The 72,089-nt window shown below is 43.5% G+C and overlaps 1 protein-coding gene across 1 annotated transcript; it reads left to right on the top strand.

Annotated features, from left to right (window-relative positions):
- Positions 1-15,265: 15,265 nt before the first annotated feature.
- PRIMA1 (proline rich membrane anchor 1) lies at positions 15,266-70,531 on the top strand. Its single transcript, XM_074908586.1, has 4 exons — positions 15,266-15,464; positions 21,705-21,855; positions 45,507-45,636; positions 66,154-70,531. The coding sequence occupies exons 1-4, from the start codon at positions 15,372-15,374 to the stop codon at positions 66,251-66,253; spliced, it is 474 nt and encodes a 157-aa protein (XP_074764687.1). The 5' UTR covers positions 15,266-15,371; the 3' UTR covers positions 66,254-70,531.
- The last annotated feature ends 1,558 nt before the right edge of the window (positions 70,532-72,089 follow it).

The following is a 72,089-nucleotide window of genomic DNA, read 5'->3' as shown; positions in this document are numbered from 1 at the left end:
CACAAGCACAAGGAATAGAGTGGTTGATAATAGAGAATAAAATAAAGTTTTTACTACAAAGCTAGTCCAAAATGGCCTGTCCTAGCCAGACCGAGATGTCAATGTATATTTAGCTGCCTAACAGGTGATGTTGAACTAGAGAAATGGTGAGATTCATATGTGCTTGGGTAAAAACTGATCTGAAAATATAAGTAGTCAGACTGGTACTGACTTGGTGTAATTGTCCTGGTTTGAGTGAGTGGCGGGGGAAGAGGCTACAGCAGTGGTCCACTGTTGAGATGTTTCTTGAAGCTCCTCTGACTCCAAGTCGGAGCCGCCTCTGACCAAGGCTGGGCTCATTAGCTGCACTGCTGTGATAACGTATTTAAGAAGGGGAACCTGGGAGGAGGAGTGGGAGTTTTGGGTGGCACTGCGGAGAGAACATCTGTGTGAACACCGAGGTGAGTGGAAGAAAGGAGAAGGGGGGGAAGTGCACCAGAGCAGACTGCCCTGTATCCCGCGGTGAGATGGCAGGGCCACCCCCCGCCACCCATGGGGGTCACTGGTGGAGCAGATGCTGATTTGCAGCCTGTGGGGGGGCCCCACATGGAACCAGTGATTACACCTGAAGAAGGCCCCGCTGCTGTAGGCTGGTGCTGGGAGGGCTGCGACACGCGGGGGTGACCCACACACCTGTGGGAGTGACTCATGTCGGAGCTGGTTTGTGGAGGACTGTCTCCTGTGAGAGGGGGACTGCGCTGGAACAGGGGAGGAATGCCAGGAATTTCCCCCCACTGAGGTGGAAGAAGCAGCAGGACTGACTGCACCCCCCATTCCCTGCCCCCTGCTCCGCTGAGGGAGAGGAGGTAGAGATCTCGGGAGCAAAGCTGAGCCTGGGAGGAACGGAGGGATGGGGGAAAGTTTTCAAGATGTGGTAATGCTTCTCATGGTCCTACTCTGTCTGTTACATGTTGTTGTTTTTAGTCTCTCTATTAAATTTGTGTTCTTTTTTTCTTCCCCTAAGGTGCAATAATGGATTAAATCATCCCTCTCTGTCCTTATCTCAATTTCCCGGGCCTTTTGCTTTTCTCCTTCCCAGTGCTGAGAGGGGAGGAGGCAAGTGAATGGCACCTTTGCTTTATTTTCCCTTCTCAGCACTGGTGGGGGATGGGGGAGTGAGCAGCTGTGTGGTACTCGTTGCCCTCTGAGCTCAAACCACAACAGTAATACAGAAGGCATAAATGATGTTCACAAAAATGCTCTGGTGAATGGAATCATCACTGTTTTGAGATATATCCCAAAAGTCTCAGCGAAGCTGATGTTGTTGTCTTAGGCTGAGCACTCAACAATGCTGTTCAAAATAATTATCAAAATCAAAATCTTGATCCTTGTATGTGAAGAGCCATTTGTAGGTGAGTGGCTTTTTTTTAAACAAATACATTAATATATAGTAAGTAAATATATAAGTAAATTAATATATTCCATTCAAGAGAGGGCTGTGGGCATGTTATATTTATCTCCACTGAGCATAGAATAAAAGCGCCTGTGGAAAGAAGGGGTAAGTTTTCCCTGAAAGAGGGGGTCAGGCATTGCCTGTCCTGTTTATGGCTTACTGCTCTTTTGCTGCTCAGTCCTAGTTTCACAAGACTTAACCCCAGGCAGAGATTAAATGGCAACTTTTTAAGAGTTTAGACAAATTTACTGAGGCCACTGCATGCAACAGAACATTTTCTTTCAAAGGTGATTTATCTCCTCTATGTGGCTGGAGCAATAAATACCCTGCAAATGAACTCCATGCTTGCTCATAAAATAAAATCCACATTAATCTCAACTATCAGAGACAACTATAAATTGAATGAAAGTGAAACAGGGTAAAGAGGGTTTGGAAACAATAGCTCCATCACTGGAACACAGCCCTGAGCACACATCATGGCAATGCCAGCTGAGTTCAGCTGTTGAGAAGCCCCAGAGAATGGACTCTTGGATCACCTTTGACAAGGTTGAACATGAAACTTCAGGTCTCCATGACCCGAGTCCTGGAGGCCACTGCAGAGAATAATTATCTCTGCTCCAGAAATATCAGTAGGAAAGCTTAAGTTTTTGTCAACAGGAGCAGGAGCAAGTCATTGGTCATGGAAAACATAGCAGAGTCTTTAAATTTTAACACAAGGCACTTTCAGTCCTCACAGGTCAACAGAACTGAGCAAGTTCAGTTTGTCCAGCTGATGTGTGTGAGTACAGGTATGTATACACTATGTGTGAGTTATCCTAGCTTTATCTTCCTGCAGCCAGCCTTCTGGGACAATCACATTATTCAAGTCTGTAACAGTTTCTTGGCTTGAATAAATGTATTCATCGGGCCCCTTTTCAGCAAAGAATACTGTAAGTAAGCATCTGTAGGTGCATGGTGCCCTACATCCTATAGATGATACACAGATTCAGTGTTAGAAATACACTTAGAAATCATCCTGAACTGCCATCTAAACAAGCATCATTTGCTACCAGGTTTGCAGCACTCTGATATTCTGTGCTCCAAATCAGTCCTGGGTGAATTTCATCCCCGCAGCTCACCCATTTTTCTATTACAGCTAATCCAATTACCTCAGACTCTTATCTTCCTACCAGTGATCATATATGTCATCTTCCTCATGCAAGTCATCCTGTAGAAAAATTAATGAGCATATTTATGTGAGAGAAGTTATGGACCAAAGTGTTTATGGGCACAGGATTTTATTTCTGGTAAGCAAGGCAACATATTGATGGACAAGATGAATGAGTGTAATTTAAACAAATTAAAAGGAAGCATGACTGAGGATCTGGAAAAGACTAAACCTCACCCCAACTTCAGACTGGAAATAGCACAAAGAGAAATGTTCTTGAAAGCAGATGGTTGACACTGGAGAAAGCTTTTGGACACAAATGTTCCCCCCTTCCATAAGGAAACTATAAAGAATGCCCATTACTGATGGGGTTTCACACCCTGTAGGTGCCAGTGGGCTCTGATGAAGCTCACCAGAACTCTCTGCTTGAATCAAGCCAAAACTAAAAATGCCTAAAACCTGGTTCTACCTAAAACTGCTTGTGAAGAGAGGAGAACCAGTCTTTTCTTGCACTGAGGTAATTACAAAAATGAGTTTGAACTGTGAGAGATAGAGGATGTTAATGGAGCTGAAGGTGTCTGGAAGACTCTGCACAGAGGTGGCTCACTGCAGGCAGGTTACCCCACTGAAGCTGGCATGCGACAATGAACCCAGAAAGTTTGTTATCTTACCCAAAGTAATTCCAACCAAAAACATTTTAGTGCCATTACTCTCTTTCTGCAGCTGTGTGATGGCCTATTTTCCAATCTGGCAGTGGCAAGTTCAGCTTCCAGATTCAAACAGTGAAATGGGATCCAATAACTGCTCATACGGGATGCTTGATGACTGGGTAACATTTGAAAAAATGAGAAGAGTGAGACCTGTAGTAGCTGAGAGCTAATCATGCTCCAGCACCATAAAATTGCAGAGAAAAGGACTAATGCACATCCTGAGCAGTGCTGCCAAATCCCACCAAGGGGGCAGGGGTGACTGCCCGGGGGCTCCAGAGTTGCACCCCAGAGAGTGCCTCTGTACCACAACCAGTAGCTCTGGGGAGAGGGGGAGGTCAGCACTGGGTTAACCTGTAGGAGGAAGGAAAAAGGGGGAAGAGAACCAGCCTGTTTGCTCTGGGACCCAAAACAGCTCTTAGCTGCTTTAAGTAGCTCTGTGTGGTATTGTCAGTGTAGCTGATGCTGGATTATTCCAGCAAAAATGAGCATTATGAGAATATATTCAAGTGCACAAGAGGGATGGGCAAACTAACATCTGGTAAAACAGCTTTGTTGCAAGTCAATTCTTTTACTCAAGAGTAAACATTTGTTCCCCCAGGCAAGAAGTCATTCCAGCTAATAACCCCCATAATGAAAGGAGCCATAGGAGATACCATCTTCAGGAACCTATTTCCTCTCCCACTGGGAGGACACATTGCAAAGACCTTCAAAAGGACAGTGGGAGTTTGTTATGGAAAGCAGCATGGCAGGCCCAGGGCTTCTTCTGGCCAGGAAGGTCCGAACTCTGGTCACCAGTCTCCTGCCTGCAATATCCAGTATACAATGGCAGAATTACGTTCCTTTACATCTAGGACAAGTGTGTGGAGCTGGACTCTGGATTTCCAGTTCACAGGACAGTGCTCTACAGGCATGAGCACACACAGGGTGCTGCAGGCATTTCAGCTGGGACTCTGCAGGACTGCTGCTGTCACCTGGCTACCTAATTAAGGTGAAACCAGAAAATGGCAGCTAAGGAGCTGGTTAGATAAATAGCATAGTGTTTCCAAGAAAAATTAAGCTGTCCTTTGCAAACAAAGATACTTCTAAGACAGAGAATTGCTCATCACTTTCCATTAAAGCTTACATTTTATACCTTCTCACTGGGTGCCTGTTCTACTCTTTAAGACCCTAAGTGCGCTGGGGCATCACTGCCTGTTTCTCAGCATTTGACCAGGGCCTTATTAAGCAAAGCCCGAATATTTGCTTATTGCTTGACACTGCAGTAATCAGCACAAGGAAATAATATTTGTATTAGACATCCACTATAGCTTTGGATACAAAGAAAGCAAAATGGATGCACTTGTTCATAAACAAATGTTTTCTCTGATTATGGGTTTCCTCCCTGCTCATTGCAAACAGTTGTCAACTATTCCTGCCTATAGGTATATCAAGATTACTCATCACCAAGTTAACAGCAAGGCAGTTGCTTCTGTAATTCAGGTTTAGAGTTATTACAGCAGCACAAATCAGAAGGATTAAATGAGAAGGGTATGCTGAATACAGGAAAATATTATATGCAAATTGTGATTATTCATGACTGAGTCACAAAAAATATGTATTCAAATTCTGTCATGATTTAAAGTTTTAACAATACAATGATTTGCATTTATGTAATGACTTTCATTGGAGGATCTCGAAACGCTTCAGAGGCAGAGATGAATGTAAAATAATATCAGTCTCACAGGGGGCTTTGGGTGCATTTCTTTTCAAATCAGCAGCTAGTGGGGGTGATGCACTTGGGATTTGAAGCGAAGGATAAGCTAAAGGGCATAGGAAGTGTCAGCAGAGGCCCAACAGTCAGTTAAACAAGACTGGACCTTCAGACATGAGGACAGACAAAACAGTGCTAGGGCAGTCAGCAATGTCAGAAGTACCACCCATTAGCATGTAAGGTCCCAGGGAGTGAGTGCCCCCTGCCAACACTGCTGAGACTGGGTGCGTTTGAGTGCTTAGGAGGATGCTGTGCTGGGGTAAACTGAAATGTGTCTCAATGGCAAAGATCAGCTATTGTCGTCTCCATTATCTCTTCATAACACCTTGAACACCAGTTATCTCCCACCATTGCATCAGAGAAATGGATGGGAAGGTTCCTTAAAACAGTGGCTCACAGGGGTTTCCAAGACATCAGAATGCAAAAAAACAAATCGTAAACTTAAAAAAAAAAAAAAAGCACACAGACTTCCCCCACCTCCTGCACAGACAAGTGGGACTAATAATTGTGAAAATATGTCACGGGGTGATACTTGGTGGTCTGGGGAACAAAAAGGGCTCACAAATATGGGTCTGATCCATCTTCTAGTCCCCAAACAGGTTTAGCCTCTGTTGATCCTTACAGATGCATTTCTAACATCCTTTAAAATATCCAGTGACAGAGTACTTAAAATTAGATCCAGCCTCTTTCTTCTTTCTGATCATATCACAGTGGCTACAGGTAAGCAGCAAAATGTTGCAAACACAGTGATACCCTGACACTGTACTAACTAGCCAGTTATTATTAGTGCCAGCAAAAACATGATGTGGCCCATCAGTCATCACAACAAGAAATCCCTTCCCCCAAGAGAGCATGGGAATTTTGCAGGACGTTCCTTCATCCCTTTTCACATAAGTTGAGCAGGGATGGTGGAAGTATAAAGCAAGAGGGAGAACACCTCAATCTGTGTGGAACAGGGCATAGGCACTGACATTCGGAGACATGTCAATGGAAATATTAACCACTGTCTTCCTGGGGCCTCCTGAGAGCTCTCTAACTGTTTGGTAAGACAAAGCAAACTGCAAGATAAAGAGGACTCCAAGGCATGAGTTCTTCAGCTGGAGGAACTACGGACTGCCAAGCTCTAGATAGAAAGAGCTTTCTTCTTCCACCCAGTGCATGTACTTGTTAAGATGAAGAAGGAAAAGGAACAGATCAAGGATCTGAATATTTCCAACAATATTGAAAAATAGAACACTGTAATCTTAGAAAGCTAGAGATGGGAACTGAGATTTTATATATAGGAGACACATTTTTTAGAATGCAATAAAATCTAAATTCACTGGCTGATCCAGGGCAAAACCAATGGTGTGTTGAAACTGTAGACTGATTAATGCCTGATATTGGCAGCCTTAGTGAGAGGGTATCCTAGCACCCATACATTTTGCATAATATTCTGCCAGCAAAGCAATTTGGAGTTACAGTGACAACTTGTGATATAAAAGAAGTTACAGGAAGTGTAATTTGTGTTTGATTTCATAAAAACATCCATTATTAGAGGCTCAGGGTAAATTATTTCAGATCTTATACTTTTTTTTTCTTAAATTGTAATTTTCTAAACTTTTTTTCTTTATGTCTAGTTGAGAAAATTCTTTGCAATGTGTATGCCCCCACACCTACACCTGTGGTGAGCCTTGCTCCCAGAATAATGCTTTCTGACCCTAGAAAATACTCAGAGCAGACTACAAAAACCCACAGAACACCACCTGGTAGGACTACTTTAGGAACACAAACATGATTGTTACTGAGAAAAGTAAAGTGCTTCACAGTACCTCAATGTATAAAATATTTTAGAATTTTCATGACAGCTTGCATCTATGTTCTCCAAAGGCCAGGATCAGTGCAGTAGCCAGTCCTGAAAGACCCGTATGTTTAGCTGTCTTCTGTACAAGAAAGGTGACAAGGCCTGTCAGGCAGTCTGTGTATGTGGCTTTTTGATAGTCACTCTAAGCCACAAGGAACCACGCTCCCAGCTACCAGCCTAATCTAACAACTGAGTCTGGTAGATTAGATTAGACTAGCCATATCTAACAAGATTCTATCAATACCTTACGAGGCATGAAGATAACATACCATCTATGGCCAGTGGGCAGATCCCAGTATATCTTCTGCATACCAGAAAGCATAGGCACCAGTTTAGGTCTCTTTCTTCTCTTTCTTCAGATAGATATGGAGCACACAGGATCTAAGAAGTGACAGCAGTGGCCAACTGGATTGCTGTGCATGCTTCACGGTGACTTCAGACATAGATGTTGCAAAAGACTTCCAGAGATTTAACACCATGTAAAAGCCTATAAACCACTAACAATCTGATGGATCTTCCTTCCCAGCTGCAGTCAGAACCACAGTATGTTTTGAGGAGAGTACAGATGTACTGGACAGTTTTGAATTAATATATATAACAAATGACGTACCAAACAGAGACCAGTTGGGAGAACTGGGAGATGCTACCAGTAATGACACTTGAAGCTGCCAATGTTTGTCCTAGCACAGTGTTTTGTTCTCAGCATCCAGATGTTGGAGACAAACTCTTCCCATTCACCCCAGTGCTATCTGACTCCAGCAGGTCTCAAAGGCGAGCTCTGCTGCCAGCATTGTCTTTGTGATAGTCCCCCACTAGCTATGACTAATAACCAATCAATAGTTCTTGTTATGAGACAGATGGGCCCATTACAATCCAACCTGCTTGGAGCCTCGCTCTTAACTCTTAACCTTGACTGATATCAAATAGTCACCAAAATTCTGTGTTAGACATTGGCACAACCTCATAACTCTTTCCCTGCCATTAACAAATGTCACACATTTGTCAGTGGCACAAATTATCACATCCACCTCACCATGATGGATGCCACATTCATTGAATGTATTGTTAAAGAAATACTGGAATGGCTCTGTATCAAAATCCACTGTGGAGTTTATCAGTAAACAAAGAAAAACAAAAATAACTTTGAGTGTGTTTCTACCAGTATTTTCTTACATTAATTACTTATATTATTTTCTTACATTAATTAATAGCACCTGAAACCAAGGTCAGACACAACTCACCCTGATGAAGTTTGGCAGAGTTTAGTTGTGTTTTGCTAAATGGCAAAGGGTCACCATGTTGCCTGCCCTAAGGAGTGTAGGTTTGCGAGTTTGCAGCAGCCTGGAGTGGCCTTGATAAGGGAGGGACCTCTGCAGAGAAGGCTACAAACCTGTCCAGAAGAACAAAGGTGGTACTGTAAGTGATGGAAAGGGGAGAGAGCTCACTGGTGGGGGGAGTTCTCTGGGGCACACAGTTTATGTGCACATTGAAACCATGACTGTACATGTACTGCAGTGATTCAAACCCAAAACTCCTTTTACTTCAGCCATCCACATAGAGACACACTCCTGTTCTTCCCTGGGTACAGGCTAGACCTTACTTCAACATACAAGCATCTCCAAGTCTTCCTGATGGAGCTTGCACAGTAGGTGGGATGGGGGTAAGTGAATGGAAAGATGGCACACACATCTCAAAAAACCTCACCGTTACAAAGGTACTTTATTTTCCCTTTCCAGTGACAGTCTATATGTGCATGTACACATGGGTAACTCTATCCTTCCTCCCTGCATGTGGATATTCCTCTCAGAGCCCCTTGCACTGTGAGGTAATTCTCAAGTGAAAGAATGGTCCATTGTGATTTTGCACAGGATTTTCACAGCCAATGCCCTCTCCCGAGGAGGTCTGGAGTACTCTAGCAGTAGATCAAAGGGAGGCAGGTCACCAAGAACAACTTTCATCCTTTCCTTCCTAAATCTGTGTTCACACAGAGGTGGATGGGTTGCTTGGTTCTTCAGTGAATACAGTCACTCCCTCATTCTGTCACCCCATATTAACCGCTTCCTTGCCAAGTCATCTGCTTGGCCTCCTGTGACAGATTTCATTTTTTTTCTGCTCATCTGTAACAGAAAAATCTATTGCCTGACAATAAGTTAATTCCTTACATCTATTCCCCCATACACAAATATAGGCAGAGAGGTGCTAAATCAAAATGGAGGGACTGCTGCCATTCTGTTTCAGATGTATCCCACTGACCAAAATAATGAGGAAAAAGAATGGTGAGAAACTACAAAGCTTGTTTTCAGTGGAGTGTTTCTGATTACTTTTATTAATTATTGAATAATTTCATATGTTATTCAAGCTTTTCCTGCAGTTTATACTATCATCAAACACCCTCACGGACTGGAATCAATCATCCAGCACCTTGTGCTCCTGCCTCCTCTGTAAACAGTGTGCTTGCACCCAGGTTGAGAAGGAACCTCTGTGCACCAGGGCTTTGCTCTGCTGTCTGCTGTTCCTTCTGTTACGTTCTGTCTGAGAAGCTCTTCTTGGATTATTTCCAGTCACTCTCCTGACCCCACACAACAGCACAATGGTCTGTATTAAAATGCAGAAGATGTAGGTATGAATCAGCTCTGCTCTCGTTCATCCTCTGAGGATTTTGTACTGTGTTCCTCATCCTCTCACCTGAGTGCTCAGGTTGAAGCATCCCCACAGCTTGGAACCCAGATATGAACCCAGATGGTCTGTGTGCTCACAGACACAAAGACACAGATTGGACAACCCACACCTGCAGACCAACAGCTTTCTAAAATCTGGTTCTGAATTTTTCAGACTGGGAATCATATTGATTAGAAACAGAGTTAAGAAAGGAGAGAGAGAGGGCAAGAAAGAGAAAGCAATGTTCTGTGAAATGGACCATCTTTCAAGTGTTTTTTGATGAAACGTTTTCAAATATATAGACCTACAGACCACGGTTTTAGATAGCAATTCAGTCATTTTTGCTGGGCATAGAAACTCTTGGACTTGTAGTTTTGGGGAAGATTCTGATGCTTTTCAGGGATTACTAAGGTTTGATGAACTTTTATTACCTGATCAGCCATCTTCCAGCGGAGCAGCTACAGATCATATCCTATTAGGTAATTGTACCGGATTTCCACAGTAAAGCAGATGAGGAACTCCTCCTCCAAATATGTAATCAGCCCTGTCTTCTACTTGGATCTGCAAGGGAGCCAAATGGAGCCCAAAAGTAAACGTGAAAGCATTTTTCATGCTGTCTTTTGAACATTCAAATAACAAGTATTTAATCTTCTGTAAAGACAGATGAAACCTAAGTAGCAAAGAATACTGAGTGTAAAAGTGATATAGCACTTACATGATTCCCACAACCTGCAGCTCACTCAGTATGTAGGGACATCATTCTAATAACCACAAGGGACTAAGAATGTAATATCTGTAAGGAGAAGCAATGTGTTGTGTGAGTAATTGTTAAAGCTGAAAAAAACCCCAGAAATATTTGGGACATACAAGCCCTTCCTTGCATCTGGGACTTTTCTGGACACTTGAATAACTAATCCAACACAGTTTACCTTTACATTTATAAACAAAGAACAGTGATCCCTTTTCTGAAGAGAACAAATTGTGAGAAACTACCAAAAGTGAGTAAGCAGGAGGACTGTTTGCTATTGAATGCACCATTTCAGAGCAAGAAAACTGAAAAGCCAAGAACAGGTTTACATGACATATAGCCATAGGTTTTCTGGCCATGAATACAAATCTGTTGTGTCCTCTAATTTCAGGTGCTGGAACACAAGCTAAAGATTACATGATGCAGCTTTTCCATGTTGGTCCTATTCATCTCTCACCCAAACTGACGTGGATCCATTGATTTCAGTGAAGGTATTCCTGATCTATACCAAGGGTGAGGAGACACCCTGCCTTTTTTTTTTTTTTTTTTCCCAGATGTAGTGCAATAGCCCATATTTATCTGGGAGAAAACTTGAAGACCACTTCCTGAAATTCAAACACTTAAAACCCACTTCCAACATTTGATTAAGTATAAATATAATGAAAATGAAAGAATCGGTTGTTATAACAATTTATTCTAGATGTGCTCAAAGTTGGGAATCTTTTCCCACGAGATGGAATTATTGAAGAATTGAACAATCAGGTCTTCCAAAAATCAAATCTCTTACTTATATGTCTAAATACAATTAAGGGTCCTAGTGTCGTTCTGTATTCTTTAAACTAATTGGAATCATCAAGAACAACTCTCTTCCCTCCATGAGAATTGATGAAGGTGTTTGGAGAACTTGCAAATTCCTCCACTGTTTCTGCTGCTGTGACCTTTATTAATTTGTGATCTCCTAAAAACTTTCCAATAACGTGTGGATTCCTGGGTAGAGAGTTTAAATCCAAACCCAATACATTTGCTTTCCACACAACGAAAGCACTGCTTTAGACACATGGAGCAATAACAATGTCTTTAAAAAAATATTTTTAGTGCAAGTCAAAGTGATGCTGTACATTTACCAGCCTGTTGATTGTATTCTAGACTCATACCCAAAAATTAATCCAAGAGAGACAGTGCTTTTGGGCTGCAGAAGGCTTTGAAATCTCAGTGTGGAAATGTTTTCTGTTTGTGTTTTGGCTAGCATTTCACCAAGTTGGACAGTCTTCTTGAGTTCATTAACTCACATCCAGAAATGTCATTAACAAAAAAAGCTTAAGTGGATTCTTCTTAGGCTTGACTGACCACAAAGCTTGAGAAGAAGTTGCTTTCACTTCCTCTGCTGCTGGCTCCAGCTCAAAGCCCGCTCCAGTGTATCAGAAGACATAGGGGCAAATCCTGCTTAAAGTCAAATTTGTGAATATCTACTGATTTTAATGAAGTTTTGACAAGTCAGCCTGGAAGAGAACCTTCTCCTGTGCCCTCTGAACACTTGAATACGTGTTGTGAACTCAATCTATACCAACAAAATAAATAGCCTCTTAGAGTCCATTATAACCATTATGGCTACTTAGATTAAAGGAGTATGATAGTATTTGTTTCTACAGCTAATCAGTGTTGCAGTCCTTACTAATGTTTCCTGAGCAGTTGCTGAACTCCTTGGAGTGTTAATCATGATTGTTCTGATTATCAGCAATTGTTTAAAAAAACCACAAAGCAAACAAGATAAATACTCTCTCTGATAATCAAACCAAAGATGAAAGGGGAAAAAGGTAAGGGTCATCACTCTATTGAGTGTTAATATTATTCTTAAATTTTTGAGACACTGCTTGATTATGCTGTCTGTGCAGTCTTTTTCTGAAAACAAACAAAAAAATCTTTTCAAATAGCTTGTTATTATTTTGAGCTGTGACACTTACTTGTAAGGCACTTTTCATCTCCAGAGCACTGAGCCAGAGCATGGACCTGTGCTATCACACCAGCGAAGGATCTGGCACTGCTCCTGATTTCTGTGATGTGCTAAATACGTCTTGGAGGTCAGGACCCTATTAATGCCTCCTCCACCAAACACACCGCGGCCCTCAGGTAGCTGGATATGGCCATGCTGGTGTGATAGACAGGGAACCTGGTGCAGGTTTTAAAAATGTGCCCAAGGTAGCAGATTAAGTCGTTGCTAGTAAGGGCACTACAATCCCAGAAATCCTGGTTCTGGTTCAGGGATCGTAGCCCTAGCCGATATCCATCTCAACACTTCAGTAGTGTGACTGCTGCAGACAAATCATCATGTTCTTCCTCACACCAGTCTTGGTGTTACAAAACACTTAATGTGTTACTAAGCAAAGCATATTTCAAGTCTGTCGTTGATTCAGGGCCTGCAGTCTTACAAGCACCATATCATTTATCTTCCCTATAAGTGGGAAAAATTCCTGGACTCTATTTTCTCTCCATAGAAACTATGGAATAGAAGCCAATGCAATTAATGAAAAGCGCTGGTATCATGTGGACAAGAATGGGGCACATATTCAGCCCTTTCTTCAGCCATTCAGGCTAATGGGAAATATGCCTCTCTGAGGACTGCATTACTGAGGCCAAAGACTGGATTTAATATATCTGCAGACCAATCGTTTCCCCAAGGGAACTGTCAATTACCAGTGTGAAACAGAAAAGATGCTGATTACCTGGGCCAAACTCTGCTCTTGTTTGTGTCAGAACAATATCCCTGATTGCACTTGCTTCTGTGTGACTGCGGGTCGAGTTTGGCTCTGTGTCCTCAGTTCCCTGGGTAGTCTTTGAACCACAGGAACAACGCTTCAAGACAGTTACTTGGACAATTGCTAATGGCAGGAAAATCCACAGTTCTTCTGACATTAAGGCATTGTAAATACTGAAAGAAAAGAAATCTGTGTTGTGTTTTTTTGGCTTACAATGCCTAAAGCCTTATCTCTCATTCTGTCAGGAACCAAGAACTATGTATACAGATGGTGCAATTTATTATGTTCTGTACTGTGACCAAGTGCTGAAATACCTTCAGGAAATCACCAGAAAGCCTGAAAAGCTTTGCTGTCTCTTGTGACTCCAGCTCACTAAAACTATAATTGAATGAACACAATATATTAAGCACTGCATGTTACACAGTAGACTTACAGAAAAGGATGCCATCTTTTCCGGCATCATTACAGAAAACGTATTTGCTGTACAATTACTGCTTATACCCAAGGTCGTAATGTCTCTGCCTCTCCGTGTTCTGCCCTTATAAACCCACAAAACAGGGATTTACAAATAAATGTCTAGGCTCAGTGAGTCTACCTCGGCTCAGGTGTAACTCCATTAAATTCCACTATGCTGTCTCATTTGTAAGGTATTGCTGGGCCTGATAGTCCTGACAGTTAAGCCAGTGTCTGTTAGGGCTAAAAGGAATAGAGATATGTTGGTGTAACAGTGGTAGGACAAAGCAAATTTCAGCCCTGTATTGGCTGAGAGGTTAATGTATTTCCATTCCTGCTTCACTGAGCAGATTTTTATGAAACTGATTATTAAATTTGATTCGGTGGGTGCCAGAAATACAAAGAAAAACTAAAATCTGTATCCTTAAACTCATTCATCTCTGGGTATGAAATATAAACCCTGGGCCCAACATTTTGTTCAAACCATTTGCATACTGCATTTGAGGCACTGAAAACAGGACCCATGTGCCATTGACCCAACAAGAGACATTTACGGTCATCCTGATACACACCAAGCCCAACTTGCAGCACTGGCCACCATTCGCAGAGCAGCTGTTGCACTCATCAACCGCTTCACTGGAAGCAAAACCATCTCCATTTTTTATTTTCTACTCTCATTTTTGATTTTCTAATCTTTTTATTTCTACTCTTTTCTACTCTTGATTTTCTACTGTTTTGTTGTTTGTTTTTTTTTCTGGGGAGGCCAGGCTGCGGCACCTTGGTATTGGGGGATGCCTTAAGCACTTCTCCACAAGCAGCATTAAACATTTCCTTGTGTGTGTTGTTATCACATATAACGCGAATGCCACGAAGCATCTTCCTATTACATCCCAGAGACACGGGCCTGCGGATGTAGACCCGACAAGTCCCGCCTGTCACAGGACAAGCTCTCGCATCACTCTGGGGGGAAAACAAAAACCAGAAAACACCAACCCCAATACCACCTGCCCGCAATTTGGGACGAAGCTCCTCTAGGACACGGGGGGTGCCGGCTGGCCCCCTCGCCTTCCCCCTGGCTTGGTCTCGCTCCCGGGCGCGGGGAGGGGGGGAGTTGCGGCGCCTCCCGGGCCCGCCGGAGCTCCCCGAGCCGCCCCCGGCCGGGTCCAGCCTCGCCGGGGCCGAGCCGGGGGAACCCGCCGCCGCCGGGAGGAGCCCGGGCGGGGAGGGAGAGACGAGGGGAGCCGAGCGCGCAAGGGACTGCCTCGATGGGCTTGAAAAATCACTGCAGCAGCGGCGGCGGCGGCGGCGGGCAGGGGGGAGATGCAATCCCCGGGCTGCGCTGCCACGCCGCCCTCCCCGCCTCCCCCCGCCGGCTCCGGCAGCGCCCCCGGCAGCGCCCGGGCCCTCTAGCCCCGCGCCCAGCTCCAAACTTTTTCCCCCGCCCCCCCGGGGGTGTGAGGGAGCCCCGGGCTCAGCGGTGAGCGCCGGCTGGGGAGCCCCCGGCGCGGGCAGGCTGCCGGCGGCGGCCGGCGGAGCATCCCGGGGAGGGGAAGCCGGCGGGGCGGGCAGGGCGGGGGTGGAGGCACGTCTCCCCGCTGAGGGAGCCGGGGCTTGCAGGGCGCTGGGTTTTCCCAACCACCCTTTCCCCTCCCCACCCGCCCATCTCCCTGCCTGCCTGCCTCCCTCCCTCCCTTCCCCCCCCCCCCCTTCCCTCCCTTCCTCCCTCCCTCCCCTCTTTCCCTCCCTCCCCTCCAGAATTAAAGTTGGGACAGTCGCGCTCCGGGGATGGGTGCGAGCCAACGCCTGTGCTGCCGGCTCGCTCTGCTCCCTCCCCAGGTCGCCCGGAGCCCGCGCCCCCGCCCGCCCGCCCAGGAGGGATGCTGCTCCGGGAGCTGCTGGGGCTGCTCCGCTGCTGCTGGCCCTCCCTGCTGCTGCACTGTGCCCTCCACCCGCTCTGGGGCTCCGTCCAGGTAGGGCCGCCCGAGCCGGCCCGGAGCGGGCCCGCAGGCGGGGGGCGGCGGGCAGAGCCCCCCCCGGCCGGCGGGGCGGGCAGGGCAGGGGGCGGCTGCAGCGGGCGGTGGTCGCGGCGGGGGGCGGGGGGCCGTGGCCGCTGTGGGCGCGGTGCCCCCCGCGGCGGCTGCGGCGGGACGGAGCGTGGAGGGGGCGGGCGGGCGGCGCCGAGCCCCGGCAGCGCCCACCTCGGGGCGGCCGGCCCGAGCTCCCGAGCGGGAGGGAGCGGACTTCGTCCGGCGCGCCCGAGGCAGGGGCCGGGGAGCGCCTCTGGCTGTAGGCGGCGAGGTGCCCGGGCGGGAGGAACGAGCGGAGCGGAGCCCGGCGGCCCCGCTGTGGTAGCGCTTCGCCGAGGGTTTTCGATGCGGATTGCGAATTGAGGATTCTCTGGGGAAGGGGCTCGGTCGGCTTTTGCCAACTCTGACGCTGTGGTGTTGCGTGACCTTGATTGTAATGGGGGTGACCGGCGAGACGGGCTGGCAGGAATTAGGGTACGGTGCGGGAGAGAGCGCGTCCAGTTCGGACGGAGAGTCAGAACGGCAGCAAAGCCCAACTCAAATGCGTCACTTCGATATTTTAAAGTTTATTTATAATACACGTCTTCAGAGAAGTGATTGATGAGCCAGTCAAGTATTGTTCAAGAACAGAACAATTACAGTTTCTTTCTCGAAGAAAACACGGTGGAGACTCCACGTCTTTTACTCCCTGTTCTAAACTTAGTGACTCCCAAGAGATTAAGGAGAGATGTCTGTTTTAGCATCTTGTCTCTTGCCGTGAATGACAAAGAGGATTTGTGCTCCTTGCAGATTAAAATGAACAGGAATACAACAAAAACAACCTCCTCTTAAACCAATGCTGTTGTTCTAAAAATCTCTGGCAGCGCTACCTTCCCGCTGTCCTGCTCAAGTATTCAGGTAGCTAAGCTGAAGTTCAAACTGTAACTGCATTTTTAAGGGAAGCACAACTGTGTAAAAAGAGATGCCTTCTGCAACCTCTCTCCTGTAATCAGTCAGTCAATCAAGCAAACAAACAAACAAAAAAAAAAAACTTGCATAAACATCTTTCTGGCAAAATACTCAGATGATCTAAGCCAGTCTTTCAAAAATAATTACATTTATAAGAATTGAAACAGGCTCTGAGAAATGGAAAAGCCAAGGGCCCCAGCCTTTCTCTGCAATCATCTTGAAGTTTTGTTGTCCCATTCATCAGCTGTACTTGCACTATTGCCTGCTGTTCTGTGGAAGGACAATCAATAAATCTGCTCATACTCAAGGTTTTCTCCAGCTCTCCCAAAACGAGGATGTACCTAAGGCTCCCATCAGCAGGTACCAATGGGAAAGGCAGGTGTGGAGCACTCACTGGCATGCCGACCTTCCTGTGACCAAAACTCCCTCATCTTTGAATCCCCCCCATGACACCCTTCCCCATGTTCAGTCATAATCCTTGCTCTTATCTTCAAAGTCTCGCAAGCCACGCTCTCCTCAACTAATTCAACAATGTTGCATCATGTCACCTCTGCTCCATCTATAGCAGCCATCATGTTTTCTCACGTCTTTTCTCCCAGCCTTTCTTCACCCATCATCTGTGCGATGACTTACGTGTGGCATCGCCTTCCCTCCCACATCTTTGCATTCCCTCCTCAGGCCCTGCCTTGAGGCATGTAAGAGAATCGGTCAGATGCTAATCAGAGGAGAAGCATTTATCTTAATTAAAAAAAAAAAAACCACAACAAAACCCCACAAACACAAAACCAAGCCCACAATCTTTTCTTATTAGCATCGTAACCAGCACTGTGACAAGAAAAAAGGGACGGTTCTGTCTGAGGCTTTTGACATAATTAAAGAAAAGAGCAGTAAGTGTCATGATAAATAGCAGGGTCACATTTTTTCTGGTTTCATAAACATGGATCTGGATTAACTCTGATGTGAATTATGCAGAGCCGTCCTGGGATTTACACAGCGGTGTTGAGATCTCATCTCTGTAGACTGCTTCCAAGAGACAAAGCTCTTGCCACATCAGCAGGCTTTTAGAGATCTCTGTGCCTTTTCAGTCAACTGCACTTTTCTTTTCAAGCTTTCCTCCCTTTACCTGATTCAAAAAGTCACAAGAGGGCCACCCTCCGGGGACTGTATTAATTGTCTTTTCCCATCCCACTCTGTAGAGCATGCTTGTGAACTGCTGCAACCCCATGGGATTCTAGTGAAATACTAAACAACTCTGACCACATGCAGATTTATTCTTCCACTCTATGCAAAACAGGACTAGGATCGCTGTTTCTGAAGGAAATCTTGGATTAAAAAGAAGTATGTCACAGGCACAAACTTCAACAGAGAGACTGCAAAAGGAAACCACCAATTACCACTTTCGGTTTGCTTTTCCCTGGACATTTGTGAATCAGATTTTAATTTCCATGAATATTTAAAAACTTTTGTCCTTTTTGCAAAGCATGTTCGTATCCAATGCACAAATCCATAAAGTCAATTCTGTTGTATTTTCAGAGCAGGGCAAAAAATAAATCAGCTTGAAGTTCAGGCAACATGTATGTCCAAACTGGCCATCTGCTGAGTGTGTTAAGAAAGCCTCATGCCAAACAAGCAACCAGTATGAGGCTGAGGAGTCATGTGTTCATGGCACCTCCAGCACCTGGAGGAACGGCTGGAAGGTGCAGAAGTAGCCACTAGGGAGCAAGCGCTCTGTGGTCCGTCTCCGGAGATGACCCCTTGCCAAGGCGGCCTTCATGCTGTGAACTGCTTGGCAGCTTGGTGGGTGTCTGCTTAGTCATTATCTGCAAAGTACTTCCAAAGCCATTCTGGGGCCATAGTAGTGTCCAGCAGAACAACAAGTGGAAAAGTTAGGGACCAGACTCGAATTAGCAGACCTGGCCAGAGAAAGTTTAGACTCTTTCTACATGCCTTTTTTTCACCTGCCATCTCCTGTAAAGGCAGCTTACCTTGAATTGCAGACAGTAAGAAAGAAATATGGAATAATTTATTTCATCATTCTCTGCCAGAGCAAGATTGTTCCCTAAAGCATATTTTTTAGCAATTTGTTCTGCTTACCTTTAGAAGACACAAGTAATTGCCTTCATTCCTTTCATAAGAAGACTAATAGATATCAACAGTGGGATTTTTTTTTTTCTTAAGAAGAAGCCACATGTATTTTTTTTTTAATTCTATCTTGCTGCTGTTAGTTAATCTTCTTGCTGCAGCAGTCCTTGACTATTTCTCTCCTCCTCGAGGACCTCAGCCTCAATTTGAGTCTTTCCTTTTCCTGCTCGATTTCAGCCAACTTGTGATATCTTTGTTACTTTAAACTAACCCTCTAAGTCGAACCCCTGGCAAGATAATATCTGATCTGTGTTCCTACAGGTATCTTGTAACAACCAGACATTTTGCTGAGCGGCAAGAGAAGGAAAACAAATAGGTGATAAAGCCTATTTTCAGTGTCAGTTCTTTCCCAACCATTTGAAAATGATCATGGGGAATTTTGATAAAGGTTCAGACTAAGGTATTGAAAGACAAAGCAATTTTTTTTTTTTTTTTGTCCAGAAATAATTGAAAAGTACAGAGGAGCAGGGAGTGGCTGGGCATATATAGGGTTAATCTTGTCTGCAAAGTAATTGACAAAAATATCCACTGGTTTCTGAGGACACTCTATTACCAGCCTAAGGTAGGAGAGCCTCCAGAGATTTAAAAGCAGTCAATAGCTCTAAAAAAAGAGCAAGCCTTTGGTTCTGGTTGATACTAAGTTAGAGCAGTAAGTCAAGGTAGCTTTTCCATACCAGCCCCGTCTTCAGATTTATGTACATCAAGCTGCTTCTGGTCTGCAAACAAAGCTGGCTCCAAGTCTGCTCAATGTTATTCTTCGGTGTCTCTGTCCTCTCCCATTGCACTGGCTCCTGGGAGACTGTAGCGAGCCGTAGGATTCAGCAACTGCGGAACTAGATAGGGGATGGTGATTGTAGCTAGGAGTTAACAGTTGCTTCCTAATCAGCTGCAGGGGCCAGTGGAGAGATGTTACCCTGCCTCCCCTGTCAGCATGGCAAATGTTGTCACACCAGTACAAGTAGGAGGTACCCCAGGTGTGCGGTGCCCCTGCCACCGCATGGAGCAGGCCCCTTTCCTATAGGGCTCCTCTTGGGAGAGTCCCTGACACCCCAACCCAGCGTGTGAACAGCACTGGGAGAGCTGAAGCTGGAGGATATTCTGCTGCCTGTGATCACCTACTTTAAAAAAAATAAACCTGTTTAGCAGACAGATTTATTACCAGCCATGAGGGATTATGAAGCCGAGTCTCTTTGATTCATTAGAGCATTCAGAGAGTTTGTGTAAGTTCCTGGAAGCTCTCTGGGATGGTCTTTAACCATTTTTTTACTGTTACCTGACGGTGAAGGGAAAAGTTGGAAAGCACTTGTGCTGAATTTGTTTTTCCCTATGTTTGGTAATAGATTCTGACAAGCTGTTTAAAGAACTGAGCCTTCTGACTTGTGCTGTGCTGAGACATCCTTCCAAATCAGCTACGCATAGCCTCTTCTGTTCTTTCCTCCCTCTCTATAATATTTCATCAACAAAGCCCTACCTCCATTTCCCTGAGGCCAGAGTAATGCATCTTTCTGCATTTAGAAACCTCCCACGCATGTGAACATGTCCTTTGTGCAGTGATGTTGTTTTAATTAGGCATGCCTCTCTTTCTGGCCAGAAAGACATGAAATGATTGCATACAGCTTTCCTGCAGCCAAGAGGCAGCACAGCTCCCTTGGTGCCCAGCTGTGAGTGGTGGGAGAAGCTCTCTGTCTGTGCTGGGGGCTTGGGGCTAGGCTTGAAAGGGGAGAGGAGACAGGCTATGTGCCTGGACCTGGCAGGGGGAGGGAAGCAAAGCTTGGGCAGGAGAGAGGAGGGGGAAGAAGGCAACCCTGGGTGACCCCAGGGATAGGCAGGAAGGCAGAAGAGGCCTGCTTAAAATGTGTCAGAAAGCATGGCATGAGACACCCTCTTTGTAATGACCAACATGTCATGTAAAAGAGCTAATTAAAGAAGATGTTGTTAGGCCAAAACTATTAGGACAGTAACTCACCCAAGACCAAATTGTAGAGGGCAACTGTTGAATGCTAGCATAACTATCCTTAGCTTCAGCACGACACAAGTCTGTCTCAGGTGGTCTCCTAATCCTACATTCGAAGTGTTTGTTAGATAATATGCTTATTCATCTTTTAGGCTTTATCTCCTTAAAATTGTATCCACTATTTTCCGTCTGAGTATCAGTCCATTCAGAGAGAGCTGGCTTAGAGACCTCTGAAGTTAACACCTTTGAGAAGCTCCTGCGATGTTCAGATTTCCTTTTCATTAGGGACTTATTCCATTTCGTAGCGCTAGATTAGGAATTTTACTGAATATTCCTTAAATCTCTAGTCATGTAAATATTACTGATGGTAAGAAAAATACGCTGTTAATAAATGGTCCTTGTGATGACTAGATCAAGCTATTGAATATAACGTATACCAGTACTGGCTAAATCATTGACCATGGCCAAGCAATGCCCACACTTGGGTTGTGCAATGCCTCATCTTTAGCGTTATTACTAGCCAACACTGCATGTTACAGAGACTACAAGTCACAGTTAGTGGTGTTTTCATTTTGACCATGTCATTGCTGTGGTCTGCAGATGAGTAAAATGTGGGCTCCTTCTCCTCTTGGTGGGAAGTGAAATGCTCTCTGAACATCAAAGTGAGGCTGGCAAAGCAGAGGAGGTATCTCCTCTGACTTTCAGTTCTGCCATAAGGAAAATGAACATGATCCTGACCCTAACTGTCTTGTAATTTTTATTAGCTCTCTTTGGCTTGCAGCAATGACCCTGTGAATAATGCATGCTGCTAGATGGCTTTCCTAAGGAAAGAAGGCTTACGCAATCATATTGTCTGCCACTACCCGCCTTCTCCTTACCCCATAATAACTCGGAAACCAGCTGGCCAATTTCAGCGGAGTTTGACAGAGGGAAAGAAGCCTTGAAGATACTGTGTTAAGTAAAAAAAAAAAAACATGTAGGGAAGAGACCTCCTTTGTAGTTGCCTTAATGAGGAACATGAGCTCAGTTCTCGCTACAGGTCTGAGGTGCCACTTGGGTACTGAAGTCCAAGAAATGCATTCATGGAAAATCAGTTTTCACTGTTCCTGCTGCTCATGCAATGACTTGTTTCTTCACAGATCACTCAGGGTGAGCCCCAGAAGTCATGCTCCAAGCCTGTAGCAGAGAAAATCACAGAGAGCTGCCAGCAGATTTGCCAGTGCAGGCCACCTCCACCATTACCACCACCTCCTCCACCTCCACCACCCCCGAGGCTGTTAGTGGTGCCGAGTAAGTAGCCACTGGTAGGGTTGTGGTGCGCTGAGGGAGGGTGGTGTGATGGGGATGCCTGGACAGATGGAAGGTGAAAGGATGTGGGAGAGGGCACAGCTAGCTCGTTTGTCATTTTCCATTTAGCAAATGGAGGAAAAAATGTTCTCAGTAGAGATGGAGATCTTTTTTCTGATCAATGAATAATGCTTAGTTTTTGGAGGAAAGCCAAAGAAATTCCCTCCTTTCATTGTATTATATATGATTTCCTAGCTTTAAATGGTTCCCTAATGGCCTAGCCTTGGGGGATGCGTTCCCCTCGAGTTACATGACCTCCTGTTTCGCCAGGTGTGCAGTTTGGAGATCTGGGTGTTCAAAGGCAAATAAATTTGTAAGCGGGCAAAAATTAAAACACTCTGCCTAGGCCATGCTGCAGGTTTGGCTGTCTTCAAGATCCTGGCTCTCTACTGGCTTACCGTAGTAGTGAGTCACGCTCACTGGTTTTAAATAGCTTACAACTGTAACAAAAGTCAGAGGCATGTCAGGAGTCAATGGCAAGTGAGCAGTTTTCCCATTAATGCACGTACAAGCTAAGACTCATCTGTTTCTCTTCATGCAAATCAGTGCTCCCAAGCCCATCTGAGCTCCTCCTAATTTCCAGCCATGCATCCCCCGCACACCTTACGCCTGCAGTTCCTGCTGGCTAGCTCTGCCAGCTTCCTTCAACATCGGTATTCCTGTGATCCCTGATGCACAGATTCTTTCTGGAGAGCGATATCTGTGCCAGTAATCACTGGAGAAGCAGTACCTCTGCAGTGGGACGGAGCTTGCCGCTGCTACCTGTGCTGCCTCGGTGTAGGGACAGGGGCTGAACCCTGCGCAGACATTTTTAGGTCCCGGGTGTTTGGTATTTCAGCAAATCTCTTTAACGCTTCTATATTTTCACAAATTTGTCTCTCCCTAAAAGGCTGACTATTAATTCTTCTCCCTGCTTAGATAAACTCCCCTGGGAATAGTGTTGCAAAGTATATCTAGTATCCTTCTCATCGCTTCCCCCAAAGGAAAAGAAACCATTAGGTAGCATAATTTGGCTGTTTGGCTTTATCAGTGCCATCCCCAGATATGCAGAAGACATGAAGAAGGCTTCTGCACAGCTTTTAGCCAGGCAGAGAACAGGCAGAATTTCACAGTGTGTTTTTTGCCAGGAGCATGCTTTGTATTTGTGCCACACTGAAGAAATTTAAGGCAAAGGAATGAAAAAACCAACAGTGAAACACTTGGGAAAGGAAGTACAAAGACAGCTTGTAAAGCAGAGATGGAGTTTTTTTCATAGCAGGAAAAATTTTCAATGTTCAGGAAAATGTCATGGACAGTAATATTGAAAATTCCCTTGATCTCTGTCTCACAGTCAGAAAATAAAGTACTTTGCCACTCTGGTTTTTAGTACCTGGGGCTCCCTGTTGCCCTGAGGGAGCTGCTCTTGGCCACATGAGATGTGGCAGAGCAGTGTCGGCACAGGGACCAGCCCTGCTGCTCAGCTGCGCCGGGAGGGGGGCACCACTGCCAGGCTGCTTCTCTTTCCCAGGCTGCTGCCAGGCAGCTGGTCTGAACACATGGATTTGTCTCCTGTGAAGTGGGAAGGAAATCACATCAGAAAAAAAAAAGTCTTGTCACACATTGCAAAAAGAAGAAAGAGAAGTCAAATGGGCCTGTGACTGGGATAGCCTGATGCTTACTCAGGATGGATTGCCAGGTGTTAACCCAGTTCTAAGAATGCGCTATATAAATCCAGATGACTAATATTTTTAAAAGTTATTTCATTTCAAATGCAGTAAAAAAAAATAGATTACACATTCCTTTCACCAGTAAGCTTTAGGGTAGCAATCAAGTGCCTCATCTTTAAAGATGCTTTCCTTATTATCAGCTGTCTAGGCACTGTGATTTAGTCCACATGTACAGCAATCCCCATCTCTGTGAGAATGAGCAAGCCTTGTGGTTAAATATTGATGTTATAGACACTGCTTTTAAACATCATTCAGAGGAGAGAACAGTAAGGGGACAAGACAAGTTATTGTTAAGTGGTTGATGCTAGACTTGCACTTTGCACTTTTTAAGTGATTGAAGTTAAGTACTGGAAAGACTTCTGCAAAAAAAGCAACAGGCCGGGAGCTGCAAGCTTTTTACCTTTATAGGGTATAGTGTCTGCACTTCATAAAGATGCTGGCATTGCTCTCAGTTTTGTGAGCCACAAAAGGCTGCAGCCTGCTAGGCATGGTCCTTAAAAGCTCTTTTTGCAACCAAACTGAACGTTGTTGGAGGATCTCTACATCCTTCTAAAACAGCTACTGTGGTTTGCCCGTGATGATTAAAGCCGATAGATACAAAAATTCCTGTCCATCCAGTCACTACAGACACTGACAGCTCAATTATCTAAGTGAAGCTATCTAGTGCTCTTTGACATGTCCAGTCTGGTCTCTAGCTGCTGCTATGGAGAAGAAGGGGACCCTCTTTTGTGTCCTCTCTATCAGCCCCACATGAATGTTTTGCAAACCCTACTTGGATATATGGGATGACATTGGGTAACTGGGTTTGTGAGCAGCTGCATCACTCCTTGAAAGGTTTTTATTGTGCTTGAGGACAACCAAGGACTTTCCGGAACAATTGCAGTGCATTTAGTTTCCCTTTAGACATTTTGATATTGACAGGTTGATCCAGTGGCAAATCTTGAGCTCTACTTCCTGCAGACAGATTTATACAAAATCTATTAAATGTTGCGAATTCCAGAATTCACGTGTAATAACTGGGTAAATGTTGTGTTTATTCTGAAGGACAATAAGGTTGTTCCCTCCACAGAAAATGAGTAAATCACACACAGTTTAGCAGTCAGTCTAAATACATGAGCAGTGGTAGAAGCACCAACTTTCCAGGCTTTAGGATACACCTCAGTGTTATAGTCATGTATTTACAACAGGAATGTGGGGGGGGTGTTTCAGTGTGGACTGAGCAGGCATATAATTCATTCAACAACAGGAATATGGGAAATTAAATTAGATCATGTGGCCCATATATTTCCAAATATGGACAACAAAATTATGGACTGGTGAATTCAGAGGATGCCTCTGCCACCAGAGCTCCAGGCCCCAGCAGAAAACATAGTCAAATTTTGTCCTCCTTCAGCCATGACCCCAGGCCTCCTCTTCCCACATTTCTAACTCCTTCACACAGACCACTGGTGTTTCCGATGTCCCTTCCATCTCCTGTTCTTGCCTTCACTGCATCTGCTCTGCAGCTGTCAGGGGACATTCCCTCAGGGCAGTATATCCATGTGCCTCCTCCTTGCTAAGGAGAGGACTCGGTCTGCCCCAGTGAATCTGTCTGCATTACAGTATCTAAATGAAGGCTAGGGTCAGCCATGCTGGTCGCTGTGGATGCTGCTTCTCTCAATATTGCTAGTTCAGCCTTGTCTCTTTCTATAAAATGGGACACATGGAGTTTCAGTTTTGAGTTTCTTGAGCTTCATTCCAGATGCAGTTTGTTGGTGTCCCACTAAGATACTGCTGTCTTGTTCAGCATAGACGTGTACCTTACTGAGGATCTTCAAGGAGAAGGGCTCCAGCCCATGTTAGAAGTAACTAGGATGGTGGGGACAGTGTGAGAAAGTGGTGGGAACTGTCAGGAGACGTGGTTGCTGAACCAACTGCAGTTCCTCCAGATGGTGTGGCATATTGATGTTTCCACAGTAACTCTCCTTATGCAAGCAGCAGCCTGCTCTTTAACCCGTGCCTAGAAAACTGCTTGTTGATGAAGTGAAAGGAAAGCTCATGAGGCTCTGAGGGGCCTAAGGCCAACTCAGCTTAGATGCTGACAGCGAAGAAAGGAAGAACTTCCAGTGAAATTGAGTGTGTTCCCTAGATGTGGCTGTAATGACCTGAAGTAGATAGGGATGGTGAGAACCTGGCCTTTAATTAACTCTTTTTCCACCCATCTGCTTTCCTCCTTGTCTCTGGATTTCAGCCAGCACTAAGGCAAGGTGGATGGAGTACTTGTTTAGGCAGCATTTCTAACACAGCTTCACAGCCCCATGAGATTAAGCTAGTTCAAATTATGTTGACCCTTCAGAATCTAAAATACTGCTGTTGTCAACCCTTAAACACATTGTGATCATGCAGTTTTCTCCAGGGGCATTGCAAAGAAGAAGGAACTTTGTTTAGAAGTAGAAGCTAGGTTTTCAAAACGGGAGAGGGTTAAAGCCAGACATGCACTGCAGTCAGTATCAGTTTTAACCTATGTATGGTTTGAGGAAAAAACATTTCAGAAGTTACTTCTTCAAAATGGTACAACAAAGAGAAAGGTGGTTCAGCAGGAACACCTCACTTGCTGGTTAGTAACATTTGCTGCCTATGCGCTACCAATCTCCTGCACTGGATGAGGAGTCCATGGTACTACCATCCCATCTCTGGATGATGGAAGCATTCAGTCAAACATTGCTTCAGTCAAAATTTAGAGGAGGGAACTTAAACAAAAGTTTTTATCTGAAATCATTACAAGGTGTACTGGTACAGCTACATAGGGCTATGTGACAAATCTATGAGTCACTGGATGCTTGCACACAGGTACACAGTGAGGTCTTTACAGCTCCTGACCTCAGTGAAAGTTTGCCCTGAGCTATCAGCTGAGATAAAGCATGATCAAGTCAGTGCAAAGCCAAAGTGAATGACATCACTGCAGAGGACTCTAATCTCCAGGCTGTAATTGTATGATTTTGTTTCTCAAGGTGAAATCTTTCCCTTTATCTTTGGAGATAGTGCTTCTAATTAAGTAATTATTTGGACTGGTGAAAATGCCAAAATAAAAATGACCATCTGCAGGAATGGTGCAACTTTTTGGCAATGGCTTAATTTATGTATAGCTTAATTTCAGAAAGTGTGCAGGGTCCCTTCAATGCAAGTAGGAAAGCTAAGGACATTTGGATCTCTTAGGACAGATGGTCACAATGTGTGTATATAGGCAAGAATCTGAAGTACAGGAACAGTCTGGAACTTCTTAAACTTTGAGTAGATTTTAAAGCAATTAAAATTTGCAGATTTGGCTTGCTGACTGTTAACAACATAGCCTTTCACAGCAGGAACTTGTTAGAGAAATAAAAACTGTATGACTCTGGGACATGAAAGAATAAGAAATGGTTTTTCCTTAGGCTTTTCTATGACCTGGTGGTAGAATGGACAGGGTGATCCATTGTGTATCCAGAGAATGAGTTTGGGCCTCATGCTGAGCAATGTCTCCATATGGCCATTCAAGCAGGAAAGCTGAGCATGGTCCTGCTGCTCACCATATTGCTTCTTGTAGTACATGGGTACAGGTGTTGATGTGCTTGCCTACACAATGTGGAAAGGACTTTCATCCTTGGCAGAGGTCTATGATTGTCCCCCAGGAGTTCAGGGGAGGTTTTGATTGCAAACACTGGAGGATTGAAATCCTCCTGGAGGCCACCACATGTTCTAAAACATGAGGTGCCAAAGAATTTGCTGTGGGCAGTCTGGTGTAGCTGGTGCACTAGGGGTTCAGCATCTCAGAGAGTTCTGACTTTAAGTTTCTATTTGAGTAGGCCTTTTGTCACGTGAGTGCTTTTCACCTTTCCGAACAGCCACATAAATGCAATTCTGACCCTAAGGACTCAACAGGCAGGACTAGGAACCTGCCAGAAGAACCAGTTCTGAGTAGTTTTGAGATATTTGGGCACACTTGAGGAGTCTTGGATTAACTTCTCCCAAGTGCTGATGCCCAGAGGAATTGTTAGCAAACAGATGGGGGTTGTTTTGCTTTCTAATATAGGGAAGATGTTCTCCTCCACACTTCATACAACATAGCGACTAGCAAAACTGGACAGTAATAGAGGAGAACTACAGTAGCACCAAAATGGCAGGAGACACATCATCTCCTACACCGAGACGTTTATGGTAATGACAGCTACTGTGAGAGAATATTGTTTTATCACAAGTCTGATCTAGAGAGGGATTTTTTTTTAAATGCAAGCAGAGTGCTGAAACAGGGAAGCCCTGTCAGTTTTGGTAACACAGCTGTCATACTGTGAATTAGTCTTGTGTGAGAGCATTGTTTATAATTTACAAAGCAAAACCAAAATTCAGTTCTTGTCTTCTCCTACATACACTTTCATTTTACTGGAGGATTGTGACTCTAAGAACTGGCAGTAGGATTTTGAGGCTTTCAAATCTAAACTGAAATTGAGCCCTGCAGCCTGCAGTCTTGGATGATGGCACATCATCTAGTCTAGTTCAGGTCCCTGTCCTGTTGTTTTTACATCACAGACACTACCTTCTCTGTTAGCACAGTGAACCAAATCATTAAGCATCCAAGATAAGATTTAGGTAGAATTCACCCACCTAAATCAAAACCACAATGATTAGATTTCCTGCCTCAAACTTCAGGCACCTCTGATTTTATCACTAAAGACATAAATACTTACAAATCCGGATAGTTTTTGTATTTTGCATAGTTCTTTCTGATGTAGGAATAAAAGTTATAAGTCCTCCCAGTCAAAATGAGAAAATTATTTAGGGTAAGGAGATTTCTTACGCAGCAACCACATATGAAGTTTGAAACAGTCAGAACATCTGGGATGTTATATTAAGTCTGAAGAGCTGGATTAGTGACTAGAAAGCAGGTAAGATTGGAAAGGTTCATGCTAATACTTTCATGATAGGATTTGGCTATCACTCGTGCACCTAACATGTCCTCATATTGTGGTGTTGTAAACTCTATGTGGTTAGATCAGCCTGTCAATCACAGCTTCCATTGCTTTCCCAGTTCAGAATTTTTCACCACCATAAATTCTGAAATGTTTTGTCAAGTCTAATTTTTATTTAGGCAAGTGATGAATCTTCCCCTTGCTCTGGGACCTTGCAGATTTGTTTTGAATTTTTCATGCAGTAATAAATCCATATTATGGAAAAATCCATTCTCTTGAAAATGCACTCGTTCATACATTTTGAAGTATCTAAAAGTGAGAGCCTCAGGCCAGATTTTGCAGTGCATGAATTAGTGGGAGTTCTGTTATCTATAGATTAAAAGCATTGTCTAATTTTGAAAAAAGAAGCATGAGATATTAAACTGATTCTTCAGTAGAACAGCGCTTTCTACTTTGAGATGCATACTCTTAACAGCTTGATTTTTTAAATTTTTAAGGAAAAGGAGTTGGCTAAGATGAGGACATTGATTCCCTGTGTGGATGGCAGTCCATTTGTACATGCCTACCACTGATTGAGGAGATAACAAATCTTCAGTGAAGTTACTGATGAGTCAGAGGCTGCTGATTTACAAGTAATTCTAGGTTCCCCTGCCTGTAGCAGGAGTTGTGCCTCATCTCAACAAGTCAGAAGTAAATTCTTAATCAGCACAAGCTGTTCTAGCAGAGAGGGCTAAGCAGCTGACCTTGGTAAAGCAGACCCACAGAAATGTATGTTCTTGTAATGGTTTTGTGCACTGTCTTTGTTCTAAATGTGATATAAAGGCGTTGCACTGCCTGTCTAATTGCAACTTATGGGTACTTTTTAAGTCAAGGAAGCAACAGTCTGGACATTTGTGATGTTATCCCAAAGTGAGTACATGGTGTCCATTAATATAGTACAAACACAGGTTAATAACTGATGCCATTGCCAAAAGCTCTCAATAATTATGCAAGTTAATTTGATGCTTCCACTAGTAAATCATATCACATTTAACCACATATATAGAGTGGAAAATTGTGAATTCCTAATTGTTATTAAAGTGAATTGGTTTATAATTTTGAAGTATCTTTGAAATGGAGCTGACATTTCATCAATTCATTGGTTAGAAATATTTTACATAAAAATCTGTTCCTGCTGATACTAAACTGGACAAATGCTGATATTAAACTGGACTTTTACCAGGAGCACTGCTGCTATTAAACTGGACTTTTACCAATGGAGCAGATTCTATTGAATCATCCCTGGATGTTTTCCTTTCCTTTTGGAAGCAGTGAATAATCTTATTTCATAGCCACTATCAAAGGAAATGACTATCAGTGGAGCAAAGGGTGTGTTTGGTTTAACCCTCATTTTGATTTGGCAAGCTGCAGGTGCTCTACCTCAGCTTTACCGGGCATCATTCTGCAGCGCTGGCTGCCTGCTGCTATGGGCTTTAGTATGGAGTGATGGTGAGCAGCATCTCTGCAATAGCTTGCTTACCTGTGCAGGTCCAGACTTCTGTGTAAAGCCTGAGGAAAACACAGATAGCCTGTGCCTTGTCTTTTGGCTTCCAGAGAGTTACAAATGGACTCTGAGTGATGACTAAGGACTTCGTGTTGGGCATTTGGCATGGTGAAATGGCTTGATCTGTTAGTGTGATGTAACTACCATTTCAAATATTCTATAGTTTATGGACACTGCATGAAAATTTTTCAGTTGATGAATGTAATTTTATTTTTATTAGAATTAAATTTACCCCTGGTTTGGAAGGCATTTCACACTTCAGTTCCATTTTACTCTGGGTGGATCATCAATGTTATTTTCCTTAAGTTGAACCTAAATACAATTTGGAAAAGGAACTTGAGTGCACTAGATATGGGAATTACTAATTGATCTCTTCAGGGACATTTTTGAGTGATAGCTGTAGCCCTTACGTCCAGCAATAACTGAGCCATTAGACTGATACAAGGAATAAACTATGGAATATCAAACAGAAGGATTATGTTTCTACAGAGACCATACACTAACAGAAGTAACTGCTACATAGTCAGCCAGCTGTTCTATAAAACTCAGACGTATGACTTGCAATATGGCTTTCTTTGTAAAGTGAACTCTTCAAAACCATCTGTACTTACCAGTCTAAAGTGTTATAGTTACTCCCTCCATATAGTGTCTCTGAATGCAGACCATTAATTTTTCAGAGATGGACACAAACCAGTGCCTTAGAAACTGCTGCTAATACATTAGGAAAATATTCCCAGTATTTCCAAGTCTTCCACAGTCTGTTAGGAAATTCAGTCTGCTGTTGAGTGAAGCTGGTTTTGTGTCTGCCTTCCCTGGAGGCACTAATTTTGAGAAAGTTTCAGCTCTAAGATGTGAGACTTGTCCAATCTTTGCTGTTATCTGGAGGTTCCTGAGCTCTTTAAAAAGCCACTAAAGATCTAAGAGATAATATCTTAATCATACCAGTAGCACTGAATTTTTCTCACATTTCATAGCCTGTGACTTTGATGGCCCCACTCATGTGAATACTGTTCAGCCTGAAGAGGTTGTGAAGATCTAGACCTTAATTTGATCTATATATAGAACATTAGACCAAGAAAATCTGACATCTTTCTGCAGGATTGAATCTGCCAGCCCTGAGGCATCTTATTAATCATTTGCTGGCAAAAGACTGGTCATCAATGTAGGAGCTTAGACTTCCGAAATCGTATTTCAGCTATTCGAATTTCAGCCCATATCATCCCTCCTTTGAAGGCTTGTTCATTGCAAGAGCTGAAAGATGGATAAGCTTTCAGAAAACCTGATGGTGACGTACTGTGACTCCCACAAAGGAGGCATCTTGCCCACTCTGTGGGGAACGGCGAAAAGAGAGTCCAGGGTGCTGCCTCTTCCTCTGCCACCAACCTGCTGGGAGATCCCAAGAGAGCCAACTACCTTATCAGCCACCAGAGTTATCGTATCTGAAACAGTGATATTTTTTCACCTTTGTAAACTTTGTATTTGAGACTAATAGATGTTAAACACTGAAGATTATTATTATTCTTAGGCTCAAAATTGAACAGTAATTGGCTATGGAATTGATCAACTATGTCCTGTCCTACCACTCATTGAAGAGGAGGCTGCACCACCACACAGCAAGGAATATAAGGTGTTCACCATGCCGAGAGCAAGAGGCAGAGCCTGTGGCCATGCCGTCACTGCATGGTAATGAAAGAAAGAAGGCAGCCTGAGAGGGGCTGGACAAGAACCCATGGTCAGAAAGAGCACTATGTCATGTCTTATTTCTCCTTTGTCAGTGATGATACAGCTTCTACAAAGCCCTGACAGAGGAGCGTATAGCAGCTGATACAAGAATTAACAGCTTGGAAGGGCTATCACTCTATGTACTTAAGTGCCCATATGGGTGCCACTACCGCAGTACCTTAACAGGCTCAGCTGTACCTGCCTTCACAGAACCTGCTGGGGCATGGATTTCATCCATGGGTGCCTGGGGCTCAGTAAAAGCAAGGGCTTTTTAAGGGCTTTTATCACCTAAAAATGCAGATACATGCCAAATGAGCTCTCCAGACCACTTAACTCTCAGCAAGTGTCCTAAGCCGTGGCCCACTCCACCTTGTTTTGGAGAGGACTGATGCTGTCTCTGTGCTGTTTACTAAGCAATTCCTTGCTGTTGATCTCAGGTGAGTGGTGGCCAGCAGGTCTGCAGGGAGGATGAGGCCAATTTTCTACTCATGTCTTTGCTCCTTGACAGTCACTTCTTCGTGAGATGCCCTCTGCAGCTGCACTGCCCCGTGCAGGAGCCTGTCTCTCCCTGAAATATCTAGTAGCTGGTGATGAGCCCATCTTCTGCCCTGAAACAGCTTGAAAGCAAGCCAGCTTGACTGGAGTAGACAAGTGTCCAGAAGACTCATTTTTCTTCATACCTTTTTTACTGCAGTGGATTTGGAAGGTGAAATTGGCTGGAGGAGGAAAGCTCTGTGGGAAGACGCATCTCCTGGCCCCAGTGAGTTCCAGTTTGGAAGTGACCCTTTACTTCTTTTACTGGTCCCTACTTTTGTTTGATGTCAAATGTTTCAGGGCTCAGTGCTGTAAGCCTGCAAGGCAAAGGTAGCCCTTTTCCCAAGAAGCTTCAAGAAGTGTCCACATAGTTGATTCCTGGCAGCAAACCTCCTCCTGCCTATGCTGAAGTTGCTCACACCTGTACTGAGCTCTGTGGATCTTAGCAGTCAGGGAACCTGCCACAGCAAACACCAAAACTGAAGCTTCTGATTTTTTTCAGCCTTGTTATGATATGCAGTGAGGAAGCCAGAGCCTCACACAGCAAGGCAGCCAACTGTCTCCTCACAGAGCAGTCACAGGACAGGCATACATGGGGCATGCTGGCAGAGGATGGGCTGCAGTATTGGCTTAGTCTGCAAGGCAGGTTTCAGCCTATTACAGGCGTTAAGTTCATCCTTAAAATGTGCTCGGAGTTCACTCACCTCTGTGTATCATACTCATTTTTAGATCGTCTTTAGGAAATCTGTGCCAGCAGAAGCAGGGAAGGGTATATATAGATACCTGTATGAATGTATGTGTGTGTGTGCTTGTTGAATACTGATGAAAGTATGCTTTCCAGGTATCAGAGTGCCGAAATGGCAAAGGCAGATATAGCATGAAGGTTGAGTTTTGGGCCGCTTTTTTCCAGGATATTCTTTTCGCTGCCATAATGTGATGAGGTCTCACACTTTGCTGGGGCAAGCAGATGATCCTCAGCCTTGATTTTCCCTGCTGAAGAATAGGCAGTGCTGTCTGCGCATTGCTCGCCACTGGAGAGCCAGACTGTGTGTTTGTGCAATGACGTGGATGGTACTGTGCTGGCACATCTCTGTGCCTCTCAGTGGTGCCTCTGTTCAGAAGAACTGAGAATTACTGTCCCCAGGTCAGTGCTGTGCTGCTGTTGTTCTGCCATAGACCACGACCTCATTGCTGTGTTTTCTTGAATAGGTAGTTGACAGGAAGGTCAGGGAAACACAGCTAGTTCTTGTAGAAATATAGATGAAGTACTTATAAACTTACCTATTTACCCTATAAGAGAATTGGGAAAGGAATAACAACAGTGCTGACATGCAGCCTTATGTTGCAGTTTTTATCCCTATATCCTGCAACCGTTTGGAAAACTGGAGCTACTGTCCCCGTACTGGAGAAGGAGAAACAGAGGCTGGGGGTGAAGATCTTTACAAAATCATTCAACAAGAAAAGGGAAGAGCTGAGGCTGGAACCCACATCCTGAGAGGAATTCCTGTCCTCTACCCACAGTGACACTCTGCCTAAGTAAAGAGAGATTAAAGTCTATATCATAAAACTCAGAAGATTAAATTTAAGGTTGTATATGAACATACGCAAGTTGAAGCATCCTGGCTTTCTGAGTGCTTAGAACCTCGGAAAATCAGGTCACCTTCTATAATAAATTCCAGTGTACTAATTTAGCAGCAAATTTTCAGGCACTTGTGACCTGTTTCTTAGAGGCACCAGATACCCACTGATCTGATCACCAACTCCTGCATTTCGGAATGCAGGCCCACATGTACAGCAGGGTTTGTCTGAGCGATGGCTGTCATGGGGAAGCATCACTTAGTGACTATCTGGGGATGTCACTAGGACTGTCTTGGTGCTGCCCAGCCTGATGCTGATCCGGGTTGTGGAGAACAGGGAAATGTACTGCTGCCCACGAGGCTCTCCAGCATGACTGTGTTGCTGCAAGGAGACTGCCTTGCAAGGCACAGGCTTCAATTCTCATTTGCTCAGGACAGAAACCAATAGTGTGTGATTTAATCGGGGTAAAAACAATTCAGTCCTTTTTGCTGAGGGAGAATCAGATGGTGAGGGAGAAACGGAGTCTCACTGGGAGACTGTTGGTTAGAAAAACATGTGACAAAGTCAGATCACAGGGCAGTGGCTGACGTGAGCATCCATTGTAAAGATAAATGCCAGAGCTGAGTGTTAACACAGAAGCTAGCTATGATGTAATCTCCTTAAAAGCCTTTTTTCCACAAGGCCTTTAAATGCTACTGCTTCTCCAGATCGTGCTTTAGAGAACAGACTCTCCCTCTGTGCTCACTAACCCTGCTCTCCTCCAAAAGACCTTGGCAGCTGAAACCATGTTTTGCTCCTATTTGCAGTGTCGTACCTCAGTTCTGGCAGGTCCCATCAGCTTCACCAACAGCCTAATAGGATTAAGGCTGGCAGATCTGGCCCTCAGCCTGTTAGTTGTTTGGAGCACAGACTTTCTCTCCCTACTTTTTATTACAGTCCTTCGACTGCTCTGCTGTATGCATCATCATCCTTCCATAAGCATGTAGGAGTCTGAACTGAAATACTAGTTTTCCTCCGCAGCTGTGCAAAACCAATACAAGTTATCCCACAAGCTTAGCATCAGCCCTTCCTGGCCACCCGATGGGATCCCACCTCATTTCTGTCCATAGGTGACAGCCACACAGAGCTCCCAGGCATGGCATCAGTCTGCCAGGTTGGGGCAGAGGTCTGGCCCCTGCCTGGGAAGTCAACAGGGGAGTTCACTGCTTCACCCCTGTAATGTCGTTATGGCCAAATCTAGTGTTTGCATCTACTCCCAAGGAGGAAGCAACACGATCCAGAGAGTAGGACTGGCCAGAAGTCAAAAGACTTTTTGTTTCCTTGGCTTTTTCACTGAGCTGCAGTGACTTTCCACAACCTGCTTCCTCACAGTGTGCTTCACTTATGCCTGAGTGACCAATACTTTCATCTGCTATTATTTTTACTTTGGTCCTAATGATATGTTCATTTTCTAAAGGACCCTCAAATCTGCCAGGGAAAAGCAGCTGCATGAGAGTTACCAAGACAGCACAGCAGCATGGGGCTTTAGTGAAATCCACTGCAAAACCCAAACCTAAATTCGTGCAGGTTCAATAACCTCTAAAGCTTAGATCTTAAGCACCACACTCAAAACTCCCCCACTCAGCTCCTCTCTTTTTTACTGGCTGTATGCAGGCTCAGATTTTTTCACCGGTGGTTCCAGTCCTATTTTGTGCAAAGAGCTATGCACTCCTCTGTTGCCCATGACCTTCAGAAAACTCCTGCAGAACTGCCCCTTTCCTCTACCTCCTGCAAACTCCATCTCCCAAACTAAACACAAACCTGAGCGTGTTTCTTCTTTCAGAAGCGAAGTATTTTTAAAAAGGGGGGGGAAACTAAGGAGACGAGGGAATGGAGAGTGTAGAATAACAGCGTCTACACTGTAAAAGCTGCGGGGGAGGGAATTTCTCCAGCATCATCCCACACATGTTTTTATTATAGCAGAAGTTCCCGCTGCGTAGTGATCACAGTATCCCCCTTAAAAGTGTAGTAGGAACATATGCATGGAGCAGCTGCATGATATAAACTTGTCTGCAACATAATGTGATGAACAGAAGTATCATCTGCTACAGGAATAGCTGATTTCCACCAGTATTATTTAACCTAGCTACTCCAGGGAGGCAGTAAATCAGGACAGGCTTTTTGCTGAGCACACCACTTTTGCCTGGTAGTAATTGTTTACCCAACTAGCTCAGGGTACTCTGGAAATGGCCCTAAGTTTGCAAGCCACAGGAAGGGCACAGATCTATAAGGATGGAAAAAAAACAACATAGATTTTTTAATGGATCGAAATTTACTCCAAAATCAGGTGATTCTTATTTTCTTTAAACCTGTCTATTGCACATTGTATACAGTTACAGCCATGCCCCAGAGGTGAGGGTGGTGGGATAGGATATTGCTTGTCTAAAGCAGTCCTTTAGTCTTTTCTCGCTGGGTAATGTCTTCCCCCCTGTGCTTGTTCTCTGTGACAGGATCTCAGGGAACAGGTCCAGCAGAGCAGCTTTCTGGGTCACTGCTCTTTGGGGACTATGATAATCCAAATCCTTTCCATCATGTTCGGATTTACTGGAGATGAACTTGCCCCAAGTGGACTTCACCTGTTATTGAAGCTGTCATCCATTCCTGCTTTACATTCCTGCTGTATTGGCCCAGTCCCTGCAGTTAATGATGGCTGTTAATAGATCTGGCTTTCTGTGCTGGCCATCCTGTGCCCTTTTTCCCACCCCGACTCTCTAAACAGGTGTCTTGGTTTAACCTAACTGGCAGTTAAACACCACACAGCTGCTTGCACTCTCCTCTGCAGTGGGATGTGAGAGAGAATTGGGGAAAAAAAGAGTATAGTTCGTGGGTTGAGATAAACACAATTTAATAGAACAGAAAAGAAAGAGAAAATAATAATGATAAAAGAATTAGAATATGCAAAACAAGAGATGAACAATGCAATTCCTCACCACCCACCAACTGATGCCCAGCCAGTGCCCAAGCAGCAGCCACTGGCCAGCTTTCCCCTGAGTTTATGAACTGAGCATGATGTCATATGGTACCAGGAGGGGAGCATTCTGTGCCTAAAGCCCTCTAGCCAGCATCTAGATGGGTTTGGTTATGACCATGGCTTACCATGGGGCAAGGAAGTTGCCCCATTGCAGTGATGGCCAAATCCAGTTTATCTTTCTTCAAGGTTTAATTGTGCCTATACGCTGCTGGCAATGGCTCCTGGTGCTGCCACCGGCTCATGTGGTTGAGGCTAGACCTGCTTGGAGTCTTCCTGTCTTGGATCCATCATAGTTGAAATCTGGGAATGCCTTTACTTTCATTGCCACTTGCATTTGTGGCAATCTGGCAGCAGTACAGGGGAGGATTACGGCCTCTTGCAGGCTGTCTCTGAGGCCATGGCTTGCTGGTCAGTGAGGGGGGCTGACCCAGCCCCTGGGGCTCCTGTCAATACCAGCCATTGCCTTTGGTGTTTGATGTGATGTGCTCCTGCAGCAGTTCAAGCATGGCCAGGTGTGTTGTCTGCAGGCAACATCTGTGAAGGGAGGGTGATGAGGTGATCTTTGGACCTGATAGGGAGACAGTGAAGTGCATCCATTCATATCTTACAGCTCCTTTATCTTCAAAGTAAATCATTTCAGACACATACAGAGGTGCCCCAGACGTGAATGTTTGCCTTTACGTGTTCAGCCAATGTACAGAATCTCAAGTGCAGGGAAGTGGGAGGAGTAAAAAGGAGTTGGTAGAGTTTCTCACATATTCTGTCACCAGCACTTACTAATTAATCCTGAAGAGCCACTCAGAATGCAAACACATTTAACAAAACTGTTGGCAACAGTTTAATTTATATGGATGCATATGTATACCCCTTTATATACATACATTAAATATATATATATACACCACATATATATCCTTTCTGTGTATGCATGTGTATATACATGTATGTGTATGCATATATGTATATACATATATATAGTGTGTGTATATATATACACACAAACACCAGGGAGTTCCTCTCACAGCATGCAGAAACCTAACACAGTTAGACAAGCCTCTTTTTCCCTTGCCAGTGGCAAATGGCAATTGTTCCTTCTGTGAGTCTGTCTTTGTATCCACCCACCTGCCTGAGCGTTGCCTTCTGTGGGCAACTGTAGTTGCAGTGTGAACAGGAGTTGAGGTTTCCCTCTGGCCATGCGCAAGCCCCAGGGCCTGTGCCGTGGGGCTGCCGTGAGGCAGGGGGGAGCAGAGGAGCCGCTGCATGGCGTGTGTGCATGTCTGGCTTTCTGCTTCTGGAGGAGGCACCAAGGCTCCCCATCTCCTGGTCAGCCTCCTCTCCCCCATCCTCCCTGGAAATTTTCCCCTCAAATCCAAGAGTGTCGATGGGTGTGGTTCAAAGGGAACACATACTTTGCTTGTTCCTGAAATGCCATTTACAATGACAGCTGAAGATCTATATTTCTATCAAGGTCTAGCAGTACCACAAACTTTATTAGAAGGCTCTTCTGAAGGATTCGGTTTTCCTGTGCCAGCTGCCTCTTGCTGTTAGAAGCCCTGGGTACACCCAGCATGTTCCTGCCACCTGGATTATCCAGACACATCTGTAGGGGTTCCTGTGTGACAAAATACAGCAAACAGAAGGGACACTTGAGCAGACACTGACTCACAGATCTCTCCACATGACCCCAGGTTAGGTAACAAAACCTGCACCCATAGTGCCCACAGCCTCTAGGGCTCTGGGGACTGAGCTCCTGACCTTCAGCAAAATTTCCAGCAGTGCTTATGAGTGTCGTCATGCAGGTGCTGGTACAAGGTCATCAGCTGGCACCAGTCTCACAGCTGGGTGGACTTCTACATCACTTTAGCTCTTGACCCTTTTTTATTAGCTGCCTAAGGCTTCATTCTGATGTACAATTAAGTTAATCAGCATTAAGTTAATCAGCACTCACTTTGGGGTGAATCTATACTGCTGGGGGTGGTGAAGAATTAAATTTTGCATGAAAGTAGACAAGAGACCTCAGGATCATCACTGAAGTCAGCTTTCTCAAAAAGGGTGTCGGCATGTGATGAAGGCTCCCCTTGTTTCTCATCTTGTACACAATACAGTGCTTATAGAGTAAATGTCCAAGTAAATATCCAAGCCTTGGTGTCTCTGTGTGTGTAACTGTTCTGCTGTAGGGTTTCTCGTCCCAGAACCCAGGTTATTTTATATTAATCAGAGGATTCATTGAACTCCTATATTCCACAGGGGGTTGGATGATCATCTTGAGTTGATGAGACCCAATCTGCAACAGATTCAAAATCCCTCTACATATTTAACTGGGCATGGAGTGTCCTGGGAATCGTTTCATATACTTTGACATCTGAAATCTATCTAAACCTCTCCATGTTTTCTGGGCTTGTTCCTACATCCCAATGTGATAATGGCTGTAGGAACTAGTGGCTTCTTTCTGTCTTGCATATGGAGGTGCCAACATACAAATTATTTGAACATACAGAAAAAATAAGGCAAATAAGAATGAAGATGAGACTAGAAATCCAAATCCTGCCTTAGCTAGCAGATCAACAAGTCTCTAAAATATGACATACACAGAGGTTTCTAGAAACACATTGCCTGCATCTCCAATTCCTTTTAAGTTCTAACCAAGACTGACAAAACACTTGAAGCCCTTGGAATATGAGCCTGTCTTCAAAATAAAATCCAGTATTGCTTCCTAGCATGCTAGTTAAAAGTGCGTGGCTGATTCAGGCCACAGTACAATAGCAAGAGGAGTGCTGCAGGCATAGAGATGACAGGGTTTAGCCTGTTGTGAGTATACAGTATTAAAAACAGGCAGATGTCTCATAAAGATAATTATGGCAGCACTCTTGACCTTTCTGTGAGAACAGGAATAAAAGCAGAAGGAAAAACAATAATCAGTTCTGATTTATTTTGAAAGCACTCTTCCTTTTTTAGGCATGAAGTTACTGTTCTTGTAGAGAGGTGAGGGGGTCACTGTCACCCTTCCACATCACATCAGTGCACACTCATCAGCTGCTTGGGACTGAGCCTGTAAGCAGATTGGCACACTCAGACCTCAGCCAGAGAGACCTCCCCTGGGATTGCACATGGGAGCACGGGTCACTGCCTCCCTTAGCTATTTTCCCTCTCAGCTCTGTGTTTGGTTTGGGTTGGGTTTGTTTTGCTTTGTTCTGTATTATTTTGTTCTGGTTTGTTTTGCTTTGCTTTGCTTTGTTGGGCTGGCTGATGGGTGGGAGCTGATGGAACAGGATGCCCTGATGCAGGCTCCCTGCCTCAGCATCGCTGCTGAGGGCTGTAAAGAGGCACCACCCCAGCCCAGCATAACCCCCTCCCGACAGGCTTGGTGGTGTTACTTTCTAATGTCCTGCAAAGAGTGATTAGCCTAAACCCCATATTGCAATGGAAAGTAATAACCCTAATCAAAATAAATGACAGGAGTACTGGATTTCCAAAATCTGAGCTTTATAAAGTACAGCCATGGCCACTAAAGATAACCTAAGGGTGTATCCAGGGATTCCAAGTCCCATTTCTATATTCTGTCGCAGGCAGTACGTGTCACTTTTATAACATACACAAAATGATTTAATGCTTAATCCAGAAGATTAAAACAGCTTCATCACTGTTTTTTGGGTTTGGTAGCTCAGGGCAATTTTGAGAGTGACCCACTCTGAGATTTGCTAAAAAAGAAATCAGAGACTTCTTTGTAAGTTTATGGAAACTTCCTTTCCAGTGACACAACCTTTATTTTTGTGCCTGGACATTGAGGGAAACCCTCTGTATCTGAGGTAATCTTTCCTGGTATGCACATTTCTTGCTTGAGCCATGTGTGTACAGATACTTGCTAACATTAGAACTGGAGATGTGTCTTTATGCTGAGCCTTCAAAACAAATATAGTCAAAGAAAGCAAGTGTGTAAGCTTTTTGTGATGCTGAAATAGTTTGCAGGATGCCTTTGCTCTAAAAGTACTTTTTTATGAATTTGTTTTCAGTAAATTTGATCCAGCCACCCACTGTAGGTCTGAAATGGGACTGTTTATTCATTGTATTTATTTAGGTCTGGTGCTCTTGGGAACAGGAGAAGCTCTTGGCCCTCTAAGAGTAAACATAACCAACATTTGTACTTCATATATTTTAAGGCCAAGAGAAAAAAGGCATTGTGCTCATGTGGTCTTTCCAGAGACGGAGCATTTTCTTTACTTACTTACTTCTTATTCTGAGTCCAATCTCTTTAGCTGAATTTAGACTTCTTTTAGGAAAAATGAAAAGTCTACCTTAAAATAAATTTCTCAGTGAAATACTCCACCAGAGCTGATAGACTATTGTAATGAATAATTACTCTTAATGATAATAATTACCCTATTTCTAATCTAAATAGACTCCACTTGTAGCGGAGTACATTCCTGAGTCATTTACAAACTCTACCAGTATCCATCATCCTCTTTTGGGGAGAAGGGGGGAATCACTGTTAAAAAGCACATTATTTCAGCAGTAACATTCCATTTATAGTTAGATTTTGAGACATACCAGTTCTCTGGCTTTTAAGTGAATTTATGTGTGCCACACTTTCTGTGTGGCTTTATAGTTTCAAAACCCCAACATCATGTGGAATTAAGTCAAATGTTTACCCGTCTAAAGTTATCACACCAACACTAATACATCTGTTTATCAAACCAGTAATGTCCTCAGAAAATATCTAGTTAGTTTGACAATATGTGTTTTCCTAAACCTATGCTGTTTAGCATCAATTATTTAAATATTTTATTAATTCATTGAGATCTTCACTATTTTGGCAGGACTTCTGTCAGAATGACAGGCTGTGTTTGCTTAGCTCACCCTGCTTATTTTCTTTAAAATGTCGTCACTTTCCTACCACTTTCCACCCAACGCTGTGTTCAGTGTTCAGAAAGACACCAGGGCTTAGGAGAAAAAGCACATTTTCCTCAAGTTTTGCACTGTGAAAATCACTTTTTTCATTCAGCTGATATTGAGGCTAGTGAAGAGCAGCCAAGAATGAGCCAAACCAGGAGGCAATCATGCTCTGAGCAGCTGAAACTGCTCACATGAGACTGGTGATGGGTGCCGAGGAAGCAAACACCATGACCAGGCTGGCCAACCCTCAGCTCTTGGTAGCACTGCGGTGATGACAAAGGGACTCCCTCCACCCAGGGGTGTCCTCTACTCCCCACATACACCACTGCAAATGACAGCAGTATGTGGCCTGCTGTTTATTTACATGACAAGGGAAAGGGCACAATTTGGTTCTGAACCCATAGACCTTTTGGGGGTTTATAATGGATTCAAAAGAGGTGGTACAAAGAAGGAGGCAACCATGAAAAATGTTTTCCTGCATTTTGTCAAAGGTTTTGTTAGATGATAAAATAACTACACATTGTCATAGGTAGTGTGGAACTTCTTCTGCTCAGTGTTTTTTATTATAATTTCAGTATCTGCCTGAAGAGGGTTTTGTCTTCACTCCTCAGAGAGGGCTCAAGAAATGCATTTCTATTACCTGCAAAGTGGCACAGTTGAGAGGATGCTGCAGGCATTCTCACCCCAGGATCATTTCAGATCATTGAGGGCATGACACGTATGGACTCAGCCCCTCCCAGGTGCAACCTGTTTTTTCTACACTGCAGGTGATGAGCTGGGGCCTGGGACCCAGGCAGAGGATGGAGAGCCTCCTCAGCCCTGGGCTGCCCCAGGGATCAGAGCTGTGAGCTCCAGCCCAAGGGGAGAGAAACATCAATGCCTCCCTAACATCAAGAGCTCAGTGTAGGACTCACCAAGAGGCACCTCTCTGAGGACATGGTGTGCCCCAGGCACCTTGCTGTCTCTTTGGGAAGTTTCCCTTGTGGCTGACTTCCCAGCTGCACATAGAAGCATTATGTAGGCCAAGCTTGGGCTTCCCATCAGGATAAGAGGATTAAAAGCAGTTCTGCTCTTCCTCAGAGGATAATTGTGAGGAGAAATGCATTAAGGATGTAGAAATGCCATAGTAATGAGGGCTACATGAATGCATACTGAGAAAGGCAGAAAAGAGCACAAAACTAGGAGCTTACTGGAAAAAGAGGGGATGTTTCTGAAGAAAACAAGATTACCTAATACTGCAATAATAAGGGGCAGAAGTAGAAAATAATTTTTTTAAGCTGTATAAACCCACCAGTGACTAAGAAACAGGTTTTGATAGCTTACAGTGTGATTTCTTGTGCTTCTTTCTGAGTGCCTGGTCTGGCCCAGTGGGGATTAGGTGGATTAGGGGTCTCCTCCACATCAGCAATTCTTATTTTCCTATCACTAATAACTACATATAGGCTGTCAGGAGTCATATTCACTATTCAATCACACATATATCTGTTTATTCTCCATGTAAAAATACTGTGATAAACCAATACTGTGATAAACCATCAAGGGGCACATGATGCACAGGCATGTGACAAACCTTGCTTTATACCCTGTCTCTGCCATTCGTCCATCTCACTTGTGCCTAGGAGCAACCCAGTCTCACCATCTCATTTTGCTTTACAACTAGTTTGTTCTCCCTGCCTTTGAGGGAGAACAAGGACTAGATAAGGATAGCCTAACTTGCCCCATTTTTTTATGATATCATATAATTTTACATGGCATCTGCTAATGGATGCATTTCCTTTGATTTCACTGCAACCTTTTGTGTTTGTCAGGATACCACCAGGAGGGTAGAGTTGGCCCTGAGACTGCCTGCTCCTTCATGCAAGCATTTTGTCATCTTTGAAATGCCTTCTGTTCTGGAATCTTAGGAAATAACAATACTGAAAAGTTTCAGAGAATGTTAAAAAACATTAACTTTATCACAACACAATAAATAGTTCCACTGTCCACTGAAAACTGAATTCTGCAGCTGACATAGTAATAAAGTAGAAATTCAGTTGCTGAGATAGTCTGGGAGTGGACACATTGTTAAAAGAGGAGCCAGGAACCACTATTCTTAAAATAACTTAATTTTTCAGCTTTACTTTTCTCTCCCATAGGAAAAAGTCCCCAACAAACAAACACAAAAATACCCCACCCTCACAGTCAATGTATGTACAATAAATTGAAGGCAATATTTGCTGGACAAATATGATCATAGTGATAGCATGTGTTGAAGGCTGATGCACGTGAGAAAGATAGGACCTCTTAAGTGGCACCAAATGAACGGTCTATAAATTACCAAGCTTTTGGCTTCATTATTTTGACTTGCTTCTTAAATTTCTTTACCTCATCTTTTTCTAAGGTGCTCCTGCAGATTTCTTGGGGTAAATGTTGCCAGTTCTTCCGTAGATCATGCAACTGGAAAAAAAACCCTTTTCTCAGTAATTGTGTACTTCAGAATTTAGCCCAAAGAGTGTTAACCTAAGAGTATGTGTATGTCTTTTCCTACTCAAACACAGGAGGCACAGAGGATGTCAGATCACAATAAACAATGCAGGTGTGATGACATATTTTAACGTGCAGCTATTTTTGATGTGTATAACAGGAAGTTGAGAACATAGGATATATAAAATATATATAATCAAATAATTAGACTCCAAAAAAAAAGCCTTTTGCTATATTTAATTATGTCCCCTACTTAACTGAACATGTAGATTTAAACAGTTCGACTGATTCATTATTAAAATTCATCTAAGGTGACCCAAATTCTCAGAGAGTTTATGTGGTTGTGCACACTGTGTTGAGTTTCTTCCACCTCTGCATACACTGGTACTGCTCATGGCATTGTCTGATGCCCACCATCCTTCAGGAATTAAGTGTTCCCTCAAAGCATGGGAAAAGGAGTGTAGCCGTGAAGGAAAATATTTTAACTAAATGCTACCAGTATTCTTTCAGATAGACAGTATTGTTTGGTGGGTTGGGGTTTTTTTAATTTTTTATGCTTACATAGACAATTCTAGCCCTAAATTGAATAAGAAAAAATATAATAATAATAATAATTGTTTATATTTTCACGAATTAACATTTCTTAATGCTAACATTTCTTTACTATTGGACTTACAATTCAAAGACAATGTAACAGGAAAGAAGCTTATTAACTGTAGTCTTCTAAAAGCAATTAATAAATGTAATAAAATTCCTGTTCTTTTAAAACAAATCCCACTGCTTTGCTGCAAGGTTACAATGATAGCAGCTGCAGCACTGATTGGTAGGCACTGCTGCAGCTCCTCGATAAACCTCCCCTGTTGGGGTTTGAAAGCCTACCCTTACCACTGTAACATCTCTCTCTAAAACTGATGCAACAGGAGATGGCAAATGCAGAGGGAGAAGAGATTTCCCACAGGTAGCAGAGCTGAGCCTTCTCTGTTGTGCTGAGCACCAGGTTGTGGACAACACAGAGAACTTATCCTCTGGGGTCCATGACATAAAATATCTAATACCAAACAGAGGAGCTGATTGCTTAGAAAAAAAATGGGTCCTAAATGTGAAATAACCTCTTTGCATATATCTGTGGCCCTGGCATAGTGCTACTGCATGGATTACTGAAGCATATCTGATGATACACTGTTCATTTGGGAGAACTCATGTGTTTTTCCACACTATTTTTACAGCTCCCAAGTCTACCTTTTGTCCCACTGAAGAGACCTGGTGGCCAGGCCTGGTTATTATCATTGCAGTATGCTGTGCCACACTAGTGTTCCTCTTCGTAGTTGTCATCATTTGCTACAAAGCCATAAAAAGGTAAGACTCCAGATGCTTTGACTGTGCTTATGGCAGTGCAGCCCCACAAAGATTGACCCAAGACTTGGCTGATGCCTTGTTTTGTTTAAAGGCATCCTAAAGGCAAAATGCATCCTCTAGTCAACATGTGTTTTCATTGGAAAGTCACTTTATGTACCATATCCTGCCTGTGTAAAGGGTGAAGTTCATGGGCATGAGGAGGAGAAAAACTAGAAATGGGATAGAGCCACAATGTTCAGATTAATAAGAACTTCACCAAAGTCAAATTGCTGCAGGTTGCTGGGGAATGTGGATAGCTTTGGCTTGGTCAAATGTACAGGTAGGAAACACTGCCCTATCCACTTCTGGTAATACTCAAAATTTACGTGTGGGATATGACATTTTTGGCCCAGGCCTATTGCTAATTGTAGCATTTCAATTGATGCAAGCTCTTCTAACTCAAGCTCTAGGGTTTAACTCAAACTCCAGGGTAATTTGTGTACATTTTCATTTGGAGACTACTTCTAGTGTATTTTTGCTTCAGAATTATCATCTACAGAATCAAATTCAAAACCTATCTGTTTTAATGTAAAAAACCTAAGTGAAGCACAGTGTGGAATAACCATTTCAGTTCACTGTCTTTGCAATAGATGTGCTTGCTGTTCTGGTTTGAGCTCAGGGGGAAACTGAGGACCTCACAGCTGCTCATATACCCTTCCCCCTCAGAAATGGGAAGGAGAAAAATACAACAAAAGAAACATCTCAGAAATAGAGATAAGGATAGAGAGGGATGACTCGCCCATTATGGTCACAGGCAAAAGACACATCTTTTGTGGGGGAAGAGAAAGAACATCAGTTTAATTAAAACACTAACAACAACACTTAACAAACAGAGTAGGACAGTGAGAAGTATTATCACATCTTAAAAACACCTTCCCCCAACCCTCCTCTCTTCTTGGACTCAGTTTTGCTCCCGATTTCTCTGCCTTCTCCACGCCAGCGGCACAGAGGGGCAGGGAATGGGGGTTATGGCCAGTCCCTCTGATCCTTCCTCTCTAGGGAAGAACTCTCCACATTCTTCTCCTGCCCTGGCGTGGGGTCCCTCTCACAGGAGACAGTGCTTCATGAACTTTCTCCAACATGAGTCCCCGCCATGGGATGCAGCTCTTCCTGTGCTGCTCCAACATGGGTCACCCCGCATATTTCAGTCCTCCCAGCACCAAATTACAGCAGCAGGGGCTTCCCACAGAGTCCGGGGCCTTCTTCAGGCACAGCCACCTGCTCTGGCCTGGGGTCCTCCGTGGGCTGCAGGTGGCATCTGCTCCACCGGTGACCTCCATGGGCTGCAAGGGTACAGCCTGCCCTCTCACGAAGGGATTCAGGGGGGTCTCTGCTCCAGCGCATCTCCCCCCTTTCTCCTTTCTTCCACTGACCTCGGTGCTCACACAGATGTTCTCCTTGCAATGCCTACTCACAACTCCCACATCTCCTCCTCACAGGTTCCCCTTCCTAAATACATTATCACAGAGGTGCACCCACCATCACTCATTGGCCCGGCCTTGGCCAGAGGTGGGTCCGACTAGGAGCCAGAGGAGCTTCAAGAAGCTTCTCACAGGGGCCACCACTGTAGCCCCTTCCCCCACTACCAAAAATCCCCACCCCACACGCAAACCCAACATATTTGCATAGACCTCCAGTAGTTAGAAAGTGTTGACTTCAATTACATAGCAAATGGGAGTGGGAATAATTTCTTCATCTGAATATTATTTGATATTTCTGATGGAAAAAGTCAAAACTTGAACTGCAAGTCCGAAGTGTCAATTTAGAAAAGAAAGTAACTTGTGGGAATTGTAGCCCGGATGGACAGAGGGTTTTTTCTCCTCTATTGGTTTCAGTATGGCTCTGACAACACCCCACAGTCATGGCTTCATGGTGTCACTGTTTTATACCACAGGGGTCTTGGGCAGGAGCTGTTAGTACAGCCGGGCAGCAGTAGAGAATGCAATATGCAATCCATAACTCTCATTAGATATTGCAGTGACATCTGAATTGTGGCTTGGATTAAAAGATGTTTTTGTGATTTTTGAGTGATATGTTGGGGGATGGGGTGGGGGGTGGTAGTGGTGAAGGAAAAGAAATCAAAATACCTTTCATGAAAAATGTTCTGCATGCAAAGCAATTGCAAGATTTTTGATGAGCCCCACCAGGGATGGTGGAGCATTGCACATGCTTTGTGGTTGTCTGAAAAATTTATGCAGGATTTGAAGGATAGTGTATCCAAGAGCATCAAAAAGGGAGAATTCAAATGAGAAGGCAGAAGTCTATATTTAATTTCTTATTAAATTTACATAAGTATCTTTGCTATTCTAGTTTAGTTAAAATGAATGCTTATTAGTTTTGCTCTCTAGCAACAGCACTTTTAAAAAATCATCTATGGAGGACTGAAATTGTAGTCTAGTTGGATTGGTACCACAGTGCTAAATTTCTTACTTGTAGTTCCTCTTTTACCATTGGCTGCTCATATGGGATTGGTCCAGTTCTACGTGGAAAGTTGTATTAGTTTCAAAATCAGATATTGTATTTGTCTGCCTAGTGCCAAATTGTGAATAACTTCTGCCAAGACTGCAAACCATACCTACGAGAGCAATAACTCTCCAGGGCAACTTGTGCCCCGCAAGGAATTGCTCTTCAAATCTGCAGCGATGCTGGTAGATGGGAGGAACAGAAAAGAAATTTAAATAAATTTAGAGCTGCCTGAAAAGGTTTTGGGAGTTCACTTAACACTCTCATGTTTGTCTTGGTGAAGAATAATACCAATACTTGATGAAGACACCTGTTATTTTTCAAGAGCGTGAATATCAACATACAAGTCAGCTGCTTGAACAGGCATTAGGCTCAGAGAAAAGTGAAAATTCCTCTAAGGTTTTCTTGTTGTTGTCATTCACACTACTGACAAATGCTAAGTTGAAAACTGCTCAGATGTGGGAGGGACAGCTATAAAAGAATCTTATTAATTATATTTTTACAGACTAACTAGAGCATTTCTTATCATCAATGAGTCGTCCTAAAACAGCTCTGCTAAAAGGATGCCCTAAAGTGCCTGGCAGCATTCTCCAATAGTTCAGGTTCCTTGATCCACTATAAAAGATATCTACTGATAAATGCTGAGCAATAAGATAAGACATTTCACAAGAGAAGCATCTCTGCCTTCAACACAGAGTATTATCATGTATTGTTGAGCTGAACCGGCTTTAGTTAGTGTGAGCAATCCTTCACTCTATTTTTTGCTGGGAGGTAGAGGTGGCTAGAAGAAGAGTAAGGGGATTAATCTGGGTGATGCTGAATCCAAGAGTCTCTCCAGCTTGTTCCTGGCCTCTGGCTTCATAACTGTGCTCTGCCCCATCCATTCTCACACCCCCATCCCACCAGCTCTCCTCTGCAGTCCTCCTCCCAGGACCACGTTTCTGCACATCTGGAATTAGGACCTCATTGCAGCATCTCCAACAATTCTGTCTCCCACCTCCACTGAAGAGATGCTGAAGAGCAAAATAACAGCAGTCATCTGGTTGTAGGATGTAGCAAGAGTTAAACATTTTAGTAGGAAAGTACAGGCACAGATTTATTTGCAGAGAGCTTGGATCTGTTGTATTAATCCCTCATTTTCATAAGAATCAAATTTGAAGTAGAAAGAAAAAGAAAAATCCTATTGTGCTTAAGTTAAAATCTCATCAAAGGGCTAGACCCAATCAGACTCTCTCATGTCTGCTTTTCCGTAGCAGGAAGAGGAGTGACTGTCCTTAAGCTATCATAACTCAACTGTATTTTTATTCAATCTGTATAAAGCCTGTTTCTCCTGGGGTGGTTTCTTTTCCCTCATAAAAGATAAAACTTCAACAATATCACCAATTCTAGGCTCTAAGGTTTTTTGTGATAACATACAACCTAGTGGATTGGTGTTTCTTTGTATGAAATAACTACAAGAACCAGACAAGCATGCTGCTACCTCCATCCCTCTGTCTCCTGTGGAAATACTCAGATTCTCACAATGTGAAATTGCCATAAGAAATGCTGAAATCTTTTCCAGTGGACGGATTTGACCTCTCTGGTCCATGAGTGAACTAATGTCACAATGTGTCAATCAGCTTCAGTTCTCTGAGAACTGCTAGACAGGTTAAATTCTTGGGAAGATACATATAGGGCAATTCTTCGAAGGCTCTTAAAGCAGCCTCTAAATTTCCTGTGTGTGATGCTGGTGTCTGCAGTGTTGGACACTGCATGACTGGCACACCGGGTGCCGATGTGTGCTGCTGCATAGATGAGGCACCAGAGGAGATTGCATGTGATACTGTGTTGTGCTGAAACTTGGTTACACACATGGTGATAGCACCATCAGTTTGGCAGTGCAGGAATAACTATTTTCTCTGGTCTTAGTGACAGAGCAGTATTTCCTTTTTTAAAAAATTTATTTTTTCTCTTAAGAAACTTTTCCATGACACATGAGAAAAAACTTAAGGATTGGCACTTAGCACCTGCAACAATCCGAGTCTGTGACACTTGCAGATTTCTAGGAGAGGCTTAATCACTGTCTAGGGCTCAGACCTACTGTAAAGCAGTGGACTTTCCTGCTTATTTCATGGATATGGAAAGTGATCTCACAACCATTGATTTCTGTAACACTTAGCAAGAGCAGATGAATAACTGCTTCAAAATCTTGAATACCTCCAGGTATTGTCTGTAAAAAAATACCTTTCTTTCTCTTTCCCTCAAGGACTGTCACCAAGAAGTAAAAGTAGGAAGTCCAAGGGCAATTCATAAACTAGCACAGGCAGGAGGAAGCTGGATCATTTCAGTATTACATGGTTTGTGGACTTGGGCAAGTGCACTGTGAATGCCATCAGCTCTAACAGACCTTCATCTGGTGTAAATCAGCGTGGACTGAAAAGCAATCAGTGGAGCTCAATTCATTTTAATCAGCTCTGGAGTGGCTGTCTCTTAAGCTTTTTTTAACATCTCCAAGCACCTCAATAGTAAGACTGTAGGGAAGTAAACACAGTAAAGAGGATTAACAAGAGTTATTTGGTAAATAAGCAACTGAGATGGGGGAGAGGGACCTGCAGTATGTAATCCTATTTCTGCAGCTCACTGGTTTGTCAGTGTTTGTGAGGGGAGTAAGAGATTTACATAAAAGGGAAAAATGAAGCCCTGTCTCCCTGTATGAAATTAAGATTCTGGAGCCATCTCTCAAACCTCGAAGGGTTTGAGGGAGGCTGAGCATCCTGGTCTCCATGCCAGCTGATGCACCAGCTGTGCAACCTGGCAGGAGGTGTTTCAGATGGTTTTCCAACATGTGAAAAACCTGTACATAGTATCTCCAGAACATTCATACAGTCTGAGATTACCCATGAGCAGCCCGTTGTGCCTAGGGATGTGACTCCTTGGCTCTGCTGGATTTTAGGTATGATGAATACCTCTGCTCTCAGGTGTACCACAGGGTTTGCTGCCAAAGAGCCCTCTTGCTAAGTCAGCAGAGAAAGTAGGCTGATAATAGCAAAGTTTTACATGATATATATTTTACTCACTATTCTAACTATGTCAAGCTAGTGTTTTGTATGTGTCCCATAGCCTGAAAGAAAGGTACCATAAATGCCTACATATGCATTTCCTTAAATAGGTCTTGAGTTCACCTTCAAACAATAATTAAATGGAAGTAAACATTGTACTGAAATAAAATGACAGGTCATATTTAAACTGTCTTAAAATTCATTGCTCAGGTTTTTTCTAGGGTACTCAGCATTAGTGTATGATTTATGAAGCCTGTATAATGCAAGGTCTAGTTTCAGTAGCAGGACCAAGGTTCTGAAAGTTGGTTTTGTTTATCAAAATGAAACAGGTGCTTGTGAGGGTAAAACACGAAGGTTTTCTTAAGGAGAGCAAAAAGTGGGAGTTGGGGCTGGCTGAGGTGCAGGGATGTATGTCCCACACAGCAGGCCATGGCCCTGGACCTGTCCCCCAGCCAATTTTGTACCACTCACTCCCCCGAAGGGCAAGGATTGTGTAGTCCTCCGTGTGACCATCTCCTATGAGCCACTGAGGCCAGGCACAATCTAGGCCAAAATCATTATTAAACAAAACAATGCTTTTCAGTGTGGGGAGAGAAGACAGGAGAGTGTCCTAAACTTGCTTAATCGCTTTGAAGGGGATATTCACGGCATGGCTGATAACAGACAGGTCAAGGTGAATTGTGATTATTAATCTCTCCTGTTCTCCCTGACACATTAGAAGAGTTTGTACTGAAATGGTGCCTTAATTCTCAGCAGGTGCCTGGAAAGATAGTAATTACTCAGAAGATAAAGTGAGATAGTTGGTGGAAAAGCTGTGGTAAAAAGTACTGTTTGAATGAGAGACTCTCAAAGAGAAGAGAAAGGTCAGCGGGGACAGATCTGTGTGTCTTTGATGCAGTTCATTGAAGTCATACTGGCTCAGCTCTATGGAAGGGGTCAACCCCTAAGAAGTGCCATTCAAAAGGGAATATGGTCTTCATCAGAAAGTCCTGGGAATGTCACCAAGGGCAGTTGAAAGACAAACTTAAAAATTTTGGAAAAGCAAGGAAAAGATAGTCATGCTGCAGCCTGATTATCCTTTCCATTGGTTGAATGTTGATGCTTATCAAGAACAGGATCAGTATCTACCACTGAGCACCACTGGCCAGATCTTCTGTCACATCTTACCAAAGCCCAACATCCCTGTGTTTTACTTAGTCTCTGTGCCTGATCATCTCCCAGTGGTGAATTTACTCACGTGCTTGGAATGACATTGCAGATGATCTACTAATGACAATTTAAATACCCTGAGCAACCAGTCTTTCTGCAGGAGAACCCATTTTTTTTAACCATCAAGGAATGAGTTCATAGAATCAAGAATGGTTGAGGTTGGAAGAGACAGCTTGAAATCATCTAGTCCAAACTTCTGCTCAGAGTCAGCTAGAACATGTTGCCCAGGTCTGTCCAGCTGGGTTTTGAACATCTCCACAGATGGAAAGTCCACAACCTCTCTGAGTTCTCGTTGATTTTCTTGTGTTCTTTCAAAGCTATCACTATTTATTAAATTAAATATAGCTGTGCTTGAAGAAAACTGAGTGCTAGTACAAGGAAAATCAGTTGTTCTTCCAAACAGTATTGAAGTCTGGGTGTTGGTTGTGTAGTGATTTCCAGCGTGATATATATGAGACAAGCAGTTGAACAGCTTTACAACTTGACTCAAGCCTACTGGAGATGCCAGAGCTCTGCTGTATTCATTCTGCTAGTTCAGTGACATCATTGGGGATTTTGCATGGGGGACTAATAGTTGGTGCTGCCCAATGTTTTTTGGGTGCATCATGATGAATAAAGGTTGGCGTCATTATCTGAGTAGAATAGCAGGTTCATTTGACAGATCAAGAGCTGATGAGTGAATAAAATAGCCTTTCATTCAGAGAGATGGCTGACCCAAGCTGCATGGGCAGTGCTATGCAGGAGGAAAGTTTGCTTTGCTGTTGCCTGTGCAGTATGTGTTGGTTGGATAAGCAGGAGGATCTACTCTTCAGTGCTGTCAGCCTGGGATTTTTGTAAGCACTACATGTTTGCATAACTATTATAGGTTAGGATTTCTCTGGCTCTTTTAAGTTAAAGTCACATTATGCTAGGGAGAAAGTTTGCTGTCATAAATGGATAAAATGCCCCTCTTTCTCATAACGAGGAACACTGGAAGCCTTCAGAAGACTTTAGTCTTAGCATAAAAGAAGTGGTCCTAGTGTTTCGCAGAATAGTCTCCTGTGGGTCATTTTTCACTCCCAGTTTGTGATGTATCGATAGAGATACCAACAGGAATCTGTAAAGCATTGTGATCTATCCTGTGATGAATTAACTTTTCGCTGTGACCAGGAACAAAGTTGTCATTTTTCTGTTTTCTACTGCAGATGCATCAAGTGGGCAGAAGTCATGCAGGAGATTCAGTATTGTACAGTTACTGCCACAGTGCAACTCTGTAATAGCTGTGGGTGGATTTTACAGGCTCATTGCCAGAATACAGTGCTCATGCTGGTCTAATGGTATTGGTTGAAATATTCCTGATTTACCCCAGAGCAATTAGAAGATAGAGATGGATACTAGAGCTTTGAAACATAGGAGAGTTGCCAGGTTTAGTAGGAGTTTTTTACTACATTTTTTCCTGAAGCCATAACTTCTGAAGCAATGTGAATAAATACAAGATCAGGGTTCTCTTCACCTGCTCGTCTAAAAACTGACTTTAAGCTCAAGACTCTTACATATTCAAAATTCCACGAGGAAAAAAAAAAAAAAAAAGTTTCCTTTGAAATTCATTTAATTTCTAAGCCAATCATAGTTTTTACAAGCTGACACGAGGGCACTTGTGGCTGATCTTGCTGGTGAAAAGACACAGCTGTGGCCAAGATGTACCCGGCACAGTGTGCAGGGACATTTGAAGAAAGTTTTTGGCTTGGTTATCTGAGATAGCTGAACTTAGGACTATGTTTGTTACAACCTGCAAGAACACAGCAGCAGCAGCAGCCTAGGGTGTCTGGGACAATCTTTTTTATGACTTAGAGGAAAATGTACCCATGGTAGTAGGGTGGAGGTGTAGATCCGTTACTCCAGCTCTGTGTCACCCAGGAATTCCCTCTACACAATGAGAATCCCGTAGGAACCTGCTATGTGACTTTATTGTCCCCTTTTGATTTCCATTAAGGATTTGTGGTCAGTAAAGCTTAATTTCTCCAGTGGCTGAACAATTGCAGCTCCCAGTGGGTTCAGTGGACACGGTGGATTTGCAGGAGCTCTAAGCCGCAAAAGTTAGAATGAGAAAGCCAGAAAAGTATGGGAATGCCCCAGCAGTTCCCACATGTGCCCCACACTGCCCCAGGCAGGCTCTGCCCAGACTTATTCTGCTCCACCTTGAGGTGACAAGAAGCCAGACCTGATCATGGAGCAGCTGGAGCAGCTAAGCACCAGTTGGTCCCCTACCCATCATACACATCCTACCACCTTCAGGATGATACGACCGTTCAGCACACCTCTCATCTCTGTGTGCATGCACTGTTCCCCGCCCCAGGCTCTGCCCTTTCTTCTTTTCTCCAGAACTTTGTTTCCTGCATCACGCCCACGTTTCCCCAAATTTGACCAGGCAGAAGATACCCCCTTCCTGCATGACATTTTGGCACACTTCTGGCCAGCAGCCTTGGCCTGGTGCCACCCTTGACTCCTCTAATTTGTGGCTTCTGCTGACTTTGATTTTGATGCCTGGCTCTAACCTGGACTTCTGTGCACATAGACCCTGGGGAAAGATAGAGCTCAGGGAACGTCAGGAGTAGTGCTCAGATGTTCTTCCTCCTGTGCAGGGAATCTCAGCCAGAGGTAACGAGGCATCTGACCATGGCAGTGTTATTTCCCACTGTAGTTTACATGCATTAGTTTCATACCTTTGTCTAATTAGTCACAACTTAGTGTGCAAACAGGATCTCAGCTTTTCCATGCCCCAGCCAAGAGCAGGTGTTGATAAAGGAAGGCTCAGGGGTGCTTGTCCACACCAGCTGCTTTTGGAGGTCCCCACTGCTCTGAAGAGAGGTCACATCACACACACACCCCCTTGCTGTTCTATCTGCTGCTGTACAGCCACACTGCCTGGGGAAAAAAGGGTATGGGGAGGGTCACGCTTTGCAGAGCTACCACGCTCCTCAGACAAGCATCAATCGCTTGCAGCCACCCTCAAGCCCCTTGCAACTGTGCTGCCACCACTTGTGTGGCTGCGTGGTCTGATTTCTGCTAGCTCTGTCCTTCTCTGCACCCCCTGTACTTACTGCTAAATATTTATCATGCTCCAGGGTTGCTAAGCAGCAGGCAGCTCCCTGCTCGGGAGAGCCTTGCCGCGAAAGCAAGACACGCAGTAGGTCTGTGTGGGCAGAGCTGGGCTTGCTAGAAGATGGCATCTGCTGGGGTGGTCCTGCTCTGCCACACACTTACCTCGCTCTCGCTTCAGTGACCCCTCTGTCAGCAGGCACATGGCCACCCCCTGGGTGTGAACATGGCAAGAACAATGCTCCTGGTTTGTCCATCTCAGAGAGATGTTGGCTAAATAACCACATCAGAGAGCATTTGTGGAGATGAGTATCTCATCCATTCCCCAGGATAATGCCAGGTGATGGAGTGAAGCACTAAAAAGAGGTCTGATGTAAAGACCCCTGTGTGCAAGGCAAGAGTGGGAAAATAGGGTCATTCCTTATTCTGGCCTTTGAAAAGAGGCCATGCAAAGAGGTCCCAGGTGGAGAAATGGTGCCTTGTTTGGTGTCTGCTTTTTGAGGAAGTAGCATGAAACCTTATGAAAGATGTTAATACTCCTACACAGCAGGAACTTCAGGCTAACCTGATTCTTCCCTTCAGTTGCTCTGAGCCCTGGGAAGCCAGTGTGGAGACTGGCTGAACTCAAACCCTGCCTCAGAAGTTGTCTCCAGTTACAACTGTCTAAAGCCACTTAGCTCCCAAACTGTGCAAAACCAAATCTTGGTGGAGACATCAAGGTGTGCAGGACTTGATGGTTGCTCTGCCTCTGTATGGACTTGCCCTGTTGCACACCTAGAGCACCGAAAGGCTGGGACCACCCTGTGCAGTCCACTTATAGTGGGTTTGCATTTATCCTGCAAAGAGCAGGGTCTGGCTCTTCAGATTCTTGTGAGTGGAGAAAGTGAGAAGCAGCTTCTTGGAAATCAGTGGTCTTATTCCAGTTGGTGGCAGAGTCAGATTGCCTCAAATGCAAAGTGATGTAGATAGTTGAAGGTCAGTTCATTTTACAAGTTTTAATTTTCTTCTCAGCTCCTTGCATTTGTGTTGCAGACACTCTTCTATTAAAGACATTTCTATAACAGAAAATCTGCAGAGAATTTTGGTTCATCTTCACAGAAATTAATCATTACTATTTAAATAATGTTGTGAAAGTCTAATAAATTATTCTGTGAAATAGCAATAGCCTTGTTCTTTTGTATGGATCAAGTCTGTTGTTAAAGCTGTTGCTTATGTTTGCAAGGGATCAAATAGGGAGGTAGTTATCTACATTCAGCAAAAAATCTGGGCACAAAGTAGCACAGAAGATAAACTTTGTCTTGGGAATGGAAAAGTCCATTGCCTAAAATGGCACTTGGCTGCTGAGAGACATACTGTCCTTCAGAGACAGGAAGAGAGCAGTGAAGAGCAGCCCTTATTCATCTCTCTCTGCCCCTTATTATTCCAACCCCACGTTTTTCCAGGACTAATGTCCACCCAGACCATAGGGCACCAGCAGCCAGCCAGTTTGCAGACATGGTTGGGGATTCCTGCACCTTTTTCCTCCTTCACTTTCTCCTCCAAGAGGACAACTTCTAACTGCGAGCCCAGCTAAATAATAGTTCATAAATGTCTTTTACTGGCCTCACTGTAGCTGAGCAGAAGCAGTTAGGTAGTTGTCATGTCTTGTTCAATGTATATGTTTATATGCATTTAGGTTCTATATAAAAGAATCAAGGTATTGATCAGGGTTGGTACAGCTGGGCACTTGAAAAGTGTATTTCTCCAGACTGCCTAATTAATGTTTGTTAAGCACTCTGAAGATAGAAAGCATTGAATAGTGATAGGTGTTTTTCTGTCTGTTCGAGAAGAACTGGAGAATTCTGAAGGACTAAGAGAAAGACCTCAGTTTGGGCTTCATGCCAGCACCTGTGAGAACATGCATATCTCAGTTTTGGGTGGGTCACAGAGAGCTCTCACAGATGTGTGCAGAAATTAAGTATCAAACCGGCACGTATGTTAAACTTGCGGGCACAAAAGCCCAGAGAGTGTGCACAGTCCAGTTTGGGGGCAGCCTTAAATTTTTGTCCAGCATTACACAAGCTCCGTGACTTTGATTTTAGTGAGACAGTAGCATAGTGCCACTACTGCAGTAATGCATTCAGTCTGCTTTAATCTGAAAGATATTCACAGGAGTGCCTTGGGAAATGCTACTCTTTTCCTCCCTCTGATCTGCATGAAATGGGGAAAAAATAAAGTAGGAGAGCTTATTGCCTTCATTATTAGCTGTTACCTATTCCCAGCTATCACCCAGACCCAGGTGCCACAGTAGAGCAACTCACCCTGTGTCCAGCTCTGACCATAAGTGTTGCCTTGATCACTGAAAATCAACCTCAGAGAACCTGAAACTGCACCTGAAGTTCAGTGAAATGATTTCTCCTGTTACATTGGTTGTTTCAGTTCCCTGAAGCAGTCAGTATTCCTTCTTTGAGACATCAGGGTGGCAGCCTTAATAACATGGGACTAGAACAAGACCTGTCAGTCCTCAATATTGTGGGCACTGTGGTATTTGATCCTTTTCATAAACATATCAGTCTCCTTCTTGAAGCTGTGTAGTTTTCCCACTCTTCCCTGTTCTTCTTCCAGCAGTCCCAGTTCAAACCATTATTCTTCTGAGAATAAAAGAACCTTTTTTTCATCTTCAGCCTGAATTTGCCCATGGCTTCTTCCCATTTCTTCTTTTCAAGTGCCCTTTTCCATTTCTCGTGTTCCCTGACACCAGTCCCATCCCCTCTTTCTTTTCATTCAACTAGATTGTTCAAGCTTGTTTGTTGTCTTCTATAAGAAATCAGGACAGAAATTTGAGCTGGCTACTCTGTAAATTATATACTTGTTGGGGCAGGTCATGCCTAGTGCGATAGAGTGATATGTAATTCTGGTTATCTGGGTGCTACAGGTGTATTTAGAATCCCAGGCTGTTTCTGCCTTGCTTGGCAGAGCATGCTGCACCATGAACTGAGCTCCATGAACGTACCTTAGCTGCCTACACTGTTCTGCTGCAGACCAGGCCCTTGAGGAGCAGGCGTGTGTGTGCCCAGCTTATCTCCAAAGGGCACTGCCACTGTGTAGCACACTGCCAGCCATGGCCACAGCCATGGCCAAGGCCATCCTCCAGATATGTTTTGGCTTTGTTCAAAGCAGGGTGCCTTCATTCCGTGCATTTCATGGCTGTCTCTTTTTTCTTTTTTTTTTTTTTTTCATTTAGTGGCTCTTTGCCAGGCTGGAAGGCTGGAAACATGAGCTCATCTTTTTACATTAGGCCCATTCATTTTTTTCCTTTTGCCATCAAAACATACCGACAATGTATTCCACACTGAGAACACCTGATGGATAACATCAGCTGTAATATCCCTCCAGTCAATAAAACCTTTTAAATATCATTATAGGGAATGCAAAGATCGGGTTGTAACGTGAGGGGTCACTGAAAGTATTTTTATAAATTATGTCAGTTAATAGTCCAATATCCTACTAATAAAGTGCTTCTCTTCCTTAAGATAGGTTTGGTCTAGGAGCATAATTCTGAAGTTAGCTTAATTGAAGACCTAGTACGAAATGGGATTGCATCACCTTAGTCTCCCAGGGACAGATCTTCTCTTCCTCTGTAACATCAGAACAAACCCTCCTCAAGTCCAACAGTCTGTGGAATTACTCTGACTCTGCACAGCTGAAAATAAATGAAGACTAAACTCCACTTCTTAAATTTCATGTGTGGCTCAGCAATCTAGTGCAATTACTTGCAATCTGAACAGACCAAATCCTCCCTTCAGATATACCCAGAGTGACTTCAGCAGGCTGGGATAGATGCACTTCTGCAGAAAGAGATCTGCTTGCTATATTTTGCAGCCCAAGTGCACCAGCTCAGGGAACCTCTAAGTGCTGATAAATGGCTGCAGAGTGGCTCTGTATGGATTTTTTTTTTTTTCCCTGAGAGGAGCACTCAGCAAAGGCTAGATCTTCAATCCGTGCACAGCAAGGGCGATTTGACTGTCACAGGGGAGCATGAATCGCCCCAAAACAGAAATCGCCCACATCCCTGCAGGGTTTGTTTAAATGTACTCCAGAAACTGGTCAGCGAAAAATTACTGTGAGGGAGACCTGAATTAACTGTAAATTGCAAGATTGAAAATACTCATGTGAACAGTCAGAAAAGAAGGAACTCTTCTTAGGAGATGGTATCTTGGGGTTAGATCAAAGCCTGTTGCTGCCATGTGACTTGCAGTGCTGTGAAAGGGACTTTGCTCTTTTGCATAATGGTCTGTGCACTTGTACAGATCTCCACAGGAGAGACTGACAGAAAACTTATGAAGATGTTGAAAATTGTGTGCTTACTTTCTCTTGTAAATCTTACTTATCAGCTGACCACTACTAAGACTGAAGTTCTCAAAGGTCTCAAGGGAATGAACAGCTTTTTCTGATTCATAGATGACATCTCTTTTTTTCGTAAGGACCCAAGGGGCAATGCAACTTGAGGAAGGAGACCTCCATCAAATGTCCAAAACTAAAAGTAACCCAATATACATAGTCCTTCCAAAAGGTGCAAGAAATATCATCCAGGTTACCTGTAAAACTTTCTAGTTTGGAAGAGTAAGTCAAAAACATCACATACTGGGATAATAAGTAATAAACCCTGGGTAAAGACAGTTTGTTTGTCTTTTAAATGCTGGACAATCTAACTTAACAGACTGGAGATGAAAATACAGGGAATATATATATTAAAGCCTTGAGAGACTGAGAGTATTGCACATTGGTCCTCAACAAACATTGAGCAGTAGTGAGCACGTTGCTGAAAGTTGTCCAGATGGAGCTGCTTTTTTTCATAACTGTAAAACATTTGCTTTGTACGTGGGAGGTAGTTGAGCCAGTAACCTCTTCCTACGAGTAATGAATAGTATGCTGCTTGTTTTCTGGACAGATAGATGGTCTACATATGGCTGTTAACTAATTTAATAGAGGAAAACAAAGGTTTCAAAGAATTTTCATCATTACGATTTCTTCTTTGATTTCTGTCTTTACACTGTCAAATAAAAAATATCCAGAATGAACTTTTCCGGTGCCTCTGAGATAGTCAGAGGGAAAAGTCAGAATGTGACTCTCTCTCCATGACTCCGAGAACTCTCTCCAGAGAAGAGTCCTTCTCTAACATGAGCCCCATATGTGTGGGCCATAGCACCAGGCTGGCCTAGTCATTGCCTAGTCATTAGGCAAGGCTCACTGTGGGCAGCTGCACACAGATTTGGTGGCTGTGTCCCAGAAAGCAACTGCTGTCAGTGCACCGAGCCCCTCTATCAGGGGTCCTGTTCACAAACCAGTCTTAGAAGGAAAGTTTGCTTCTCTGACCAGTTGCTATCATGGGAGCTGATTCACTCTGATGGCTGATGGCCAGCATGAATCAAACAGCTGTTTGATGAATGCCCCAGTGCTGAGATAGAAACAGCCTCCATTCATGTTCTTTATGTTCTTATAAGCATTCACGTTATTTGGAGAGATGATCTAGTAATTGAATAACATTACAAAATTTATTCTTCCATTCCTATCCCGTATCTGCTAAATAAGGATATTTTTGAAGTGTGACTGTAGCCCACACATCATCTTGTCTAGCCAAGAGTTCTAAATGTAGTTGCCACAGGTACAGCTAGCATCCTAGCCCAGGAGATAAAGCTGAGTGAAAATACGCTTATGAGATATTTACGCTGTTTCTTGGACAACTTTTGTAACCCAGAAAGATGCTGCTGTGGTTGGATCTCTCCTGGTGTGTAGGTAGCTTGGATATTTCTGCTGTGCACTGGGGGGCACATCAGGATAGATCAATCCTATGAAGCAAATGGGTGTATCGTATGAGACTCACTTTTATTGAAAATCATTAATTATGTGTTGATGGCTAATGAAATATTAATCGGTACGGAGAAGAGCTTTGAAGTCATTGCATGTATAAGCGATACATCTTCAGCTCTGATTTGCCTCTTCCCTTCTGCCACTTTGCCCCGGGGGTCGGCAGGCACACATACAACCCAGCAAAAGCCACTGCTGATGCAGGAGGGGCAGGCAAGCCACCGTGGTGCTGCCAGTGGAGCAGCTCACTGGCTGCTTATCTTTGCCCATAGCACAGCCCTGTGCTGTGACAGGCAAAAGCAGAGCTGCCCACAGAGCTTAGTAGCAGCTTTGTTCATGGTAGGAGCCACCTCCAGGTAAAGCTGCTTTGATAAGAAAGGCAAGTTCTTTACATGTTACTAAAAGCACCTTCATGAGAGGAAAGGAAAATGTGACAGGATTTTTGGCACAGATATGTTGTACGTTGGCACAGGTACATCTGTGCAAAGGCAGGACAGAAATGCTTCACAGCTCTCACTGTTGGTAAAATTCTGTCATTTGATACTGATACCCATACAGTGCAATTTTTTTTAATACATATTTTTGCTGGTGCCTTTTAAGTATGGGTTACAGTTTTGTACTGCTGCTCAGGAGAGTGGAGTTGCACTGTGGTCTTCTGAGCACTGGGCATCTCCTCTTGCAATTCACAGCAGGGAGGGCAAAGTGGTCTTTCCTCCTCTAACTGCATTATAAAAGAAGAATGACACTCTATTGCCATTTTGTAAGAAACAGGATAGGTATTTCCCTCGGAGGATAATCCAGAGCAGCAAATCCTAAGTGGAGGTAGGCATCTTCTGGCAGTGCTGAATCAGGTATGGGAGCCCCAGAAGGAGGTGAATTTAAGATCCCTTCATTTCTCTGCTGCCAGGCCAAGGTCACCCCCTCCTAGCTTGGCTGGGTTTCCCCAGGGCCCAGCCTTCCCAGATGCTGGCCATGGTGTACTGTCAGTCAGCAGAGACATTGCTATGGAGGTAGGCAGTAGGAAACAGGTTTGCAATGCTCAGGCTTGTCTTATGAAATCAGGTTTTATTCTTAACTCTCATCTCTTTCAAGTACAAAGCATCTTGAAAACTATGAGTGTGTGGATTGCGTTGTGTCTTTTAAACTCTGTTGCAATTTACTCTTCTGGACAAAACTTCCATTCCCATTTCTAGGCGATCATATTCTCCTCAAAGCTTCAATAAGCTTATAAGTAACAAGGCATAATAAAGTCCTGATTAAATTAATAGTCTGCCCAGATTTTGCTTGAATTTGTCTGAAAAGTAACATGTAGTATTTTTCTTAAGTGTGTACAAGTGAGACATGAGGTGAAACCTTCCCCTAGTAGTCTGCCACACAACTGCCTTAGAGACAGTAGGTCTATGCCAAATTTACACCAATAGCCAAAGCTGGCAGGGAAGGTTTTGTTAAAACATACCAACTGAGTTTTGTGACTAGACATAATAAAGGGCCAAAAATGGTGTTTCCTCTAGGAAATTTTCTAAAGACAGAACATACAAATTACGTTTGAATGTGCATCGTTACAGTGACCTTTACACAGGACTATGCAGAGACCCGATACAAGCCAACATGACAAGTCAAGATTAAATTCTTTCATAAATAAGATTTATAATGTGATCAGAACCTCATCTGAAGTTTAAACTTGATGTGTGAAATACACTATTAAATGGCTGTTTGATGCTTTCTTGATTTTAGGACTCATGCAAATTAATGCATGCATGGTGGAGAGGTCATTATGGACTCTGACGCATCATTTCAGGCGTGTACTAAGCTGTGCAGAGTTGCATGTCCCTTTCATTTGCAGATGTTTGGCATGAAGAGCACACCAATTCGTTTGCTAAACATCAAAACACAATGTCTAGCAAATCATACTGTAAAGCAATGCAACCACTTGTTAGTGAACAGCCCGTTTCGCCTGACACCAAGTGAGTATGTCACAGATATGAATAGTTCCCTACTCATTCCCTCACTAATTTGAAACAACCCTTTTACCAGTGAAGAGCAACCCTGGAATGGAAATGCATAAATAATGGCCGTAGTGCTTCATGTGAAAAGGGGCTTGGAGTATTACACGTAGGAAGATCATGCATAATCTAGCTTATCAGGCAGAAAATAGGATAAAAGGGTTTCCTTTGGTGTGTAAGAGGAAAACTTGCATGCTTTGATCTCAGCAGTCAATTAAATTTAAGGTAAAAAAGGGCTAATGACATACAGAGCTAGTGGCACAAAAAGAGCTAGTGCCCTAATGCAAAAGGACAGTTGAAAAACCGCAACAGGCCAAAATGACCTTGCAAATAAAAATGCATAGGTCAATTTTATACCAAGCCAGTGATTTAAATGGTGTAACTGAGGGAAGTTTGACCCCAAGTCCATGCTTGACATGCCTGAAACAAACTGAGTGAAGGAGTTAAACAGACCGGTCTCCAAGCCTGAACTTTAGTGTCTGGCAAAAATAAATAAATAAATAAATAAATAAATTACTCAAATAACCATTTCACTGAGACTCAAGAAAGTAGTTGCTCTGTTTTGCTAGTGCTAACCTTGAGCAGTTAGTAAAGCAGAAGCAGAACCTTGATATAATCTTCATTCCACTATTTTCAGCCTCTGAAAAAATATGCTTCTAATGCATGCTAGTGGTGTTACAGTGGTGTAATATCACTGGCAACCTCTCCAGCAGTGTCTGCAGAGAGGTCTTGCCGTCAGGACAGAGTCTCTGAACACCCCAGGTCTGCACTGGGAGACCACCCTAAGGAGGGAAAAGAGCACATGGCAGCTCTCAGGGAAGAGAAACTGAAGCAAAGGGGGAGGAAAGGGAAGAGAGTTTCAGGAGGACTGAAGAAATCAGTCTTGAAATCACTTCTAGAAAAAAGAAAAATGTAGGTTAAATGAGAGGAAGACATTTTTTAACATGAAGAAAGAAGAGAAAGTCTAGACAGGTAAATAAAATGGCACTGGAGAGGTGCAGAAACACATAGGAGACCAAAATAAAGAAAAACGGGTGAACAGGAGACAAACAGATAGCAAAAAGTGGCCAAATGCCTTCATTTTTTGACCATTCATAATGCTGATTGTCAGGGTTGGAATGTGGGGGCAGGGGGAAGAGGAAGTTTTGAAAGGAGCGGAGAAGTTTAGGCAGCCACACCATTTTGCCTGCCCAGTAGAAATGTATTGCCATCAGATTCTCCATTCCTTTTGTCAGGGATGTGGCTGGATGGACAGGTGCTTAACAATGTCACTAAAGACAGAGCCACAAGGCCTTGTGTCACATACAGACAGGCACAGCATGTTAATGTCTGGAAAACAGTTCAACAAACCTTTAGTCTCAACAACTTTTAGTCTCCCCTTCCCTTCCATTTCCATTCTCTAACAGCTGGATTCATAGCTAATATTAACAGGTATTAACTCTTAACAGCTGAAGACAGGTGTTAAGATACCACAGTCAGAAGTATTTTATTTGAGATTACAGGCAAAACAAATTTATCTTCCTGCAATCATTCTCCATAAGTCTTTCATTAATTCTTTGCTGAAATTAAATGTCATTAGCCATTATTTATTAATTGTTGTTTGTTTTGTTAAACAATGTCAAGAACAATAGCACAGACTGACTGTTGTATTACATTTACCTGGTCCTCTTTTTGACCTCAGAAGCACTTAAACTCAAGGTACTAATGTCTGAAATATCTGTGTGGAAAGCACAAAGCTTTTTCCTCCTACTATGTTTAAAGCTTCATCTTTAAATAAAGGTCATGCCAGTTTTGGGAAGAGAAGTTGTGGGGGAAACACCTCCATGATGTAACATTGTCTGTTATGGGACTGACGCTCAGATCTCCCTTTTCAGAGTCACTTTAAAATCCCAAATAAGATGATTTTGCTCCATGATGTGCAGGTGCTTGTTAGTTTTCTGCACTTGCTGGACATTTCCTGAATTGTCTCACAATAAGCATTGGTGGTCTGGACTGTGTTACTAAATGGTATCAGTGGCCACCAAACAAAACCAAAAGTGTGGTTAGTGCTGGGGGGCTGGTAGATCACAGCAGGCACCATGTTTCAGTCCCTAACTCCGACACCTAGAACATGGATATCTGTGTCTGGGCTAGCAAACTAACCCTCCTTTACAGACAACGCAGAGAAACACAGATTGCCTGGGGCATAAAGTATCTGACTTATTTTGGGTATGCACTTTAAGCTGCTCTAAACTGTGGTTTAAAAGTCCCTGTTTCTCTCCATTGACTGTGAAGGTAGTCTGGGGTGGTCACCACACGTGTACATATCTATACTGGTCGGATGAGTCCTCTCCTAGTGACTGAAATCAGTAGTTTTATGATGACTGGTGAGTGAGTTGAGTCCTCAGTGGACACGACTTGTCATCATCCCACTTTGAATGATGTGGCACTTTGAGGAGGAAGGCCCAGGACTGCCCCAAGGCTGAGCCTGACCCAGCGCCCCAGGCTCAGTTCCAGGGATGAAGGTGGTGGTGAAGGTCTCTCCTTCCAGCAGCCTTTGTCTCATGCAACATGCCCACCTGGACCTGTACACAGACTAGTATGGGGACACCATCAGCCCATCATGAGGCCTTAGGACCAGACTTCTCACCTTCCAGGTGGATCATGAGGCTTGACAAAATTTAACTGCTGGTTTGGCCCGTGTTCAGAAAGGGAAAAATAGACAGGAAAAGTTCGGTATTATTATGCACCTTTTATGTCCTTGCTTTCAATCTGTACTGATTGATCTGCTGATGTTTATCTCTGTCATTTCTTCTTCCCCCAACCCTGCCTATACATCACCGAACCTGGGATCACCCAAGGAAACCAATGAGAAAAGAAGAGAACGGAACCAGTCGGGCTGAATATGCAATGACCTCCTCCCAAAACAACAAAACAGTTGATAACAATGCGGTCGTATAATCCCCGAAATCCCGCCGAGTCACAGGAGGTGGTAAACTTTCAAAGCACACACACGGAGTATGCAAGGTGGGTGAAATAAGGCAACGAAAGGAGCTCTGCGGCCAAGGACTTCATTTCAGAAATAGTGCACGCATCAGTGATTCAGAAGAGAAAAGCAGGCTGCTCTTCAGGCTTGCTGCTTCTCCCAGAGAGGATAAACTCGCCCACCCGGGCTGCCTGGAGAAAAGGCCTCACAAAGGCATAAGCATTGCATGCTTCATCTCATGAAAGCAATGTTGCGATGCCTCACGCTTCTTCTTCTTCCTCTCTTTCCCCCCACTTTTCAGTTTGAATTGAGTGTCCACAAAAAAGCTGCTGAAATAGGATCTTTTGAGGAGAAGGTGATCTGCCAGAGTAGCAGCAGCTTATTATAAATGAGTCTGAGGTTCAGAGTGGGAGGTGTCACCTATGTGCTTCTCCAGCCTGTGCAGTTTTGTATGCTTATACTTCATTCTTATCATTCCTGTTATTTCATTATTAAAAAGGGAACAAAGATTTCTGTTAAGCCATCAAGCAACCAAAAATTGCATGAACTTGTGACATCCCAGGAAATTAATTTGTGGTCTGGTGACTACGCAATTTCCATGGCTGAAGACTTTTCAGTCAAAAGAAATCAAAATGTAAGATTTTAGCAATTAGCATTGCTATTGAAAGAGAGATGTTATTAAGAGGTGCTTTGAACATTATTACTTCATAATCAGCCTCTTTTTTTTGCATCACGCTTTATTTTTTATCTTTAAAAAAGTTCTTCTTTCATTAAATTCTACACGTTTTTCTGTGTTTGCATCATGCTGATTCCCCAGGGAAACCCCTACAGGAAAGATGTTTACACCTTGGTGTGAGTATTTGGGCAGGAGCGTGGTGAAAGGACTAGCAGCCCTTTGAAGTCCTCTTCATTCACTGATCAGTGGTGTTTCATGAGAAAGTGTCGAGTCTCCTGAACTGACCCACCAAGGACATTGTAAGTCTGGTTTGGAGGACCACTTTTGAGGGTCTGATAAGCTGGTTGTGCCCATGTTAACTCGGCCAATTGTGCCAAATTCAGCGTAATAGCTTAGTGTTGTACTTTCCATGACATGGATTGCAGACTACTTAAAGCAAAGCTGAATCAACCCAAACTCATTTCATGTAGCATCTCAGGTTAGACCTAGTGAGTAATGCTTAGGATAAAGGTGATGAGACTAGTCGAGACACTGGTCTTTCCCCACCTCCTGAAAGCTTTTCTTTGTGCCACACCTCCATGTGTATGTCTCCATTTACCTCTGTGCTGAAAGTAGTGATGCAGTGAAAGACAAATTTCCACCCTGGCTTCTTGTCTGGACATATCAAGCTTTGATACCACTTGTTCTCCATATCTGTGAGTAACTCCCAGGCACCAACCCAGTCTCGCTCCAGGACATGGCCACACCACGGCCATCACACCCCTCAAGTACTGCAACACACCAATGCTTTCAGTTTTGTATAAGGATGTGCCTGAACTGCAGAAATCAGAGCTTGATTTTGAACGTATTCCTGTCTGTGCTTGATCTGTTGCCAGGATGTAGAGTTTGGCCTGATGGTAGAGGAAAATGATGTTCTGCAGACCTTAGCCTAAAAAGCTCCGGGATGTTCAAATCAGCAGTTTCAGCTCAGGCCCATCTCTAGTTTTCTATTACCTATTGAACAATAGGGTGTATGTAAATATAAGTATCTTCTAAATTATAAAATGAAATGCTGCTATATACTGCTGTTGAGGCATTTATAGAGTTATTCATTTAGCTTTTTAGCCTGTCATCACTATGTTGAAGTTTAGCTACATAAAATTATTTTTTAAAGGCTAGACTTTCTTGAGAAATGAATGCAATTACAAAAGTGAAAGGGAATAAGTAACCCTTTGCCCAAGAGTACGATCATTCCCTGCCATATTCACGTTGTGTTCTTGCACAAGAGACAGTGATATGTTCTTAGATCCAAAGTGGGATTAAAATGACAGAATTTACACTTCGAGTCTGGTATCCCAAATGTTGATTGCCTAAAGCACTTAGCCCCTAAATACTATAATAAAAATATTGCTAGCATATTTCTAGAGTATTTTTTAAGCTATAACATTTATTTTGATGTAGTTACCTATGTTTGCCTTTCTTTTTTTACTCCAGTTGTTTCTGCCTAAATGTGGCATAGTTTGAGACTGGTTGCATGTTTAGCTGAGAGTACAAAGTATGAATGCAGATGAGTTTAGCATGATACAGGCTCAGGATTAGCACTTCCTCCTAAAGGCTATTGATTTTATTTATTTCCTAATACAGCTTTAAAGGCATGTTCTGTAAGGCCAAAATCACAAAAGGGATTCGTAGTTCATTATGTCCATCAAAATATGTCTGATTTTGCAAGAAAAAGTCTGAAGAGATGGTCACTGGACACTGTCTGATTTTCAGTGATATCAATGGTAAAATGTCCTCACTAAAGAAAAGCCTGGTGCATGACATAAACCACAAGCACACCCACCCCAGGCCTCATGATGTCTTTTCAGGAGAACATAAACATTAAAAACTTAATGGAGAGCAGGAAGGCAGGGCATTCCAAGGAGCAGCACATGAGGACTAGGACCTATTTTCAACTCTGCCACTGATCTGCCGTTTACTAGCAAGTAATTTTGCCTCTCTGTGCCTCAGTTTACCCATCTGTATAATCAAGACTTACCAGCTCTGTGACAGTATTTTGAGAGATACAGTTGTATTTTGTTTGCATAGGCAGATATATATTATCGTTATATTCAACATGCTGATATTAAATAAATGTATTTGAGCACATCATTGCCATAATATTTCTTAGACAAACATTCTTCAGTGTGCTTTTACAATCCATTGGCCACAGAAGATCCACAGCAGACAGGCCGAGAGCTGCTCCTCTGCTTGTCCAGAGCCTTTGCTCTCAGCACTTGTGCAGCCGTATGGTGGGGAGAGATGGGAAATTTTGCATGGGGTAGATTTGCCTTTAGGTTCCTGCCTAAGTACAGTTGACTACATTGCACCAAAATTTAAGGTGATCTTCAGAAAAGTGTTTGGAAAAGTGTACTGAAAGCAGATGTAGGTTTTCAGAAAAGAGAGGCTAGAAAGGCAGTGTCATTGAGGAATGATTTCTGAAGTTTGCTGATGTGGTTTAAGGTTGTGTTTAACACTCTACAGACTACTTGCAAAGCTTTTATAAAAGCGGCTTCTGTGATTATTGTGCTAGAATTAAATACAAAGGGAAAGAAATAGGCTTGATGGATAAGGGCTTCACTAAGCAGTGACCCTGGATCTGGTAAACTGGCAATCTAAAATGCCCCTTTAGAAGCATCTCGAGTTTGTTTTTAGCCACTAAAATATCAGACATAGAAAGGTTCTGCATAACTCTGTTTCCAAAAGAGCCAGATCCCCAGCAGATGCAAAAGTGGCCAGTTTCTATGCAGAAGTTAAATGCTCTGCTCTGACCACCACCAGACAGACTCAGAAAAATGCTGTGTTCAGTCTGAGGGAGAGCATCAACTCAAAATTCCTCCTCAAGGTTCACAACTAGCAGACGCAAGCAGGGAATGCACTTTAAGCTGCAAAGTGTTGATTTTCCTTGGTCCTCAGCAGCACCAGGAAGGTGTGGAGCTGAAGCCCCAGCCCTGCTACCCTTCCTGGCTCAGACCCAACACAGCGGTGTGCCTGGGAAAGCATCTCTACCTTGGATAGATGCTGCAAAACAGACATGGGAGGAAAGAGAAAAGTCCTACTAAGTATAAGATATAAATATATTGATATATATCTATACAGAGACCTAATTGTCCAGTCTTGCATGCCATATGGTCACAGCATGTGAAGCGAGCATGGGCCTCCTGCTCCAACGAGGTCATGACCATAGATGCTGCTAAGTAATGGAGAATAAGGCCTATGGTAGATATGTATTTACCATACTCCCTGTACCTGTACAAACAAAAATATATTATTTTAAACTGCAAAATAGTGTGTTTAAATCAGTGCATGAATGTAAATATTCTAAGATCTGCCTTCTTGACTGTGTACCACATGTACAGATGAAAATGAATATTGTTTATAGGAAATCTGTATCAGTGGTTAAATAACTAAAGAGAAAAAAATATCAGAATTAATGTTGTCATGTTTCTCAGACAAGCCATTAATGTATATTTAGTATTTAAGGATATTGCTCAATAAGTATGTTCTGTACCAAAAACTGTGTTGCATATACAGATTGTGCAGTACCCTATTTTAAAAAAGGCACCATAATTAATTTTTATTTTAAATAAAAATGTACTTGTAAAAAGTTTCCTGTGTCCTGTTGGTTATGTAGCTGAGAACAGTCTACACATTGAAGAGAAATGGTGAAGGGAGGAATGGCTGCAGTGCCGCTTTAGGCACCTCTCTTACTGCCCAAATTAACCCTGCTTGCTTGAACACTGTTCTGGTTTTGGAGAAGCTTGTGGCTGCTACTTGTGACTGTGTCCAGCTGAGTTCTGGTTCTGTCTCGCCTAACCCTGTGGTTTTAGTCCCAGAATGGTGCACTGCTGGTGCTTCATAAACAAAGGAATTACACATTTCTGCAGTAAATTATGGACCAGCCCTTCAGCAGATCAGTGCTGACTTAGGATCCTTCGGCCAGGATTCACCCCTCACAGTTTTGTGCTTTTACCAGTTGAGGGTGAAGAGCACAGTCGAGTGTGAAGTCCTGTGAAGCCAAGGAGCCATCACAACCTGAACCCTCCTTCACAGCAGGGCTCTTCCTTCCCTAACCACAGAAGAAGCCTAAAGTAACTCCCCAGGGACCACTAGGTGCCTGAGTTAGGTCAGTTGAATACCAGGCAGGGGGTGGGACAATTTATTTCAAACGGGGAGGCATCTTGGTTGCCTTTAATTCCCAAGACAGTATTCCTTAACAGTTTTCATTAGACCCTTAGGAATGATTTCATAGCCAAGTTTAAAGAAGCCCTTAAAAGATCAGTATTAATGCAAAGTGATCAGGTGGCAGTTTAATGAATTACAAAAATAACTGTTATGCCATATACTATGATATCCAGCAGATGTAAATACCAGTCGTGTTTTGCAAAAGAAAACTGCCACATGAAAATCTTCCTGTGACCACTGGAAAAAAAATGCCCCCGGAAGGCTCTGGCCTCCTCTTCAGGCATCAAAGCTGCTGGGTCAACATCTATACCTCCAGTCTGCAGCAGAGGAAGAAAGACATCACGTTGACAAAGAGACTACCAAGACTGGGAAGAGATCACTGGGAAACCAGTCAGCAGAAAAAGGTAGGGTACAGCCCTGGTGAAATTCAGGTGATGTCCCTCAAGTCCTACTAACAATAAAAATATCAGCCTAGAATTTACTGCCATTTGGCTGAGCTCTTGTCATGCTTTAGTCATGGTGAGATGGTCACAGGAATCAGTGCATGAGCACGTTAAAAAATGACCCAAGTACCAGTGCTCTTCAGCAAGCAATGGGGCTGCTGGGTGCAAATCTGATTATAGACTCAAGCACAGCAGAAGAGCTCCAAACCTAAAATTGGGGTTATATCTTGAGCGTAGCTGAAAACATTGCTAAATAATATGCGACACAACAACTTGCCATGCTGAAGAGCCTAGTGTTGCCTGCTGTGCTTTTCCTCCACTGCCCCATCGCTGGGATCCAGCGTTATGATACCAAGAGAGAAATTAGATTACTGGCTTTTAATATTATTTAGAGAAGGAGCAAGAGATTTGTAATGAGAGAGTTGCAGTGTATTCTGTGATTTTGATAATATACAATCATTATTAAGTGCATTTCACTGGTTTCATCTG

The sequence above is a fragment of the Athene noctua genome, chromosome 6 (genome assembly GCF_965140245.1).
Source record: "Athene noctua chromosome 6, bAthNoc1.hap1.1, whole genome shotgun sequence".
NCBI classification, from domain to species: Eukaryota; Metazoa; Chordata; class Aves; order Strigiformes; family Strigidae; genus Athene; species Athene noctua.
Note: the sequence above shows the minus strand (reverse complement) of the source record. Positions and strands in the feature narration are given on the sequence as shown.

Excerpts from the sequence above, each read along its gene's own strand:
- PRIMA1 (XM_074908586.1), top strand. The coding sequence starts at position 15,372 with ATGCTGCTCCGGGAGCTGCTGGGGCTGCTCCGCTGCTGCTGGCCCTCC. Across the intron at positions 15,465-21,704 it reads CGCTCTGGGGCTCCGTCCAG|ATCACTCAGGGTGAGCCCCA; the intron begins GTAGGGCCGCCC and ends GTTTCTTCACAG. Across the intron at positions 21,856-45,506 it reads GAGGCTGTTAGTGGTGCCGA|CTCCCAAGTCTACCTTTTGT; the intron begins GTAAGTAGCCAC and ends CTATTTTTACAG.